This window comes from Ptychodera flava, chromosome 6, assembly GCF_041260155.1.
Source record: "Ptychodera flava strain L36383 chromosome 6, AS_Pfla_20210202, whole genome shotgun sequence".
Lineage (NCBI taxonomy): Eukaryota > Metazoa > Hemichordata > Enteropneusta > Ptychoderidae > Ptychodera > Ptychodera flava.
Genome location: NC_091933.1, coordinates 45,401,385 through 45,461,950, shown reverse-complemented (window position 1 = coordinate 45,461,950; position 60,566 = coordinate 45,401,385). Strand labels below are relative to the sequence as shown.

General features: G+C 37.5%; 3 protein-coding genes and 1 non-coding gene across 6 annotated transcripts; 2 read left to right on the top strand and 2 right to left on the bottom strand.

Moving 5' to 3' along the window:
* Window positions 1–8,833: 8,833 nt before the first annotated feature.
* LOC139135942 (calcium-activated chloride channel regulator 1-like) lies at window positions 8,834–26,260 on the bottom strand. Of its 2 annotated transcripts, none has more exons than XM_070703727.1 (11): window positions 25,309–26,260; window positions 19,229–19,523; window positions 17,002–17,276; window positions 16,222–16,473; window positions 15,451–15,675; window positions 14,893–15,195; window positions 13,704–13,931; window positions 12,765–13,059; window positions 12,017–12,175; window positions 11,369–11,623; window positions 8,834–11,106 (listed from the first exon to the last, which is right to left on the bottom strand). In XM_070703727.1, the coding sequence occupies exons 2-11, from the start codon at window positions 19,320–19,322 to the stop codon at window positions 10,253–10,255; spliced, it is 2,940 nt and encodes a 979-aa protein (XP_070559828.1). In that variant the 5' UTR covers window positions 19,323–19,523; window positions 25,309–26,260; the 3' UTR covers window positions 8,834–10,252. The 2 variants fall into 2 exon arrangements, with proteins under 2 accessions (XP_070559828.1, XP_070559827.1); XM_070703726.1 differs by lacking the exon at window positions 25,309–26,260 and adding an exon at window positions 23,725–24,390.
* A 4,660-nt stretch (window positions 26,261–30,920) lies between these two features.
* Window positions 30,921–47,693, bottom strand: LOC139135941 (pyruvate dehydrogenase E1 component subunit beta, mitochondrial-like). Its single transcript, XM_070703725.1, has 8 exons — window positions 47,575–47,693; window positions 47,405–47,467; window positions 45,834–46,040; window positions 44,701–44,808; window positions 43,517–43,694; window positions 42,734–42,936; window positions 34,612–34,753; window positions 30,921–33,566 (listed from the first exon to the last, which is right to left on the bottom strand). Exons 1-8 carry the CDS (start codon window positions 47,614–47,616, stop codon window positions 33,418–33,420), a joined length of 1,092 nt encoding a protein of 363 aa, XP_070559826.1. The 5' UTR covers window positions 47,617–47,693; the 3' UTR covers window positions 30,921–33,417.
* Window positions 46,820–55,796, top strand: LOC139135940 (solute carrier family 25 member 3-like). 2 transcript variants are annotated; one of them, XM_070703722.1, is made up of 8 exons: window positions 46,820–46,853; window positions 48,125–48,289; window positions 51,833–51,954; window positions 52,312–52,491; window positions 53,024–53,205; window positions 53,771–53,943; window positions 54,302–54,412; window positions 55,039–55,796. In XM_070703722.1, the coding sequence occupies exons 1-8, from the start codon at window positions 46,835–46,837 to the stop codon at window positions 55,200–55,202; spliced, it is 1,116 nt and encodes a 371-aa protein (XP_070559823.1). In that variant the 5' UTR covers window positions 46,820–46,834; the 3' UTR covers window positions 55,203–55,796. The 2 variants fall into 2 exon arrangements, with proteins under 2 accessions (XP_070559823.1, XP_070559825.1); XM_070703724.1 differs by lacking the exon at window positions 46,820–46,853 and adding an exon at window positions 47,936–48,008.
* On the top strand, window positions 54,546–54,793 carry LOC139136038 (small nucleolar RNA SNORA53). Its single transcript, XR_011553078.1, has one exon. It is a non-coding gene; the product is annotated as a small nucleolar RNA SNORA53 (small nucleolar RNA).
* Window positions 55,797–60,566: the final 4,770 nt, after the last annotated feature.

The following is a 60,566-nucleotide window of genomic DNA, read 5'->3' as shown; positions in this document are numbered from 1 at the left end:
TGAAGTCATTTCGCTGTTGATCGTCCGCTTTATGTTCCCTGAAACTTATTCCATACTTCAAGTACTAATCTTTTATTTACACTTTAAGGTAGTTCGCACCTCGAAAATGAAAGACTTAAACTTTTGCTTAAACCCTTCTGAAGCGAACTTTCAACCATTCTGTTTCAAAGTCAGGAATAAAAATCAGAGTTTATTAGGCAAATTTGGGTACTAAAGTAGTCAATTCACCAATATTTACCGATACTTGAAATTCAAAATGACCGTCATCCCCGTGTTATCTCTATGGCGTAAAATAAACTCCTGATTTTCACAATACAAAGCTGGTGAAAACGTTTTTTTTTACTCCATAAGCTTCAAAATGAGCCCCTACAAGTGATAGGCCAAATAAATATTGTAAAAGTTTGAGAGGCTGAATATCTGTCCCGAGGCACGTTCAAACAATGAACTTGAACCGCAATGTAACATTTTAAGAATGCCTGCCAAAGTTCATATTTGATCGGCTCATTCGTTTAAATTTCAGTTTTTTTATATATGCTGCTTAACAGATAAAAAACCATAGTTGTAGCTCCCCCTGTCACTGTGTTGAAATGTTGTAAAAGTAAGGACTTTCCGGTTGCTAACGGTAACCTCATGACACCAAACGCTTATGGTCATGCACTGTGTGCAAACATGCTGACATTTCTATTCACTCGAGTCGGACACAATTAACGGCCAGAAAGAACGCGAGGTCTATGGAAACAAGTAACCAAAATATCTTGGTGACACTTAATTATCGTAAACGTTTTCATGTTTTGACATTTCTTGGTTGGTAAGATACATATAAGAAATACAATTACAGTGTAGTTTGCATCCCTCTTGAAAACGATTACGTAAGTTAACGTTCCCAATGAATGCATCACACCTGGAACGTAATCTCCAGTTTAATGAAATTCAATTTTATTTATTAGTTTCCTTGTTACGCTTTCTTCGTACACTTGTTTTTCCAACTTTATTGCTTGGTAGTAAAACTATTGTATTTGGTTTGGTTTGTAGAACTTAAAATTATATTTGCTCATGCACGAATAGATCTTTTTGTGAAGTGTTTCTTCTGATTTAATATTCAACTGCAGTGATTTTGAAACTCACTTGGCTGAATACACTGATCTTTCACGCGAAAGTACAAAAACAAAGTACACGATGCATATAGAGTCCAGTCAATTACGCCAAAAAAGGGGTCAACCTAGGACTAATTGCAACAGAAATTATTTCTTCACCATGCATTTTGGAAAGGTCCTAGAAATAACATACTAAAAGTATAATAAAATCTAAGGGGTGCAACAGTGACTAATTTGCATAAATGTCAAGGGGGCTCATGGGTATAAAATTGTCGCTGATAGATGGTTTCTACTTAAAATATGTGGCTAAACATGATTTTGATACAGGTTTTTTGGCCTCTTTGCCTCTTTTTTGGTCTAGGCAATGTTGTTGAAAATATTTTGTCGTCATAGAAATATTCCTCATTTGCATAAATCCAATATGGCCGCCACAACACTTCACTTTTCTTAGTTTTTCTCGAATTAATAACTATTTTTAAGCTACTACTGACAGCAATGGAATGATTTTTTCATATTGTATTTTAGACAAGTCCTAGAATAACATACTAAAAGCCGAGTACAATCTAGAATTGTAAACAGTGCCTAATTTGCATAGATGTAAAAAGATTATGGGTACAAACTTAGTGCTGATAGAATGTTTCTTCCAAAAATAATTGGCTAAACATGATATGTTATGCAGGTTTTTGGCTTATTTGCCTTGTTTTTGGTTTAGGTAATGTTGATGGAAATATCTAGTCGTCATAGAAATATTCCTAATTTGCATAAATCCAATATGGCCGCCACAACCTTCACTTTTCTTTGTATTTTTCCCAATTGATAACTATTTTTAAGCTAAGTCTGACAGCAATAGAATTATTTATCCACTGTGTATTTCAGAGAAGTCCTACAATGACATACTAAAAGCCTCGTACAATCTAGAAATGTAAACAATGCCTAATTTGCATATATGTAAAAAGATTATGGTTATTAACTAGGTGCTGATAGAATGTTGCTACTAAAAATATTCGGCTAAACATGATATATGCGGAATTTGGGCTTATTTGCCTTGTGTTTGATTCAGGCAAGGTTGATTAAAATATTTTGTCGTCATAGAAATATTCTTCATTTGCATAAATCCAAAATGGCCGCCACAACACTTCGCTTTTCTTTGTATGTCCCTAATTAGTAACTATATAAGCTACTTCTGACAGCAATAGAATTTAATTTTTCTTTGTGTATTTTAGAGAGGTCCTAGAATGACATACTAAAAGTCCAATACAATCTAAGAGTTATAACATTACCATATATGTATAGATATAAACGGATAATGGGAGCAATACATTCACTGATAAAAGAAATATGCATATTGAATTGAGAAAAATGCGACATCATGTTCAAGTAATGTATGCATTTATCTTAATTTTTGTCCAGGCAATATTTTTGAGTACATTTTATCGCCCGAGAAATATTCCTAATTTGCCTAAATCAAGTATAGCTGCCACTGCATTTCACTTAAAAATTATATTTAATCTACACAACAAGTTGTTTTTGTTTCCACTCTGTATTGAATGTAGAGAATGACAAACAAAATGACTATTAAGAGGGGAGATAGTGCATAATTTGAATAAATATAAAACTTAGAAAAGGGAACAAAATCGTTGCTGTTAATATATTTCTTAAAAATATATTCAGCAAATTGATATTTAATTCAAGCAATTTGATTATTTAATGTACTTTTTGTGTTTGTAGGCAATGCATAAAATCATTTAAGATTACTCATTTTACATAACTGCAATGTGCCCCTCCTACCACTTTACTTTTCCCTGTTTTGACAGTTACATATCGCAAGTTTAAAGGCCTGTGTTGGCACCAGATTTTCTCATCAGAAAATTTACCCACCAGATTACAATTTCAATGGAAAACAAAAGGCTATTACACCTCAATCATTCTCATACAGACTAGAAGAAAGGCGATCCCAGGGATCGCGAAAAGTGCATTTAATGAAGTTGTGCATAAGACAGCTAATTTACCCAAATGCTAAATGGGTCATAGATGCTATACAAACCTGGTGCTGATAATCTATTTACAAAAGTGATTTAAGAGATAAGCTGACATTGTAATGACTATGTAACATCATTTTTTGTTTTTAGTTGAGGGAATGTTTTCAAATGTATCTATCAGCGATAAAAAAATTATTATTTGCATTTGTCCAATAAGTCAACCATGTCACTTCTTTTTTCTAATTGGAATATGAATTATTTCTTCACCTTAAATACTTAAAGGTCCAAGAAAGATATATTCGAAGTCTAATACAATCTACATTGTACAAAGGGCTAATTTTAAAACATTTTATAGGAAATGCCTACACTGTATTAAACGTAATAATTGAAACTTGAAATGTTTTACAATATCGTAAAGAGAGATTGGAAGTTTTTACTAACATTGCCAAATATATTTTACCTAATTTTGAGCGATTCCTCATGTGCATAAATCCTATATGATGACCATTAAAATAATTTTCTTTAATTTTTCAAATTGACGTCAACTTATTTTAATTAATTATGTTATCAGTAAAATGAGAAGTTACATTAAGAGACACTACTTGTTTAAGTTATTTAATACTTTAAATTCTTCCTATCGAAAGATGTCCATTTTATAATTTGAATGAACGTTTTGCTCAGTACAAAGAAATTGACGTGGTTATTTATTTTCTGTGTATTTTAACTCATTGTAATGATTATATACAAATAGGGCCTACAGAATGAAAAGCCCTGTAAAAATAAACAATGATTTATTCGTATAGTTCATTTCAATTATCTAGAGAATTTGCATAATGTCAATAACATTGGCAACTTACTGGAAGATTTGGATTTTCTTAATGCATACCAAAATGCTTGGCCAAATAACCAACACTTTGTACTAATCGAGGCTGAAGAAAATTTGTGTTTCAGCTCTATTTTCTTTTATTTTCACCCTTACCCCGTATTACTAATATAGATTAAGTGTTGGTAAAATGTAATTAAAGACCAGGTTGTGTGGTCACTGGTAAATCAGATATACATGTACTTTTGACTGTGTGCAACTTGCCTGTTCATGCCACATACAGAAATTTATGATAATAATGATAAATAAATTATAATGATCATGATGATGTAGAGGTACAATTGTTATACTATATTGCCAATTATCATGAAATATGGATAAGGAAACTGTTCCTTTATCAGCTGAAAGACATTACAATAATCAAAGGACACTGCATTTCTCAAAATTTTGAAATTTCTTGAAGACAACAATTGAAAATTAATATAAAGTCATATAATTGACTGAAGAGAGAGATTTCCTGTTTAATCTTACCGTACACAGCCATAGCATTTAAGGAAAAACTGAAAAAAATCTGTTGACTGAATCATGATAATCTAAATCACTGGTAAATGCAAATCTAGATACTTTTCATAATGTTACATGGTCTAGCTGCTCTTTCAAATTTTCATGACCGTGAAACAAGAAAACCAAAATGTGAAGGGATTTGCATCACAGAAGCTGCCGTTAACGAGTTTATCAATTAGGATATCAAATTTGGACATCAAATTATCATAAAATTGGTTATCCTGTCTTTTGAACCTTATGGAAGTCTCACCTCAGATTGGCCAGACTCTCAATTCCTTAAGTGATCGATCTTATTGGTGATAATACAAAAGTCTAATAATCTGCAAATGGGAAGTCCATTACATAACAGCCCCATGAGTAATACTTGCACATCTAAGATCTGATATGATACGCAGTACAATTATATCATCCTATGCTTCACATCTTTTCATTGAGTTGCCCTTCCCCATACTTATGGGTTCTACCATGAACTGCAGCAGCAGAATAACCCCAGAAGAAAGCAAAATCTAGACTTTCTGTTGTCAACGAAAGGATTCTGGCTGTAAACAAATGAACCACCTAGAGGAAGATGTAAACAGAGAGGAAGAGGAAGAAATTTTGATATGATAATGACCATCATAATAATTGTCATCACCACTACCATCATGGTGATTCAAATGATGTTCGTATTTATACTAATGATAGTTTAATAATGAGAAAGATGATTCACAGGCACAACTGTTAAGTGTTGGGAACCATTTATTAGTAACTGAATATTTCCATCGTCATTGAAGATAGTGACCAAAAGCATAAAATATTCCTTCAAAAATTTTACTGCAATCGAACATGTTGTAGGATAAAATGACTGAAAATGACAATTGATGTCAAATTATTGAACACGTCCAATGATTTTTTTATGAATAACCTTATCGTCGTAAAAGAAAGAAGAATATCCAAAGAAAGAATTCTGATTCCCTTTATTTAAATAATAATTCTCTGAAACTCTTCTCTTTATTCATTGCATTTCTGAATAACCAGAAAATGTCAATGGAAGCTATTGTAGTCTTATTGTATTCAGAAGACCGTTTGTGTCAATTATGTAAATTAGGCCTTTTGTATTAAAATAATTAGCATGCAAATTAGGTCAACCTCATTTGTTTTAGGTAATTCTTGCAAAACCTTAACAATTTCACTGAGAAAAAAAATTGTTTAAATATGAGCTTAAACATTCATTTTGTCTGAAATAGTGGAAAAACTGCGAATATATGCAAATTACTTAATTTGCATAATCTTTATTGTTCAAGACATTTAGAAAATAACTTGTTGAACCTTACTAAATTGTGTTGCAATGAAAAAAGTCACTTGAATTCAGTTTAAATGTCCAAAATGTGAGTATAGCAGTCATTTTAAAGGCGATATATAGCTAATTTGAATATATGCAAATTTAACCAATTTGCACCCTTTATATTTTCCTATACTTTTAATATGTCATTAGTGAGACCTTTCCAAAGGCCATGGTGAAGAAATAATTTCTGTTGCAATTAGTCCTAGGTTAAACCCTAAATTGACTGGACTATGCATATAGAGAAGTAAAGAACAATAGAAATCTATATACTATCAGGACATACCAGAACCAAGAGTAAGAAATAAGAGTGGGGAAAAGTGCGAAAGAATTCAACTTGACGCATAGTGAGGAATACATACTGACCTGGTTCTGTATTATAAGAGACGACCTAACACATACATACACTGCATGACGATACACCAAAGATGACTGAGCCATTGCGTCTAACAATTCTCTGTTTTGTGCAATAGCGTTCACCTATTGGCAATCGATGAACTGGACGGACAGTGAAACAAGTAGGAGCATACCCATTATATTGATTCTCAAGGGGTTTGGATGCAACCCCTAGCCCACCTAACCGGGATTCAGTGATCTATGAAACAACGCGGAAACAAATTATGTTGAAGTACGAACGGAAAAGAATGCAAGAAACCAGACATTCAGGATCGTGACATTTTTATGTGCTCAAACGGCAATACATTATTAGGCCAAATAAAAAATGATTTGTTTCTGGTCAGCGCGTGCGTCATTTCAGGACCTGTGCGTTATGTCATTTTTTGGTTAGTAAACATCCTCATAAGTACAGTTATCCTTGATATCCCTATCCATATGCTAAAAAGAAAACGGAATTATATTATATCATGCTACCATGCGCCATTCTGATTGGACGAGAGCGATGCTAAAATATTGTTTTAGCACTGATAGCGGTGGTAAAACGGGCCCCTAAACAAGCATTTTTGAAAATTGCCCGGTCGGTGCATTTGAACGATGTGGCTCTGAACTTAATCCGAAACAGTCCGCTTTGTTTCAAAGACCGAGTTCGAATTTCGATACAGAGATAAAGTATGGTTCTGTAACTCACCTCTTGGTGAAAATAAGCGGTCTATGATGAAAGAAATCTCCGAAGCAACACATTTATTTTGGTATGATGATGTACAAAATTGTATAGAGTAACAGCGCACTGTGTAGTTTGCTTGATCGATTCAGCAGGAGTCGAGACGCGACATACCGCTCTTTAAAACGAAGCTACTACTAGTATTCGTTCATACACAAATACATGTAAATTGAAACTTCCTCACTGTAACGGTACGTCAGATATTCCTTCCTAGAGTTTGGGCTGTAACAGACCAGGGTGTTCTAACGATGTATTCCAAGAACTTGAAGAAGTTCAAAATAACAATGCGATCATTCCTGGCGACTGCGACGAAAATCGCTGTGTCAGCGTCCAGCTCTCGCTGAATTGGGCAACACACTCTGCTCGCATATTACAACTGTTCATACAGTCGCCGTAATCCATGTCTGGATTATTTCAAAACTGCACGTTTTCTGGCACAAATTATCCATCCAAATTGTCCATCCAAAATAGAACCTGTAACCCCACTGCACCACCTCCTCTGTCTGAATGTTACGACGGTTGGCGCACACCGGACTACCAGTGAATGAGACAAATCTATCTTTAGTGTACTACGCAAAAAAAAAGCCAGCGCTATTGTTTTTATGTAAATTTACGAAAAAAATTGTTACTTTTTCGTTTGCTTTGAACTCTTGACCCATTTCTGTGTCTGAAGCAGTTCGTGTTGCATGTAAATATTAATAAAATTTTGATGAACATAATGCGTATGTTATCGTAGGATATTGTGTACGTGTGTTGTCAGCGTAATCCAAACTTATAAAAATGCTCGGTCTCGGGCGATGATTTTCCGACGTTCGATCTCTCAGACGTCAGTTTTCTGCATTTTGGACTGAAACTGACGAAAATGCCGGACCAAGACGACAAAGACACACAAGTTGATATAATATAATAGCAATAACCCCCTTCGCAGTCGGGTATACACTCGATTTTGGTACAATTCGCTCCATATAGCACTCGCCTATCGGCTCGTGCTATATGTCGCGCACTGTACCAAAATCTCGTGTATACCCTCCTGCGGCGGGGGTTATTGCTCAAGTATTTTACAGCAAGTAATAAAAGACAATAACTGTTGCATCAATAGTGCCAAACCAGCATTGTTAGGAATAAAGAAAGAAAGAAAAAAGAAAATCGCATCATCGCATCATTTCTTCTGATTGTCAAGGACCGAAAATAAATCTTTTTTTTTTTTTTGCCTTTCACTGCTCAGTTTTGTGCCACTGGTTTCAAAGGCAATTGACTTTATTACACCAGCATAGCACAATTAGAACCGTCAATACAGAAGAGATCATTCTACTGCTCTAAAAGCAGTCAATGATTTACGCTTCGGACACACACTCAAACGTCGGTACACATTACATAGTATAAGCTTTCAGAGAATACATCTTATCCGCCATTTAATCAGTACAGAGACGTACAGCAAGCTATAAGTTTTTACGAGAACACTGCCACTGCCGCTGAGATAGATATTCGGACTCTCAAACTTTTACAATACGTATTTGGTCTACCACTTGTGGCGGATCATTTTGAATTGGAGTAAGCAGAGTTTTCACCGTCTTATTTTTGTGAAAATTTCCTCTGTAGTTAACAAAGGGACTGTGGCCGTTTTGTTGGGTAATTATTTTCTCTACAGTAAAATTTGTACGGTGACCCCTGATCTTTATTCTTGATATGGCAAAACATGGTTGAATGTTTACATAAGCAAAGTTTGAGAAAAAATTTTTAAGTCTTTTAGTTTCGAGACACGTACTACCATAACGAAAAACATTAACACTTTCGCATCGAAATGTTTCAGCTCATGTAAGTAAATTGCGCTGTGGATGACAATTCACGCAGCCTGTCTGCCATCACAGAAACAATACTTCGACGAGATATCAAAACTCTACTTATTACTCTACAGTAAAAGTATGGCACGCATTGGCACGAATTTTAATAAATAAAAGTTTATTCACATTACAATTAAACTCAAAATATAAATGAATGTTTTCCGTGTAATTTTGTTGCTTTGCAAGCACATGAGGTATGACAAAATATTTACATAATCTGGTGATGATGAAACTATAAAACGGAACAGAGACTGTAGTCATGCATCGTGCGTGACATCGTAAGTGATAGTGCTGATCAGTTTACTAAGATGAGCTTCCGACGGAGCTGTTCCAAGTCTTCTTTCTTGAGGGCGCTAGACATTTTAGCGAGAATCAATACACAAATTTGTCCAAGCTAGTGGCACTTGTAAAACACTTACGGTTTTCAAAAATCTGTCGCTTAGTGATAATCAGTGTTTGTTTATGCAATTTAAGCATTTGAATTTTTGATTTTTTAATGATTTCCACCAACTTTCTCACAAACCTTGGCATCTCCATCCCGAAATGTCTTCGTCTATATCTTCCTATATTCAGGAGTGGCCCTCTGTATCTTCCTACGGGGCTTTCAAGAATATCTATCACTACGAGCTGGAAGATTTGACAACCAAACGCCAGTGACAAATATGCAAAGCAGACAATAAAACACAGACACTGTAAATCAGCGGCTCACCTGGTACATTATTGGAATGGTTCTTGATCGAAGTGCCTTATTGAATGTTATACTCGTTTCCAACTATATAAATGGGTGTTTACATAAACACCGCTAGAGTCATCTTAAAAATCTCAATAGCTCTATCTTTAACTTGAAGGTTATTCACATGACTTCGCTTTCTATTTTCTTGTTATTACAATATTGCAAGAAATTGATCAGAATATCTGGAACGAACCCTAAACATGGCCGCAAATGCATATACATTGACCATATTTGGGCAATACTTGATTGCTCCTTGAGTGAAAAGCCTATTGAATGATAAATAAACTGAACGTTCCTTGTTCGCCAGAAACACTGTATGATATTTGAAAATCCTTTGCGTAAAAACATCACTGTCTTGATTTGTAATACAAGACGGTTAAAGAAATTTGAAAATACCTAATGTTTACAATACTGGTTGTGATACATCATTGTGGGAATGTCGCATTGACACTAGCACATGTCTTGCTCTAGAAAGATGATTTAAAGGGTGTTCTGAACGATGTTACAAAACATATGCAGCTACTGAGGCTTTAAATACGGTGATTTTGACTTTGGAAAAAAGATCATATTTATTGATCATGTAGCTGCTGTGTCAGTATTCTATCTAAAGTTTAATATTCGCCTATTTTGTTATTCAAGTGATTTTGTGACTTTTTTTCGGGCTTAGCTAATAAGGCGAAATTTTTTTTATATTTAATTAAAGCTCGTTTTCAATAGATACCGAATTAATTTGTATATGTACAAATCCAATGATCGCATTCATCTGTTATATTTTCCCATCTAGAGTGTATCCTCGCCTTTCATAATGTCACTTATCACAATTGGACTTGAAACTTGATCCAAATCAAATCTTGCTCTTTTCTTGTTGTGATATTCTCGCGCACGCGCAATGACTAGAATAGCAGTGATTATGAGAACCATGGCAACAGTTCCACCGGACAGTAGAGTCCAAAATTCCCAAGTCTCCATGTTGTAGTCAAGGGAACCGAGCATGGATGATGTGTTGGCTGCTTTGACTGTAGTCGGTGATGCAAACATGTCGTCGGCAAGTGTGGGCCACTGCGATGGCGGAGGGGCAACCAAAGCATCTTCCACGGAGACATTTCCAACCGTTTCATGTTTCAACGTTGTCGTCTTTTCAGTGGATCCTGTAAGTCTCATCTGGATATCGTCTCGTGACGTCACATTTTCAGCAGATCGGTTTTCGTTGATATTTTGTTGAACATTTCCCATCTTCGCTCCGGAGTCATCATTACCCATTATTCTTTGTGTGGTGTTTTCCAACTGTGTAGTGTTTTCATGCCCTCTTTCAGTTTGCAGACTACTTTCTTCTGCTGAATAATTTTCGATGACATCGGCCACAGTTGTCGTTGCAAACCTTTCAAAGTTGGCAGAAACAACGTTTGATGGTTCGGCTATATTGCCCACGTCATCAACTGCTCGAATAGAAATCATAAACTTGAAAGTTGAAACGGACACGGGCAACTTCACCACCACAATTTCGATTGAGCCTGACTGCTCAGGCGACGAAAGATCGCCCTCAACGACGTTGCTTGAGTTTAACATTGTGGCGCTCTCGAAACTATCGTAGAGCTCAGAGAAAGTGTCGCTGATCCGCAAATCATACCAAGCAACTAAAAGATAAAAGATAGATTTACAGAAGGATGAAATATTCGTCAATGATAATATATTAATCAAAAATTTACAAAATCACTATTTTTAAGTTTTTGTACAGTTATACCAGGTTTAATTGCGAAACTTAAAACAATTTTACGTGTCCGAAGTAAATGATACTCACCCTACCTCTCATTCATTGATTTATGACAACATATTTGCATATTTTCATATTACTATGAAACATTACATCTTTTAATTTAATTAGTGTTCGGCACTTACCAATGCCTCGATCCAGATCATCGCCCGGTGCTGTCCATCGTAGTGTGACGTCACGCGTTTCCCGGGATACGGAAACGATTGATAGGTCTGTTATTCTGGATGGTGCATAGATGTCGGGTATCTCTGTACTAGTGTCCAATTCTTCCTCTGAATTGAACCGTCTGTAATTCATGAGCTGGAAAGATCCGCTAGATACCACTCTATTGAAGGGGTCAACTTCTTCATAGGTCATATTGGTTATACTGGTAGCATTATCTGAAATATGCCCGTGGAAAATTGGACGATTCCGTCATGTTACCTTATTTCACATGTTTTTATCGGCGGATGTTAAGGCTTTGCGAAGGCTTATATTCCTTTGTCGGATCTTCTTGACCGAAGTGATAAGGTTTGAGATCTCAACGGGAAATTGACGGTACTCGAGTTAAATCATCTGCGTACTTGAACAATTGAAACAGGTGTAATGTACTATGTGGAATACTACGTTATCCATAGTTTATTGAGCATGCGCACATTTACTGCACTATTGACTCAAGAGATCTTATACAACAACGAAAAGTAGTATGACATTTGTGACAAAATCGATATCTAGATATAATAAGGTCAATTCAATTGATAACCATTGTGGGTTCTGTTTCTTACAATGCTCACCTGAATTGACAGACAAATCTGGTCGATCTGTCGCCAATACAACAATTTGACCTTTCCCGTGTTCGTTGTCCACTGTCACTCTTACTCCGTAATGACCATCGGCTGTAAACTCAAGGAAGTGGCCAGAGTACACGCCATCGTTCTTCTCAACGTCTGCACCTGTTCAATTATTGATGAAAAGGGAAAATGAAGGTACAACCTTGACTGACCTGTAACAGATGCCAATAAGATCTCAACAGCGCCATCAATTTACCATCTGAGCTCGAGCATGTTTTGTCTGTTTCACACAAGAAGAGCGGACTCTCTCTTTGCCTTTTTGAGTCGCCCGGTCGAACCTTACACCGATCGAAAGTTTCAGTCGACCATCGCATGCTCATCGTATATCATTTAGTAACTCGCTTATACTATCGAAGTAAGTCGAGTTATATATATATATTTACAACTACTGGTGTTTCAACAAATATTTTTTACCTCAGCATTTCCGCAAGAATGTGTTTTGTGTTCTTCATTGTATATGCAGTCTTGAGTTATATATGAATTTAACAAGCATACACAGCGTAATACAGGAAAGTTAACATTTCCCTAATTTGAGAGTAGTGGATGGAAAATTTATTAATTCAAGAAGAATACATGTAAACGTAGAAGTGGAGTGTTCAAATTTACGGATATTCAATTGTTATACAAGGAAAACCGTAACTTGACCCGTGCTATATAATTACGACAGCTCCTCTGCGGAGCAGCAACTCACCGGCTCCATTGTCCAGTAGGCGTAGAGTTGCTTTTGTACCCGTCTCCCCGTCGACAACGGCGGGTCTATCAACTACTGCCGTTACGTTAACACCGATGACCGGAAGGTAGCCTTTGGTGACGTCGGCATAAATAGTGACCAACTTGGAAACTCTGTAGTCCACTTCCGTGTCGCTGAGCTTTGACGTCACTTTGATCGGCTCAGATTCCGGATTTGACGGGTGCGAATTAATCGAAATAGTCACAACTTGAGGAATATAGAACAAATTGGTCACGTTGAACACCCATTTTCCAGTCTATGATAAAAAACAAGCAATCTTGTGAAACATAGAAGGCAAATTCAGTATATAAACTTTCCTTCTGACACTCAGTAACAAGGAATGTTAAGTTGCATATAAATTATTTATTTTTATCCATCTTGATATGCATCAGAAATATAAATCGTCTTCTTCTTTAGTGCTTATGTATTTACATAGTTGTGGTTGTATTCTTTTTCCGATCAATAAAAAAACGATGATGACCTCTCTTTTTTGTCTTGATTCTATCATTTAAAATGTTTAGGATGAAAGTTGTTTTTTCAGATTCATATTTGAGTTACAATCGAAGACTAAAGTGTCAGGTTAATCACACTTGTGGGCTTACAGTTGATGATCTAATTCATGGAACTTGTCATTTTTCATTAGTTACATATTGAGGAAGTTCTAAGTTTTCCGTAGGCTGCTATATCACGGATAATGCTCTCAGTATATCGCATATTTGTAACGGTGTCAACCGATGTAAAGTCATAGTGACCCATATGATAGAACGAGTGCCGTTGTCTCATAAACTCAAAATGGCGGAAAAAACTGTCAAGAAACGATTCTTGTAAATAAAACACAACTGTAGTATCCACAGATTTGACATCTATGTACAGATTGTTAAGAAGGTTCACAGTAGATACCTGTGCAGTTTCGTTCAGATAGAACGTGACTCTTTTAAACTGCGAATCGACGCTGTAACCGACGTAGTGTTTATCAATGACGGAACCGTCTGGTCGCTCAATGACGGCGGCGATTCTGCTCTCAGTGTAGGTGAAAACGAATTCCGTTCCTCCACCAACTGTGGAGTCGATATAGACGTGACCAGATGCTTCTTTTCTGGCTTCTATTGACATCATTCCACTCCATAACTATTTGCACAGATAAAAAATATTAACAATAATGAGTTACAGAGTGTACAAAGTTTAGTCATACTATTGAGTTTCTTATGAGTCCACATTCAGATTCCGTAAGACCTTAAACTTAAAAGCATCCCACTTTCACGGAATACTCGTCAACAATGCATCCTTCTTTCCGTTCCGAGTAAGAGGGCAAAATCTTATCCTTTTAGTCCTTTGCTACTTTTGTTCCCGTGTTTTGAACGATATTTCGTGTCTAAAGTAATTATTTACCTGCTATTGAGTATGTGATTATGGGATGTATAAGAACTTTCATTAACAGTCCCACCTAGCTCACACACAACGCCCATCACCATAACACGACAAAATTAATCATTCGATTTCTTAAATTTTTAGACTGCTACGTAAATTTATATGCGACCACGGTTAAAAAGCCAACACAACTTTAAACCAGTCCGCCCTATTCTATCGCTGCTAAATGAATCAGAAAACAAAACTAAAAACCAATAATGCGTATATTTCCAAAAGGGACGATGCCCGATTGTTCTGACCTAATTGTATGTGCGTCTGCTAATGTCTAAATTTAATTACAGTTATAATCATAACTGGCTATCGATGTAACGCTATGGCTATCTGTATCTACATTTCGCTGTTTGGAATTGTGGTATCGACTAATACATGTAATATTGAAAGTAGTTGACTTGTAACGTCGTGGATGCGGGTATATAGATGTGTTCAAAATAGGGGATATGTCGTGAGAAATTATACGATCCAAGGTCGTTCCACATGGTTAATGAGGAGTAGACTGAAACGAGGGGCAGAAGTTTAAGTCGTGAGAGAACAGCAACTGTATAATCCTTGCAACCCGCATCCCTAATTCTAACCTAGTTCTGGTTGTAAACAAAGAGCAAATCATACTTCGGATTGTTTTTTTTTACTGTGAAAGAGAACTATGCTTACACACTTATTATACCTTAATTGGTACATTCTGGTTACTAGTTTCTTCTCCTCTGCCTGTGACTGTTGTCGTGAATGCGTCATCGAGCACGGTTGAATCGTCATCACCCGAATAGAAGAATGACATGCCACCGGTATTTGCCGCCAGTGAAGCTAAGTTTTCGTCTGCCTGTTCGCTATAGGCTATGGTGTCGATGACCACACCAGACTCCTCGATGACGTCATGGATTTCTGGGATTGTCGGTGAGCGGTTCTCACCACCGTCGCTGATGACGAGGATGGCGGCCCCTGCTGGATCCAACTCACCAGCTCTTAACACCTGTGTTGAGATGTAACATGAACGAAAAACCAGAATATTAACTCGGTGTAAATGTATTGCAAATGAACCATTTATGTCGCAAAATCCCTTGTGAGCAGTTTTCTTTACTACACCGTCAAATCAGTATTTCACTGTTTATCATGTCATTGTTCAGAATTATCTATCGGAAGTCGAAAAGGTTCAGCATTATACAAATATAATGCCAAGAACTTATCTATTATCTTTTGAAAACTATGTCATCAAACCTCTTCTCACCTCAATGGCTTTCAATACAGCTCCACCAATGCTGGTCCAACCACCTACAGAGTGAGGTAGTCTAGCGATAAGCGTTTCCCGTGAGTCTTTGCCGTCGATCAGTGTCATGGGAGCAAGTTCCTGGGCGAAGTCAGAAAACTCTACGATGCCAAGATAGTTACCTTGGTCTATTGTTTTGCGGATGAAAGTGCTCGCTGCTTGCCTCAACTTTGTCAGTCTTCGTCCCTGTGAAGAGGATACGTTTATAAAGTTATATTTAGGGCACTTGGTTTTTCAGTACAACGTGTCTAAGAACAAGTAACTATAAGGCCCTATTTTTACATTGAAATTTGTTTTTATATCACCATGTGGAATCCGATTCAAATGTGAGATCCGCGTCATCAAACGTATCAGACGATTCAGTCAACTTTGCTCCAAACACTATTACTTACATTGAATCTCCCGCCTAAATCTATATTTTGTGACTTCGCTCGAGTTCGTTGTGAGTCTATTTATAGCCTGCGAATGATAGATTGTTAAACCTTTTTTAGTTTCCGAGTCACGGCTCTTTAATGTAATAAACCGCTGCCTTTCTTGCAAATATACGATTTCTGTTGATTATATACAAGGGTCAGACTCAAGGGATTCACGATCGATAGATCTATCACGAAACAACAAAGTTGTGCCATTTGCATAAAGCAACCGAAGCTTCCAAACAGCTGCATAGCATTGCCGAGTTATTCAGTGTTCACTACTTCATTCTGTAAGGAGAGAGATCAGTTGGTCACTTGCCTCCATACTTCCTGATCGGTCTAGTACCAGTACAACTCTCCTCTCTCGACTTCGAACAAACCTATACACCGGCATGGTGTCTACCACAGCGTCTTCTGGAACCGGGGGATTCCGGCCATCGATGAAGTCATCTGATTTGGACATGACGTCCCACGTGCTCCTCCCGGCACACAGTTGATTCTGTCTGTTTGGTGCTTCCCGATTGTGAAGGGCCGCCGGGTCCGAAGAATTACTGTGGCAGAATTCTGTAATCTGAGTGACGAGAGGAGAACGAAAGGGCGACAGTGAAAAACGCGAGACATAGTGGTTAAAGCTTGATAACATTGCTTTTTATCAGCCTTTTCGCTCTTCTTCAGTACATCCGCATATCATTTAAACATGTGCGATTATAGAAAGAGTCAACGGTCAGTGGTGGAATTTACAACACATGATCGTCAATGGTTATCACCCATAACTAGATTTTTGATTCATTTATTTCACAATATTTAATAATAATAAACCATTTTTCACTTAACCATTCTAAGGTGATTTTCATAATATCTGATAGAATTCTTTGATCGAAAGTTACTTTTTATGTCCTAGTCACTTGAACTATTGTCAAAGTTTGGTCCTTTGAAATTAAGTTCTTCATTTGTCTCGTAATTTATATCGATGAAATAGAGTCTCTGAAATTCCTGGATGTTCTTATTGCAAAGGCTAAGTGTGGGGAAGATATTGGAGTACTCTTAAGATAAAAGCAAATCTTCTTAAATCGGTAAAACACCATAAAACATTATTTACCGATGGTAAAAATTGCATGTACATAAGTGACCCAGTGGTTGTGCTGCCAGCATTGGGAATGAATCGACAGTTGGATTCTGGTAAACCTGTCCTGTTGTTCAGTTTGCAGTCTTCTTTCGTTTTCTGGTTTCTGATATTACCGTGAACCTGAAGAGAACATTTCGTTGCTTCAACTTTACCACTTGACGACACATAGAAGTTAGAATATCCACCAATGGGATACTCGTCGAATACTCCCCAACGTAAATGCGCCCACTCGTGAACAAGAAGTCGGTCTGTAAAGAAATAATGAACCTTAATCTGACACAAAATTTTTGTGTGTTCATAAAAATCCGAATAATAATGTAAGTGGTCCATATTAATTCCTAACCCTCCTTTCTTTTCGCATTGTGAACGGTCGTAGGCCAGGTCTAGGACTCCGTTACGATGGCTTACTTTTCGTACCCTAACACGACGTATCCTACATTGTTCTTTATATCAAATGTTTTCAGTGTGTTTCTAATTTCACTCGGCGTGCTAGCCTTATTAATTGAAGTCTTCATATTTTTATAATAAAGATAATTGAAGTATTCACAATTAAGTGACAATGCACCTTTCCCTTGTCAATCATGGTGATCCAAATTTCGTTTTTTTTAAAGTCGAATCTAGCAGATACAGGTATCGCAAAGTCCTCCATAGAGATTTTTGCTGTTTTATTGATAAAGAATCGAGTTACCTCATATACAGAATAATTATCGATTCATTGCTAAAGGATTCAGAGTGCTTTCTCTAAAAATCTCTTGGATTCGTATTTTATGCAAACGCATCTGAAAGATAATATTATTTTTTCAGAATATTCATCATGCCAATACGCTGTGTGTGCTGCATCTGTGTGAGTCTGTATGAGCCAAGAAAACCATTCCATGCTTTAATGTCTTATTCCATTGTGTAGGTTTCTGGAGGTTTCTGGTATCATATTCTGGATTTATGTACAGGTGTAAACTGTACGCTTTTACTTTTTGTAACTATATGCGAGACAAAGAGACAGAAACCCATATACACGAAGCGCGTATTTATCAGTGTGAAAAACACCCATGCAATGGCAATGGCCTAAAATTGTTGTGAAATGTGAGTTTAAATTGTCATACAGTCCATTTTGTTGAGTTGCCAAATGATATATTATTACAAAGCAAATTTCACCATTTTGGAAAACGTAATGTGCTGTGTCCAAATTAAAATTCGATCGATTAATGAGATGTATCTGCGAGCTGTATTATTTATGCTGACGTTACGTAACGTTTACTGATTGTTAGTGTAACATGACTGGTGAAAGACTTCAATGACACATACAATAGATGATATTATGAAAGCTGGAAAAAACACTTTCCCCGAAACACATGTGGAACGGTATTACGCAAGTTCATTACCTGGAGTAATATAATGTGAAATGTTCGTCAGTACGTTGAACTTTTGTCACAATGAATCCTAAACAGTCTCCATGCACAAGGAAACAGAAAGTACATACAAAATATTACAAACACTTTGCTGAACGGTGGCAATAGTCTGGCTAGTGATTATGTCACATTTATCAGTCGTCACAACATGTGTAATTACATTTCAAAACATTCTCTGTCAATGATTTTTAACGTTGGTGAAATGCCTTTTGTTGGTCTGAATTTGTACGTCATATTGGCTTGAACTCTTGTCTTGGTCTCGCTCTTTTTCCTCACACATATCTTGCAGTGCCATGATACGCCGAGGCAGTCTGCGTAGTACAATGTAGAGTTAATAATAACTATAAGTTTTGATTTCATTTTCAATACTTTGTAATGAAACAGTGACCTTAAAGAGTGTACTTTATTCCTTTCAAAGGGTGAATCAGGTTTAATACGTCGGGAGTGAAGTCTGTTCAATGATTTACAACTATAAAATTTAGACATCAGGGCATTACAGTTTTACCCTGAATAAGCCCTTTCGCTCCATCTACCGCTATTCTACGTTAACTTTGAGATCATATCCTCCGGGAAACCGATGGAGAATGGCGTCAATGGAATGAGCTAAATACCGAACACATCTCCATGTCTGTTTTTAATCAGGTTATGACCGTCAAGATTAGAAATGTTCCCATCTTTACCATACTGAATTAAATACGACGTTCATAAATTAAAAGACTTCCTTAAAAGTTGACGACAAGGCATAACCTCGAACGAAAACTTCTGAAGGGTAATTTCTAAAAGAGGATTCTTACCTGTAGGCCCCCACTGTCGCCGACTAGATACTTCATCCATGACGAATTCTGGAGTGAGATGTAGATACTCGCCCTCCATTCCACACCCTCCCATCTGTTTCACGTAGGGGTTGTTACCATACAGTCTATTTGCCCTGTCAACGATGATACTCGCCTTTTCAAAAGATTCTTTCCTGGCTTTTTCGTATTCTGGTTTATCAGACCATGACCTTGGGACGAGGATGGTGACCTCCCGAAGAAATGCTCGGCGTTTGGTTGCTTTGAAGAGAAACCGCGACGTCTCTTCAAAGATTTCCTGTGGGTGCAGACGAAAAGAAAGTGATTGAATTTGAACTTCCGCGCTCAACACATCGAATGTGTGACTTCAGTTTGCGCCGCATGGAACTTTTAGACTTTTGCAATTTGATGATTAAAGTGACAGCGATATTATACCTGTATTAGCTGTACATGTTGATGCATTTCCCATTGTTTGTTGTTGTGATATATAAAAATACATCTTGTTCCACCTTCACAATCAGGAGGAAATGTCAACTATTCACTTGGTCAACACAGCGTGTATGTGTGTAAAATTTTCCGTTATTGTTGATAGTCGAATGTAAGTCCGGGCTAGAATTCATTTGTCATCTAAAATCGCCCATTGAAAGGCAGTGCTTTATGTTTGCAGATACTTTGGAAAAGGAAAAAACCTCAAATTTACCTGCTTCTTAGAACAAAGATAATCAAAAAGTATCGAAATTAACGCTATTGTCCATTCAAAGGAAATTGTTTCGGTAAAAAAATATTCTATTTAGTGTTGTCTTCAACTACTTCCTTTGAGAACATTTTTTTCACTGTTTGAAACTAATCTGTGCGTGTTATTTCAGAACACAAGATGCAGTCAATTATCTGTTTGGAAACGTACGATTGCAATTTTTTTATCTTTTTCTCATGGACCGCTTTGTGCATCCTTGTCATTTAGAAACGGAAAACGTACGCGTAAAATGACTCCATTTATTACCAGGAAACACTGCCTGACTAGCTTTACGTATAAATTGTACACAGTTTACATAACATTGAAATGAGACAAAATGGTTATTATTTTCATTAGACTCTGTAAAGCATTTGAAGAAATTAATTTATAGTCAGCAGAGACATTGAAAACGACATGAAAGGAAGCACAAATACCGTGAAGCTGTACTTGTGCACACAAGATCTATACTGTTACATTTCTCGATATTTTGATAATGAATGCGTGTATTCTATTAGTACCACAACCATTCAAGTACCTATAGGGTGAATATGACGAGCGTAGGAAATACGTTGTCCCATGCAGTCGAATATAGTTTTAGATATCCGACTTCATAATATCAGAGATCCTCGACAATTTTACCATTCAGTGTAACCTGGAGATTTTTATTATTTACAATTCATCGTAACTAGGAGATGTAAGTTTTACTTGTAGTTAATTGAACTTTTTAGCGATTGACTTCTGTTCTTTTACGTTGATCAAATAATTTCTTTGACAGATTAAATACTTTGACATCGACGGATTCATAATTTATTGCTGATATTGAGTTGAAATATGACGGGGAAAACTTTATTTGGAATGTGGCAGAGTATTTAAATACAATATTCAGACATTTGGAAATGATCAAAGTTAGATATTAATAATTACATGGTACGTTGGATAAGCGTTTATATTTTACTCATGTATTTCACTCTCTGAGATACATATTCGTCGTAAACCAGTATTGTGTGACGTGCGATGGAGAGATCAACTCCGAAACTTCTATTAAATAATCTGCAAAAGTGATTACATTCGGAAATTTTATCACTTTCTCTCGCGATGTCGTGTGATATTTGAAACGCAAACAATGTCAGTTACAGATGCCGTGCCTCTCTCAGTTAAAACGTATCAAATAGCAAATGAACCCTTGATATAAAGAACACAGTACCCAACGAAACTGTCATCATAAGTGTAGCATGACAAAGTATGAAACTCGGTTTTTTACTCATGTTGATAACACTTCGCTGAAAGCTTGTCAAATAAGGTGGAAATTTATGTCTTTATTGACTAAGCTATTCCATTTGTCCATTACGCAGCTTGCACGGCCTATCCATGTCATGGAATCGCATGTAGATTGCCAATGTGTGTAGAAAGAAAGGCCCATAGCTCGATTGGACAAGTTGAATAGACATTCAACTCACTGCAAGTTCTTGACCAAAAGCCAGCGGGATATCATCAGCTCAGTTTCACTGATTATCAGATTATAAACCGAAAATATGAAGAATTACCAGAGTTGGACCTATACAGAAACCATCTGCTAGGCACAGCAACACTGCATATCAATCCAAAACGTGTCGACCAAAGGGCACGTAGCGTATGTTACCTATTCATATCCAGTCACTCTCTCTGCATTCATAATCTGAACTGCTTTATGTACATGCTTTATGGAGGGTTAAAACACTGTCTCCTCGAATGTTTTCACATTATGAATGTCTTAAAATACAGCCATTTCAACAAACGCAGCAGAGCAGTACTTTTACACGATACAATATGAAGAGTCGTTTAAATCGGTGGCTGGCATACGACACTGTGGACCATGTCCCTTTTTGGTGGAATTACCTTGTATCTTGGTCAGCTTTGACTCTTAGAAAGAGAAATCAACAAACATTCTTTCTAGGATATTTTACAGACCCATGTATCGATGTACTGTTGTATATTTGCCTTACTGTCCATGTTAATCGGTTCTCTTCGTTGTTTCGAGTTCTATGCAGAGTGGCAGTCATATAGGTGTTATCACGATGACAGGTATGGATTTATTAGGTGAGACAATAAGAAATTTTGAAACAGACATTGATTCAAAGTACTTAATTTTTCCAAGCCTAGAACAGAAATTTGAACAAACCTGACAAACCAATTGTAATGATTGGAAGCAGCAATTGACACTGGAAACGACTCGTTAAAGCTTTCCTATCAATCTTATCGCAAAGATGCCTCTCCTTTGATGTCAATAGTGGTTTCTGATCTCGATGGTATTCTGTGATGGGTGCAAATATCAACAACCTCACTTGCTGCCACCGATCGATACAACATAAACATGGAAAGATGGCTACATTATTAAATTAACTATTCAAATAAACTGTGTACAGATTCTGTCAGCTTAATCGCGGGTAAAAAGAAGGATTTTTTGTCAACACATCGAGGGATTAATACTTACAAACGTTGTATGTCAAGGTTGTAACCTTTTTTTCAGTAAAGATATGGATGATCCGATCCAGCAGAAGACAAACTTATACCGACAATGTATAAGGAATATTATGTTTTGGAAAGGAATTTGATGCATGATAGAATAATGTCAAATCGATAAGTTAAATACTGGAAGACTGTGCATCTAACAGTAGACTTGCAAAAAAAAATAAATTTATGCTTTTATGATGAATTTATATGGACGGATAACGACGAAGAGGAGAGAACCACGTGATCACTGACTGTTACTTCGATAAAAGAAGAAGCACTATAATGCAAAGCTGTGTGTAGTGTTGCTGGCGCTACAAGCTGACACCATATCATTTGTGTTCCCTTTGTTAGCCCAAATTAAGTTATGCTGATACAACCAGGGCTTTCAAGGGGAACTGGATATAAACATGTCACTCGAGTCACAGATTATGATTCAAATTAAAATTGTCTGTGTCCTGATCTAGTGTTAGCATGGCTTTTGAGGTATCACACATTTACTCATTGAAATGACAAATATTTTTCTCGTGGATACTGTTTGAATTTCTGTTTTGTTTTTGTTATAAGTGAAGTATTTTGCTGGTACAATGATTTTTTCTCGATATTTCTGTTTGATATTTTATTTGGGTCACTAAATGTCAAAATAAGAAAGTTGTGAGTATATTACAAATATTACAGGTTGAGATACAACTACCATTGTCAAAATGACACGGTTAATTTCACATAGATACCATATACGATCCAATGGTGTCTTCATAATTGTAATTAGACCCATTTAAATGTTGGAGACGACCAGTAAAGTTTGTAATGTCAGCTTTTTTTTCCTGCATTTTGAATAATCTTTGTGAAGTTAAGAAACGTGAAGGATGTCAAACTGTTGATATTTCGGGATAGACAAGGCCCCAAAAATTACTTCCAATTAATGTGCGTAATCTATTATAGAATTCCATTTCTGAATCATAAAATTCATTTTCAAGTGTTTCATTTTTTTTTATTTTTACAATATTGAATGTGTAGACTTGGGCTGATGCCAGTTTTTGTAATTTAGATTTACTAGGCTATAGTTTGGTGATAATTTCAACTGGTATCCCTTTCATTTCTCGTCACTTTTAACTGATACAGAGTATCCTGGTTATGTAACGTCAAGAACTTTTGAGATTTTGTGCTCGTTAAGTCACTCATGTGCTCATTAACTCACTGGTTAAATTTCTAGTCTTATAATTCGTGTTATCATTAAAGACATTGTATTCATGCTAACAGTTTGAACTAATACTCTCACCTGCAGTCTCTGTAACATCGCCTCATTTTCTGTTATAGTGTTGTGAATAGCTACCACCAAGCCGTTATACCCGTTCTCTTTGAGCACGACGCCGGATTTCCCCCACGATGCATCGCTCACATGACCAACCTCCATGCAACAGAAGACCACAAGCCCGAAACAGTACAGACGATTCATTCCTTCTAAATCAGTCTCAAAAACGGCTCACTTATACCTTAACGTGCAATTTCGCAAGGCCGTCCTGCACTGACAAAATGTTCAGCAAGCATCACTAACGAGTCTGCGGTCGATACTATGAGTATCCCGATCCGGATGATGCGAACTTCCTTAATTGGCAGATACCATTCACACACTGGGAGGGTCACAGGAGCGTTTACTGTTTTACTCCACTTAAGCCAGCCGAGGTCAATTGTTTGTTTTGCGGTAATAGAAAGCGCATACTAGTACATTGCCTGAATCAAGCAGCGTCTTTTGTATCTGGCTGTTTTAATACATACTGAACCATCTGTTGCCAACACTGGGGCTTACTGACAACGACGCATTTAAATACAGTACTTGACACAATTAACAATTGGCTGTACCTTTTTTCGATATAAAATATTCAAGTGGCTTTTTGCATTTTTTAATTTTTTTACGGCATAAAATGGATCGGCTCTGTTAAAGGTGATATATACATAACACATATCATAATAACTGCCATTTACTGGCCATATGCATGTGAGCTTAAATTGAATTGAATTTTGTTAAATTCCATGCATTGCTGTCACCTACACTCTCTGTAAACCACTAGATAACACGTGGTGAACAGCTTTATTCAATCGAACACGTAGTCCAACTTCCAGACCGGTGACTGTTTGATGAAAGACGGGTAAAATTCTATCGATCAGCGAGGGAAATATTCGTCGGAATATCGAAATGTAATTGAATCTGTGCACACTTTCTCGGTTTCTGTGGATTTGACAGAAAACAACGAGTAGAATATAAATATTTACGGAGTATGGTAACCCAGATCTTTGGCAACTGCCGCTTTTCGTGATCTATTCCTAAATGAGCGAAGCACTGACGACTTTTGACCTCTTCGAACCCTTCCACCTGTATGTAAATAGTCAGATTGCAACCTACAGACATACCATGGGTGTAATGCGAAATTCAGGGATAATATCATTGTCAATATTTAGATACATAACTTCATGGGCTGTAATCTGTAAAACACTACAGCGAAATCCCTCATCATCGCTTGGTTTGATCCAACAAACAAAATAGACGATTTTATAAATCGTGTTTCTCTCTTTGAATCGTAAATTACACTGACAACAATTTTGAAAAAGAAAACATTTTTCCTCTTGAAAAGGTAAATATGTTTTTTTAAAAAAAAAAACTAAATTTTTAACTGAAATGGTGCGGTGTAATTGATTTGAATACAGCCATTAAGATGATACCAATCTTTTTCCTGGATATAATGGCCACAGTATTAATATTATTTATTGTTCATTCTTACGACTAAAAAACGACGTTTTCTAGAGCAATGTTTTAAACGGACATCTTTTACATCTAAATATTCTATATGACAAATGCTGTACCTACCAATTCATACAGAGAACTGTTCTGCAACGGTGTAACCGCTCTTCCAAAAACTACCGTCTGTAAAGAAAAAGCTAAACAACTACAGAGTAGACATTTTCACCCAAAATGTTGATTTCTACAAGTTCGATAAACTTTTTTAACATCCTTTCCAGTTGGTTTGAAATTTGAGGAAGATGAGCATTATAGCAATCCGTAAATACCCAGGGATGTTACATTGTACATGCCATCCCAAAGATCTAATCAAAGTGAGACTTGAGTGGACACCGTGGGTCATCAGTATGTATTAGGGAGATGGTGCAGTGGCAAAGAATGTGAAATTTTCAGAAGAGTTACTTTCAGAATGTGCTTAGGAATACAATTCAGAATAACATTCAGACACTCACTATGTGAGATAATATTCTGTATATTCCAGAAGAGTCCTTTCAGAATGTGCTTTGGAATACAATTCAGAATAATATTCAGACACTCACTATGTGAGATAATATTCTGTATATTCTAGAAGTAAGAAGTCATTGACAATGACATAGTCCCCACTTGTAATAGGAGTATTAGTCTTGATGGGGCAGGGAAATGAGGTCATTAAGAAGTATCACTGGAGTGTATATGTTCAGATCTATGGACACATAGGTCTATGTCGTTGTTCCCATTTTGAAACAAGAGGCATGTCTAAGTTATGGTTCTAAATCGGGAAAAAAGATCAGACCTCTAGCTGTATTGGCCTGCCAAGAAATACATATGTGCATAATAAATGAGGTACAAGATGTGACATCTTAAGGTCTACTATCCTATCAAAATTGAAGCGTAAAGAACTTGTGGTTACTGAGTTATGCATATATATGCATATTCAAGGTCAAAGGTCATCAAGGTCACGTGACATTTTGAAAAAAAAAAACCCATTGTATTGCTAATTAATCCATATATGCCAAAATTCAGACCTCTAGCTCTATTGGCTTGCCACAATTATATATGGGCATAATTAACGAAGTAAAGCATGTGTTGTCATAAGGTCTCCTATCCTACTAAATATAAAGGACATAGCACTTGTTGTTACTTATTTATTGACATAATCGTGTATTTTAGGTAAAAGGTTATCGAGGTCACATGACATTTTGTCAAAAAATTTCTATCCTATAGTCTGTCCCTATATACTAAAAATCATACATTTACCTCTATTGGCTTGCTCAAAATTAGATATGCACATAATTAATGAGGTACAATATGTGGCGTCATAAGGTGTCCCATCATACCAAATATGAAGGGTGTAGCACTTGTGGTTACTGAGTTATGGACAAATATGTATATTTGAGGTCAAAGGTCACAAGGTCACATGACATTTTGTCAAAAAAATTGTAGTGCTAAGTTTATCCCTATATACCAAAATCAGACCTCTAGCTCTATTGGCTCGCTCAAAATTAGATATGTGCATAATTAATGAGGTACAATATGTGGCGTCACAAGGTGTCCCATCATACCAAATATGAAGGGTGTAGCACTTGTGGTTACTGAGTTATGGACAAATATGTATATTTGAGGTCAAAGGTCACAAGGTCACATGACATTTTGTCAAAAAAATTGTAGTCCTAAGTTATCCCTATATACCAAAAATCAGACCTCTAGCTCTATTGGCTCGCTCAACATTAGATATGTGCATAATTAATGAGGAACAATATGTGGCGTCATAAGGTGTCCCATCATACCAAATATGAAGGGTGTAGCACTTGTGGTTACTGAGTTATGGACAAATATGTATATTTGAGGTCAAAGGTCACCGAGGTCACATGACATTTTGTCAAAAAAATTGTATTGCTAAGTTATCCCTATATACCAAAAATCAGACCTCTAGCTCTATTGGCTCGCTCAAAATTAGATATGTGCATAATTAATGAGGAACAATATGTGGCGTCATAAGGTGTCCCATCATACTAAATATGAAGAGTGTAGCACTTGTGGTTACTGAGTTATGCACAAATATGTATATTTGAGGTCAAAGGTAATTGAGGTCACGTGACATTTTGTTAAAAAATAGCATTGCTAAGTTATCCTTACATACCAAAAATCAGACCTCTGGCTCTATTGGCTCGCTCAAAATTAGATATGCACATAATTAATGAGGAACAATATGTGGCGTCATAAGGTGTCCCATCATACCAAATATGAAGGGTGTAGCATTAGTGATTACTGAGTTATAGACAAATATGTATATTTGAGGTCAAAGGTCACCAAGGTCACATGACATTTTGTCAAAAAAATTGTATTGCTAAGTTATCCATATATACCAAAAATCAGACCTCGAGCTCTATTGGCTTGCTCAAAATTAGATATGCACATAATTAATGAGGTACAATATGTGGCATCATAGGGTGTCCCATCATACCATATATGAAAGGTTTAGCACTTGTTGTTACCGAGTTATGGACAAATATGTATATTTGAGGTCAAAGGTCACGTGACATAGCGTCTGAGATATCTGCGTGAACGGATGGACTCACATGGATGGACTAACGGACTGACATGACCCAATCTATGAGCCCCCTCGACTTTATCTGTGGGGACTAAAAACTGTGTCACTGCATCCTTTTTGCAATATGAATACGATGAGAAACTAAATTTTTATTTTCCTTGGCCTTATACATGGGAGTCTATGGACTGCCTTATACATGGGAGTCTATGGACTGCCTTATACATGGGAGTCTATGGACTGCCTTATACATGGGAGTCTATGGTCTGCCTTATACATGGGAGTCTATGGTCTGCCTTATACATGGGAGTCTATGGTCTGCCTTATACATGGGAGTCTATGGTCTGCCTTATACATGGGAGTCTATGGAGGTGAAAACTAAAAAGTCCTCTACCACGGCCAAATTTGATTGCATTGTGAAACAAATCAACATGCATCTGTATGAGGTAGAGTACTATCCTTTTACCAAGTTTGAACGAAATCGCTCCAGGCGTCTCTGAGATATCTGCGTGAACGAAAAAAGTCATAAAATATGCAAATGAGCAATTAATTAATAAGCCACACCCACCAAAATCTAATCAGATCTAAGTCTCATCATGATAATACCAAATACCAAATTGCATGACATTGGACCTAAGGGTTCTTAAGTTATGAGTGGAACAAAATCTGTCTACGGACGGACGGACGGACGGACGGACAGACGGACGGACAGACGGACGGACAGACGGACGGACGGACAGACGGACACACACACAGACATTGTGGCGACATAGGACACCTTTGGTGCTTCGCACCACGGTGTCCAAAAATCTTCTCTGCTCTCAGCCCTCCTTGTTCTTACGAAATTCTCGTAATTCTCTTCGCCTTACACATCATGACATTAGATTTCTCTAAGTTTCCTTTCACAACAGCGTAGGGACAAATTTCTCGGCCTTCCAGGAAGTCCGGGTACATGTTATTTCCAAGCTGCCTCCTCATAAAACCATTCAGCCAATACCAGCTGACGTGTCCCTTCAGTCCGCTGCCCATGCTGTCACTTATTGTTCTCTCTCCAGCTGATAAAATTGGCCACTTGCCCGCGGGCAGTCGGACAGTTCCTTACTGAACCTGTAAAGCCGCAAAGGAGACAATTTCGGCTGCAATATTCTTTACGATTTTCACTGGCTGATAAACTTAGGTTCTATCTCTATAGGCTTATTTATTCCTTTGAAATGTCCATTGTAATGATTAAGCTTACAAAGTTAAAGGTATACTGTCACCTGTTCCACTTTTGCCACAGTTACCATGGAAAAAGAAAATCTAACCAATCACCGATTTTAAGCGGGTGGCCGCTTTTAAAAACAGTGCCCTCACATGGGCATTTTGAATACCAAGGAACGCCCCTTGACCATACATAGGCATATTTAAATTATACCTTTAATGAAAAATAATTTCTTTGATATTTCAAACCACAGCACTGAGTCAGCATGGGAAATTCTCATTGACCTTTCATCAACATTATCTTATCTAGCGAATTGTCCTAATTCTGGACATTACATCCAAATCATCACTGTAGTGTATGTGCTTCTTGACAGTGTATAAATACTAATTTTGGAAAGTCAAGTCCTCAGAAGTTTGGTGACTTTTTTCTTTTTAACACACGCTTCCAACCCTGCAATTTCATTTTGCTACGAGAAGTATAGTTGTAGACATATTTTAATGGCGTCAAAGTCCAAAAAGGTACTTTGTCAAAAGTTATTATTTTATATCATTATATGATCTCATGGCAACAAGATACTGAGTACTGGTACCATGGCGTTACTGTCTTCAAATGGTATGGAGTCATAACATGGTGCAATGCGAAGCATAAGGTTGCCGTTATTTTATAAAGCGTTAAAACGTGTGTACAATTAAGTCGACGTTGAAGGGCGGATGGGCTAAATCAAGGATATGATAATCATATATTGTTAACAACATCACAATACCATATAGTGCAAATTGTCTCCCATTCGCCGTCATTAGGAGCAAGCGCCCTCTATGTTAAATCTTGTAAAAAGCGCCCGTGTGATGATGGTGCACACCAGGCCCAAAGCCTTTATTGAATCTGTCATCTCTCATGATCTCTAAACTTGGTAAATGTTGCGTATTTTCATTTCATCAGAATTTATGCATTCACGTGTGCCAACATTATTTTAAGAGACACAGAACTGAGTTGATAATGGGAACTTGCCACTGGAACACAGCCAGGATAGTTTCCACTGTTCACTATGTAATGCAGCACACAACATCCAGTCTTATACTCAATGTTCATCATGCACTGAATGAGTGTCAAATTAAACTTTGTTACCAATACTCTGCTGTTTGCAATCCTGAAAACTCTAATCAACTCACTATTGCATAGATGTCTACAGGAAATAAGAGAAATTGCCATAGTTCATCTTTTCTGCCTGCAGGGCTTAAGGTACATAGATATGTGTGTTGTGAATAGCTCTTTCAGACAGGTCTTAAATCATGGCAAAAAAGTAATGCTCTCATACTGATTTTGGCTCTGCAATGAAACACAATTAAATTTTATATTGAATTGTTGTAATTAAATATCCCCCGAATCTGCGTGCTAGATTTCTGAGCAATTGAGCAGGTAACCTCAGTGGAAAGATCCAAATGCCAAAACCAATCTAACAAGCGGTTGGACATTTCTGATTTTGACCACTTGTTTAGCCTTAGCAAACTTCCATTAGTCTGGGAAATGATTCATTCATTGGGATAAAATCTCATCTCAAACCATGGACTCTATAAAAAAGAGGGAACAGCAACTACGGGAGTCATCAAGAGATTGTTAGGGTCTTTACTCAAACCAAAGAAACATTCACCAATGAATGCACATGAAAAGTCCAGCAGTTCACGAACAGACACAGACACAGACACATGCACACATACATAAGGACAGCCATTCACTCATTCATGCAAACATACATACATACACTTGCATGCATGCATACACACACACACACACACACACACACACACACACACACACACACATACATAGACACATACATACACAGGCTTGATCATCCCTCTGGACCCTCCTGCTGTCTATATGAAGAACAAATATGAAAAATGTTGGAAATCATGTCTGTGTAAAAACATACAAGGAAATGTAAAGAAATGCATATTCTGCAGCTGTGCATGTTAAACACTTTATTTCATTTTAAATTTCAGTCCAATGGATATTGAAGTTAATTGTACAAATCTAAAAATCACGGATGTGATAACAGTGAGTCAAATCCTTACATTCCATCAAACTTATACATTTCTACAAATTTGTTTAAAGAAGATAATTGGGCAATTCCACCCAGAGATTTCAGTCACATATGAGTAGTTTACAGAGGGTATAGCATTATGAAATAGACTAAGGGGCTAAGATTGCTGGCTTAAGGGAAGGAGGTCGGGAAGTCTATGACAGCATGATCCAGGAAATATTTTTGTTTCCATGTTCTATTGCTACACTCTGCAAACAGGAATAGCTGCTAGCACAGAATTACTAAGGGAACTTTCAGCAATTTAAAAACACAGTTTAATAGGTGTTGTTCCATTGTAAACCTTACAATTTACAGTTTGTGTGTCAACCTAACTTTAACCCTGGTGCATCTGAGAAGATAATGTATACATGTAGATCAACAAAAATTCCCTGACATATTATTGAGCAAACATCTATAGCATTTGGATGCTGCAAAGTGTATCAAAATTGTAAATTAAGAAAGACACTCAGGACAATAAAGTTTGTTGGTATTTGAAAAGTAGGAGTGACACGTAAACACAGATGAAATGAAACTCATCGATGTAAGTTCCTTCACAATTCTAATCTATTGCATCCCTTGCAATGAGAAGCAAAGCTTTACACTGATAAGCTTTAGGTTGTGTATAATGTGGTTCTGATGATAAAAATGATTACAAGCATGACAGCCAAATTGAAGCCCGCCCTCTACAGTCTGATATTGGATGCTAAAAATACCAAGTAATGTAACAAGAGCACAGCTGAGTGTTTACAACTTTATGTGTTCAATAAGCAATAACAGACGGTAATTGTCTGTAATCAACTGCAAAAGTATACAAATAGTGACTGGCCATGAAGGAGCGTATGGTTGTTTTTCTGAGGGCTTTAGAGTTGCCCAAGAACAGTCAGTTTCACAAGGCTGTAAGACAAGGGAAACAAACTATTTTGGGTGACTTTCAGGCGTGAGGGAACACAAACTGTAACTTATGCTGTTACTGCATTGTGACCAGTCAATATGTGGTCAATATGTGGTTTTTGACAAACCTCATCCAATATTTTCACTGAATCAAGAAATTCCTCCGTGACAGCACTGCCATTTTCTTTTATGTCTTTTAGCATGTGTAGATGGGCACCCAACTCAACCCAGACAACATTTGTTCCAGTACCAGTTCAGTAACTGCCTCCTTACAGATATCAGCGCCAGAATGAAGCATACCTTGTGACTGTAAATTATCAAATCACGACAGACAGTGTGTTCGGATGAGGTGTGTTACAATATTACTTAAATATAGACCCATATCATCAGTATATAAGAGCCATGTCCTGTGAATCACTGAACACAATATCATTCATGTCCAACAGAACAAGATTATGTATGTAACTTGGCCACACACAAATACTTAAACATTGATTTGACAAGCATTTGCAGGATTTAAGTGTACTCTAAGTATATATTTGTATTGTGGGTCTGGGGCTTGGACATTAATCAGAAATCACTGGCACTATCTTTAATGAAATCTCGGTCTGGGTAAAAAAAAACTGACATAATTCATGCTGAAATGACCCATGCAACGTCACTTGTCACTTTCAATAGCTAGTAAATGGGTTCAAGTCATTCATAACTGGCAATGATACTGACGGGAGGAAAGCTGAAATATTAAAATTGCACATGCACCACTGAAAAGCCATGTACCGACAATTCTGCTATGGTCCACTATTGATAATCTGATGGATATGACATACAACTATAGAAATAAAAATTATTCACACACTATACAATGCAAAAAATTATCACAGATTTTAGTACCCCTCCAGCAGACCAGTGTCATGGAAACCTCTTTAATCATCTTTCTACCAGGCGCCATAGACAAACCACAGAAATAACTACTACTTGGGAGAAAAAGGATTAAATATTGGTCTCAATTCACAGGTAGTTGACAATAATAGAACAAAGTAGACAATATACACCATCTTTGGTACCTTGTGTTGGTTTTTAGAAAAGGTGTGAAAATATACAGGCATTTAATGCTCTGAACATAGCTTTGTTTTTGTTCAAGATGTGTTTCGTCCCCTCCACACACACACAATTTACCATCCCCTACACATTCTAACTTTGTACACATTGTTTCCACAGAATTACCTTGGCAGAAAGTCTAGACATTGCTCTTTGTTCTTTCAATAACCTGCACTGTGTGGTTTTACTCACAACCAGAATGAATTCGCATCAACATTCATCCTAATCAAATACAATGGCAATGGTCTGCACAGGGGTACAGCTGTTCATTTGCAAAAACAGAATTCTCAGATATAAACACAGTATCTTTTCTCTGACAGCGCATAAAAAACTGACCAGCGAGGTGTATTTTTACAATCTAAGACCCTTTGGAGTTTGCTGTCACTGTAGGTTGAGAAGTTTCTTGACTGTTGTAACTATATTGTGAGTTTGAGGCAGTGCTGCCTGTTCTAACGTAGCTGCATAAGGCATTGGTACGTCTGCTCCAGTCACGCGTACAGCTGGCGCATCTAAATGATCGAATGCTTCACCTGCAAAATCAAGAGAAAGGCTCGTTCAGACAGACGGTAATGTCTTGGACTTCAACATAGACTGTCAACAGCACTTTATGCCTTCTTTGCCTGAAACCACTGTGGAAAGTGCTGTGGAATATGCTTTTCTCAACAACCAAGTGCTGAGTGTTTCCTAATGAACTGCCCTGACCCTTAAAGGCCACAATGGCACAAATGGTTGTCGACAGTCTGACTTCCAAAGTAAAAACTCAATATGTTTACCTTTGAAATTTTTAATGCAAACTTTTCATAACGAGTTTGAGGTGATATGGAAGGTCATGATAAATCCTCTTCAGTCTGAGATCTTTTCTTGACATAAAATCCAAACTGAATGCATGTCTTTCATATGTATTTCCATCAAGATCAGTGTATTTTGCTGAGGTATGGGGAGATAGGTGAATGCTTTGAGAACCCCAGTCACAATTTTGTTGTCCCCAAATAGGATTGCATTGATGTTCCAAGGGGTCCCCAGTAACAGGACTGGGGAACCCTGCTAAAATTTACCAGTGTACTGATCTTAACAAAAACACTGAAGATTACAGTACAAACATAAGTAAAAAAACACAATTCTTGTATCAACTCCATGGCAATATAATGTCGAAAGTCTATTACATTAAATACATTATAATATCAATTTCCTTTCATAAAAATCATGTTAACTGACTGGCTAAGAACACCAGGAGTTGATTATGTCAAGCACACTTTACCATGGAAATCTGACACACAACATTAAAATACATCAGAACATATGGCAATCACATCCTAATTTAACAATTTACTATAATGCCTAAAGGGAGAAAAACCTGTGTGTTTGAAGCAGAAGCTTCAACTGGCTGGTAAGAGAATAGTAATTATCATTTCTGTATAGCTTTACCACAACATTCAAGCATATAACTTAAGAGATAACATTTGCCACAAAAAACAAAAGCACAAATTACTAAATAACATACAGCCAAGCAAGAGGTTTTTAATAAGTTAGGAGGAAATACCTGAAGACAAAAAAACAATGTATAAAAGCACTTACTTTCAAGAACTCTTGATAAAATTTCTGATCCTACACCACTTTGTGGCCAACCTCCTTCCACTGAAATCAGGTGATGTGTCTTCATCACTGATTCCTTGATTGTATCAAAGTCCATCGGACGAATTGAACGTAAATTAATAACCTGTGGGGACAAAAGTTCAAGCAAAGCTATGATCATAATTCATATGAAAACACAAATGATTGAGAAATTTTCGATGGAATTTTTTCACCTTGACCACATTTGCAGCTCTGCGAAAAAAGCACTGAGTATTTTCTAAAGATAATCTCAATAAAAGCAACATATCAAATTTGTGCTTGTTATAGAATGTCGTTATTAGCAATTTGAGTCCTTCAGCATTGCCTTAAGGAGGTACGCTACCATTCCAAAAAATGTTGGGACATTCTTGAAGTTGACTTTTCTGAAATAATCTTTATGTGTACATTGCAAAGATATGAAAAAAATATGGGGTACCCATGCAAAATTTTTGTATAAACACATGCCAAAATTGACAGAAAACCACTAAATCTCCCATTTTGCGAAATTTGCACTTACCAGCAGAATCTTTATTTTATCGCAAACGATTAACAGATCCCAGTGTGCATACCACATTTTTGCATTGCCAGGACAGCTGAATTAGGACAATCAACTAAAATTTGTGATGTCTTGTCTTAAAAATTAAATATTAGACCCTAAATTTATCATTGAACTGTAAAATTAGTCTTTTTTAAAAATATAAACTTCATATAAATGCACAAAATAATTTTCAAAATGCTAAAAAGTACAGCAATATCTATCAAACAGACAGTGTTCTTTGATTTAGAAGCAAAAAAAGTTGGGGTCACCACGCAAATTTTCTTAATAAACAGCAAAAAGTGACGAAAAAAGGTGAATTTTGTTAGACCTTAGATTTGACCCTCTAGCTTACTGATATTATGTCAGAGCTACAATTGTTAATTATTCTCTACTGATCTTTCAAAATAAAAATGACTGTCGATTTTTCAGTGCCAAAATATAATTTCGGTTGGTTTGATTCATAAAAACCTCTGAAAGAAATATTATAAGGTCACTAGCATGATTTATTGCCATTTTGTCCTGTTATTCACGCTCACCAGGTTAGATAGTCTAAAGGAACATGTACATCTTCTGGACAAAAGAGGGCGCTCTCCTTCATAGAATGGTAGCGTACTACCTTAAACTGCATTGTCATCATTTTCATATTACCCGTGGCAAGTTGTAATATGCATAAACTAACGCAGCTTTTGAGATCTGTTGGATTAATTATGAGAAATTTCTCTGAAAAAATGATTGTTTTTCTTCTATAATTCTCTCTTTGCCTTCATTGCCTTTGCTTATACATGTACCTATACACGTGATGCTGATTTCGTCCTTCAAAACTCTCCAGGAATTCAAAGAAAGGCTTTACAGCTAACAAGTCATTGACAATGACATAGTCCCCACTTGTAATAGGAGTATTAGTCTTGATGGGGCAGGGAAATGTGGTCATTAAGAAGTATCACTGGAGTGTATATGTTGAGATCTATGGGCACATAGGTCTATGTCGTTGTTCCCAATTTGAAACACATGAGGCATGTCTAAGTTATGGCTCTAAATCGGGAAAAATTCAGACGTCAATCTGTATTGGCCAGCCAAGAAATACATATGCACATAATAATGAGGTACAAGATGTGACATCTTAAGGTCTAATATCCTATCAGAATTGGAGGGTATAGAACTTGTGGTTACTGAGTTATGCATATGTATGTATAATCAAGGTCAAAGGTCATCGAGGTCACATAACAGTTTGAAAAAAACATTGTATTGCTAATTAATCCCTATATGCCAAAATCAGACATCCAGCTCTATGGGCTTGGTCAGAATTAGATATATGCATAATTAATGAGGTACAGTATGAAGCATCATAAGGTCTCCCATCATACCATATATGAAGGGTGTACCACTTGTGGTTACTGAGTTATGGACAAATATGTATATTTGAGGTCAAAGGTCACCGAGGTCACGTGACATTTGGTCAAAAAAATTGTATTGCTAAGTTATCCCTATATACCAAAAATCAGACCTCTAGCTCTATTGACTCGCTCAAAATTAGATATGCACATAATTAATGAGGTACAATATGTGGCGTTATTAGCTGTCCCATCATACCATATATGAAGGGTGTAGCACTTGTGGTTACTCAGTTATGGACAAATATGTATATTTGAGGTCAAAGGTCACCGAGGTCACGTGACATTTGGTCAAAAAATTGTATTGCTAAGTTATCCCTATATACCAAAAATCAGACATCCAGCTCTATTGACTCGCTCAAAATTAGATATGCACATAATTAATGAGGTACAATATGTGGCGTCATAAGCTGTCCCATCATACCATATATGAAGGGTGTAGCACTTGTGGTTACTGAGTTATGGACAAATATGCAGTGTTGTCCTTATATTTAAAAGTAGCCAGGTAAATTAAGAAAGTAGCCGGGTTGACTGCGAGGGAGCGAAGCGACGGAGCGGCGAGTGAGCGTAGCGAATGGGGGGGGGGGGGGGGGGGAGAGCGCGTAGAGTCGATCAATGCGTAATAATATTACGCATTGGATTGAGTCTCTACCCATTTTTTCATTGTTATGAGTTTTCTATACGCAAACGATAATAGTAAAATGTTTGCGAAAGCACTCTCCGCGACTGAGCTTAGGCGACAACCAGACGAGATCGAGATGAGTGCGTGAGATGAGTGAGATGAGTGAGTGTTGCAACATTTCTGTCAATCATTCATTTTGTGTGGAAAGTTTCGGATTCTCTGAGTGTAGTCTGAAAAATCGGCATCGTCGAGTCCGAGGTACGTTACCATGTCAGTTGTGCCTATGAACTTACTACGTTGCTAATTTTCAGGCTAGCGATAGTTTCTGAAACTTCTGACACAAAGTGAGTGATTGACAGAAATGTTGCAACAAATTAATGCAAACCGCGCACGCCGATCATCGCGTCTCTCTGTCCCCAAATTTGATCAAAGCAGGTATGCAGCATGGCGTCGGAAGGAAACAACTATATTTTCTTTCAAATTTGCTCCACGAGTCCGTGAAAAAAATGATTCAGAGGGTCCATGGAAATACACTATCGGGCAACCCAACACGGACAACATGGAGAGGCGCAGTTGAATTGAACCCAGGGGATCAGCTCCACGGTGGAGCCGTGAGCCGTACGCGTGACGATGATTCGCCGGTCGGCAACGGTCGGCAACACACATGCCTGTGACCGTGGATTCTAGTACGTAAAAATAATAATTGAAAAAAATACCCATTCAAATAAAAAGTTGCTTCTAAAAAATCAGTTCTAGCTCATTTTGTTTTAAATCTAGGAAATGTCGGTATTGCTCTGAGAATAACTTGACTTGTTAAGAAGATCATACTCGTAGTGACCGTGACGTTTGCAGCCAGCGCGGCGGCGGAAAACTAGCTGCAGTCTCATGAACTTCGAATCGTCGATCAAAATCACATCTTTTCGGCGCTTTTTTCTAACAAATTCAGCGAAATTGAAGTTTTTCATACATAAACTAAATATATTTTTGGAATTAAGTATACCTTTTGAACGGGCTTTCTTCGGAAAAAAAATTTCCATCGGCAAGATGCCAGTCATGAGAGAAAATGCCGAGAGAGTTTGACCGGTGACCTCGCTGTTAATTTTATGCAGGAAATTACAATAACAATGCTTGGTCGAATGACGCAGTGCCTTGAGGGTGGGATCACCAGTGGTATATGGGGAGGAGTACCTCCCGATGGTGATAAGTGGTGCAGATTACCGTCGCCTAGGTGACTGGCGTATACGCGTGCCAAAAGACACCTATGGTTGATTTCCTGTTGACCAGTCGGATGGCAGAGTTGCAAATACCTGGACTGAACCATTTGGTTTTTGTGGGTGTCGGTGGTACTTTGACAATATAAGTAAAATGCACATATATTGAGTTTATTGTCTTGTTTATGAGCGGCCAGTATTTCCAACAGCATAAATTATGTGCATTTGCCTTGAAGGAATAAATAATTTTCGAATAAACATCGCGAATGTAACTACATTCCTTAAGCTCGACGTACACTTAAGTGCCCCAAAGAACCATGAAATCGCCCGACTTTCGATTGAAGAGATGAGTTTTGCCAAACCGCGTATACAGAAAAAGTGGCAGATGACTTTATTTTTAGAATCATAGACAGTATAGCGAGATGTAAAAAATGTGAAACAGGCTCCCCACCTAACTATCCTAAATGTTTTGTGTCGAGTTTGTGTTTGATTCGTTTCGAAAATGTGTTCCTACATTCTTATCAGATTGTTTGTGTTAATGAAATGTTTGTTTCGCTTTGGATATTTGTAGAGAAGTTTGGATTAGTGTGTACGGTAATGTTTTGTTTGTGTGGGGAAAGCTTATGGCGAGACGCAGCCGGACCTATGTTGTTACAAAAGTTGATAGAGTCGCCCTTTGACGCTTGCGTTTCGAAAACCGAGTGTGGTTTCTCATCAGTCGCAGTGTAGATTCTTTCCTTAGTTTGTGTTTGTGAAAATTTATTTTAATGCATTTTAGTGGTCTTGCTTTCCGATTAGCGAGGCAAGTATATTAATTTTGGTCACGTTGTGAGTCCGTTGGTGGTTCGGTTTGTTTGTTCTATATTTCTTTACTTCGGTAAATTTTGTTTTGACTGGTGTGTCTTTTAGATTTTTGCGGAGGTTTGTGAATTTTTAGACAATAAGTACCACTGCGGGGTACGGATTTATGTTTATTGGATCAAGATACTTACAAGTATCCTGGTTGATGTGCTTGTTCTCGTACATTTAATTAATAGTTCATTTACTTTGTTACTGTTTGTTCTGGCTTGTTGTGTATAATACTGAGTGTTACGTAATTGCCTTTCGCATTCGAGTACGTAATCGTTTGTGTTGACAATAACGAAAAACCGACCCTTGTCGAAGGGTTATTTTCCCAAATTTGTCCAATGTTTGCAAGCTGGTTTATCGCGATTCTTTGGCACGCGACATGTTTTGTTTCCTTGTTTGAAAGGTATCTCTAGAAGTGCGAGTTTAGAAGCTTCAGATAGCTTTCAAGTTTTTGTTTTTTTGTTGTTCGTGGAGTCCAGTTTGACTTTTCTTTGAATTGGTGTTGTTGCGATTGTTTGTGTCTCACGATGTAGCGTAGTCACATTATACGACTTTATTTGTTGAATCCTGAGGTGGTTTTATTATGTTTGGTTTTGTTGGTGTCTGAATGAATTTTAAGGCTTTTGCCTAGTACTATTTTTCGGAGTTTCATAGTTTGAGCGATGATAGGTTGTTGTTGAATTTCATGTTGTTGTCGGCTTTTCTTTGGAAATAGCTGATTTATTTCCACGGCCATGTTTTCTGTTACGTTACTGTGATTGTTTATTTTGTATTTAATGTTGTGTTTCAGTTGTTTGTTATGTGTACGATTTTTGTTATTTCTTTTAAGTGTTTGTGTGTTCTATGTCATCTTATCGTATGTTTTGGTAGTTCCCTTTTTGGAGTATTTGGTGGCCCTGAAAAGGGCCGCTTGGTATGGGTTTTTGTTAGCGCTTGGCGCGTTTGTTTTGGCGATAAGCCTAGCTTTTTATGCTTCTTTTCGCCGATTCGATGTGCTTGGTGAGTAGGTGTTTGCCGCCTTCTAGTCACTGTGTGTGCTTACATGGACAGTCTGCATAGCCCTTGAATGTGGTCTCGATTTGATCAAACTTACAATTTAGGAGTATATATCAAAACTGATAAATGATTTATGTGATTACTGTAGCTATAGATAGGCTACATTCAGGACGGGCAGCGACGGGCAGTAATTAGTAGGCAAAACAGGTGGTTTTCACCGTGGGCAGAACTCGGTGCAATGATACTGAACATTAATAGTAAGCCTGTCACCTTGAAGGTAATGCTGTAGGTGAAACAAGGACACACGATGGTACAAACAACACCACAAGTGAAACGTACACACAGAAATACACGCGTTCCTACGTTGTGCCCACCCGGGCCACGCGATTAAAATATGACTGATACTGCGGATAGTGTTAATTGGGTCGGTAAACAGTCAATTAATAGTTTAATTGACTACCTGGGTGATTGGCAGGTCGTGTCCAACGACGCATATGCAAAGCAGGCCAAAAGACAAAAGCTCCCAAAGTTATTGACAGCTGGCCAGGGGTCACCATGAATACGTAATGAAGCTTCACTACGCAGAAACTGCGTAGTCAAGCCCTTCTTAACCGGTCAAACTCTCTCGGCATTTTCCGGCATGGGTGGTCGACGCCACATTTCTTTTTGACGTCATCGCTAAAAATCATGACCTAAAAGATGACCTTCATACTAATCAAACCAATTACACTGCTCGTAACAAAGACAACACCATAGGCGCGTCCATCAGCCAATCACACTATTTAACAAATAAAAGATCGGGCTCAAAAAGCCACAAACGGGTATTTGGAAACTGTTTTATGTTTTTGCAGTTCCATGCGGGGGGAAAGGGGTCGCGAAATGCTGATCGTACGTGTGCCGTCTAACAGCTGGCAGTGCAATCCCGAAATTACAGGTCTATAAAAATAATCTAATGACGTTAAAAGTAGCCGGGAAAAAATGCAAAACAGCCGGGTTATTTACCCGGCACCCGGCTTCTAAGGACAACACTGAATATGTATATTTGAGGTCAAACGTCACTGAGGTCACTTGACATTTGGTCAAAAAAATCTGTATTGCTAAGTTATCCCTATATACCAAAAATCAGACCTCTAGCTCTATTGACTCGCTCAAAATTAGATATGTGCATAATTAATGAGGTACAATATGTGGCGTCATAAGCTGTCCCATCATACCATATATGAAGGGTGTAGCACTTGTGGTTACTGAGTTATGGACAAATATATATTTGAGGTCAAAGGTCACCAAGGTCACCTGATATTTTGTCAAAATATCTGAGATATCTGCGTGAACGGATGGACTCACGGACGGACGTGACCCAATCTATAAGCCCCCTGGACTTCATCCGTGGGGACTAAAAAGTGTGTCTCACTGTATCCTTTTTTAAATTTTTATTTTCTTAGCCTTATATATGGGAGTCTATGGACTGCCTTATACATGGGAGTCTATGGACTGCCTTATACATGGGAGTCTATGGACTGCCTTATACATGGGAGTCTATGGAGACTGCCTTATACATGGGAGTCTATGGAGACTGCCTTATACATGGGAGTCTATGGAGGTGAAAACTAAAAAGTCCTCTAACACGGCCAAATTTGATCGCATTGTGAAACAAATCGACGTGCATCTGTATGGGGTAGGGTACTATCCTTGTGCAAAGTTTGAAAGAAATTAAAGTGGGCATGTCTGAGATATCTGCGTGAACGCACGCACGCACACACGCACGCAAGGACATGACCAAACCTATAAGTCCCCCCGGACGGTATCCGTGGGGACTAATAAATCCATCCTTCTCAGTGTTTGAGTAATATTAAATATTAAATATTCATGTGGTATGATGGCTATCTATCTACGGTTGAAGAGACTCTTTCATAAAGAAGTACAACATTGCAGTGTTTATCAGTGTTATTTCTTCTGAAAAGTACCAGATGGATTGTTAAGGGGAGACAAATTTTCGAACAAAACTTTACTGCACAACTATTCTCCTGATAATTATGTTACTTGATTATCAAAATTTCACAACCTTTCATCTCCTCTGATGTCACCATTGGGCATGAAATCAATGCATATTCATCTAACCAACATCAATGAGCACATTTAAAGACCCAGAAGCTGTGATTGTTGATTGTCTTTTTCACCTTTTTTGTTTCTAATATCAAATACATTTTCTTGTTCCACTCCCCAAAGCATGATGAAGATACACAGTATTTTGCTTGTCTACTCAGCCTGTATATGTTGTTGTTGAAAAGTGAATTCTAGTATGGACTAAAATTCAAACGTAAACAATAGCAGTGCATTGTACATGTATAGCCGCTATGTTGACTAGCTAAATAGCATGTGTTTCAGCAAGAAACTGTTGTTGATATTATGAACAAAAAAGTGAAAAAAACTCCAAAATTTAGATCTACTGGCCCTTTAATCTCCAACTGAGTATTCTCACCTCACAAGATATTCCCTGTTCCTCCAATTCCTTGGCCGCATCAAGACACGCTCCCACTGGTTTGCTGTGAGCTACTAGAGTTACATGGTTACCTTCCTTTTCAATCTTTGCTTTGCCTATTGGTAACAGGAAATCTGGTGACAACACCTCATCTGATACTTCAAAGGAATGGCCATACATCAACTCATTTTCAAGAACTACCACTGTAAAAAAATTAGATATTGTGAGTGAATGGTTTGTACGATGTAATGATTAATATTAATTTCTGATACACTAAGTTGTTATCTCTTCATATTCATGCTATATCGGTAATTGGACCAGCTGTAATATTGTTGCTGAAGAAATGAGTACAGCCATTTTTCGGCAAAAATTAGAGAGGTTCAATAACATGCAGTGAGCATAGTATCTATCAAGACATTCCATTTAACAGTTTACACTGGATACAAAATGTTGGGGTTTCAGAAATAATTTAGTTTGCTTTTGGATATTGTATCAGGGATTAGTATAAATTAAGAGGGATAAGCCATGACATGATTTTTGTAATGATACAAATTATAACAAGCTAGTACGTAAAGGATCATTGTGGGTGTACAATGTCAAAGTAATCTTGCATATATGGTGTTGTTCCTATATGGGTCATTGGCCAAGATAACTATTTGAAAATTTCACATGAACTAGAATACTGCTACCTTATCCTGCGAAAATAATGCCTGCAAGTGTGCTAGGTAGTCACAAACAAACATAGAGCAACCTTAATCTGTGCTTATGGCCTTTATTATTTACCTGGGTTGGGGTCTCTAACAGCTGACTTGAGAAGGCCCCTGGCATCTTCTGCAGAGTAAGGACTGAGGACTTTTAAACCTGGACAATTGCTATACCAGGCTGCAAAGCATTGTGAATGTTGTGCAGCCACACCAGCCGCTGCACCATTTGGACCTCTGAAGACTATGGGTACTGGCACCTATGTATGCATCAAGATTACAACAACCAATCACATCTACTATATGGATGATATCTAATTATCATGCGCAGAACAGACTTTCTGCACATGCACAGAATGAAGGGTTAGTTTTCCCTGATTAAGACTGGATGGAGAAATTTGACAAGATCTAACGAGCAGCTTTGCCTCCAATGTTATTCAGCCACATCATCCAGGCCATGTTTTCAATTTCTAATTACTTTATATCGTGAGCAGTGTGATTGCTTCGGTGTTCATAGGGACTGGAAAACAATTTATTCATAAAGCATACATGAAGAATACAGGGCTGAACTGTAAGCTTTATCAAACTCCTTCACTATCTCTGTATAACATTTCAAAGAAAACAGTCCATATCTGTGAAGTGCCCTCCCTAATCCCCTTCATCAGTTTATCTTACTGATTACCAGCCATGACAATTCCACTAATCAGCTTTCAGCAACTTCTCCAAAGTTTGGTCAGTGCAACAAAAATATGACATAATTTGCATATGTTAGTTGTTCTTCATAAGTCATTGACTGAAAAGTTGCCGAAAGATCACACACAAATTCTGCAGAGTGGAGTGTCGTTCATTAAATGGTAATATTGTGAACTGATATTCAAACAGCCAGGAGAGGGGACCAGGATGGTTAAGAAAGTTAAAGAAATTTCAACAAAGTAATTTTTTCTGATTCTGTAGCGTACGCCCATATATGCTTTCCTGTACATGAGTGTCAGCCTCACATAACGGCATTATCATTTACATTGTATTTACATAACAATAATGATTATTATAGGTTAAGTTTTGAGCTTGTCATTTTTTAAGAATTTGACAATGGCTTATCTGCTGTTGCTGTTCTCACAGAATGCAGTTCTGAATTGAAAGAGGCAAGCAAACTTGCATGTTGTTTATCAAATAATTTTCAGCACTCTCAGAAGGTCAACCTGTTCACATGAATTCCTGTCATTGATCCACCTTGCAAGGTTGAGTGATAAGGAAGACATTACTTACACTTCCTGCTGACATGTACAGTGTTTTGGCTGCTGAGTTTATCACATGGTCTATTGCTTGCATAGAGAAATTAAACGTCATGAATTCACAGATGGGCCTCAGCCCTGCCTGTGGAAACAAACAAAAGAAAATCCAAGTGTCATGACTGAATAGAATTAGAAACTGTCATAGGCTTCCTTGTCCATGGTCTATGATAAAATCTGCTATTATGCTGTCCAAATGTCTTTCCAGCTCATCTATTTTATACTACATTGGAGACATACATTACGTACATTTGTATTCAAGAGTTCCTCTACGTTGAAACTACAAACGTGCTATTATCCTACTCTACTCAATCCCAGCATCCACTATTTCCTTCATCTGGTCATCATATGGGTAGATGCAACATTTAAATCTATAGTAATTTACATGGGCATTACTCGGGTTGCAAATGTATTTCTATGGCATTTTTAAAGGACTCATTACACTAGTTATTCAGCTAATTTGTTTTATAAACTTGGAATATAACCTTTTCACCACCGAAAAAACATAAAGGAATTAATTATTCCGCTTGAAATTTAACGTGTGATGTCTACTTCTACAGCCAATCTTCAACATCTTTAAAGCATGATGGATATCAGTCTATTAATGGTTCTGTATTGGTTGACACTGAATATGGCATCAATATGCATGACAAAATGATATAATCTTAAATTGACTGCAAAACCAGAGAACCTCATAAGCTTTGCAACTTTTGAAAAGCTTAAAGATTATCGGATTGATCGAATTTGATTGAAGCAAATATGAATGAAAGAATGCTAAAACCAGACATACTTTTGTCATGAGAACGCAAACTAAATAATTCATCGCATCAACTTCTGCAGAAGAATGTTGTATACAAATGACACATTCTAATGAACATTGAAAGTTGGCAGCTATACTCTGTTTCATTATACACAGTACCAGCGACCTGTCTATGGTTTCATGTTGCCATGATAAGTTGATATATGTGAAGTTCGATGTTCGTTATATATGTGAAGTTCGACATTCAAATGTTTTGAACCATATGGGTAAATCAATCAGTCCTGATATTGAACAAAAATAATCTTCAGAATATGGCATTCTTCGGGAAAAAATATGACAATATCACGAACCATTGCTGCTCCAACACATATTCCAGCAAATCCCATTTCTGTAATTGGCGTATCAATAACTCTTTTATCACCCCATTTCTTCCAAAGGCCTCGGCTCACTTTGTATGCTCCATCATACATAGCAACTTCCTCTCCCATCAAAAGCACTCTATCATCTCTCTCTAGTTCTTCATCAATTGCTGAGTTCAATGCATCTCGAACAGTCATCTACAACAGAAATATTTTTGAAATCCTGTTATGTGTATCACCTCGGCATTATTTTTAAAAAAAGTAAATATAATTCTGTATTGATGCCTAGAAAAACAATTTGTGTGGTATGTTGTTGTAGCATGGATGTACCTCCATGGTTGTAGGCACTATGACCTTACATTCATATGGCCTTGACCTATTTGCAGAAGGTGAGGCACACTGATATCACGTTCAAGTATTCAAGTAAAGAAAGCGCTCGGTCAAGTTTCTGCCAGCGGCTTTAGAGTGATTGGATGGACATGAATATTCAGAGCATAAAACTGGAGCATCCTGGTGTTCTGGGGCTGACATCTCCAAATGTTTTGCTACCAGTATAACACAACAGTCACTGTAATCCCCGAGGGGGCTCGCCTTGGGCAATACACCACAAACTTGGAGGATTAGATGGGATTTGCCACAAAACTGAGACGGGGACGGGGGTGGGGGCAGTTACCTCCTCTGGTATTCCTTGTCTGTTTCTCTTACCATGTAACTTTGCACTGTGCAGAGGACTGTGGTATGGCAGGGCCTACTTAGTGTACCGACCACATCTGGATTTTCTAGATCGTCTTGCCCTTGGGGGTGGGGCACTTAGAATATTTTACACGACTTGATTTCCGAATGCCCTAAGTAAGCCTGAGGGAGTGTTTACATTGACTCCCGGCATTGACTGCTGCACAAAGTTTTTCTGCTTGTGTATAAGACAAATTGTAGTGACGTTTTGGTTTTTCCTACTGTGCAGAGAATAAGAACAAAGTGGTTTCTGCAAAGCGATGCATTGCAAGGATATCGGTAAGGGCTTCTTCTTTCACTCGTTGTCACTTTATTCATGCCTTATTTGACTAGTCTGCATAGATTTGTGTCGCCGCAAAGTGGGCCGTGACGGAACATATGGCTGGGGGGGGGGGGGGGACGGACTTGGGTAGAGACAGGACATGCAACTACACAGTAGGTCCCAGATGGTTTTCCTTTGCTTGCATAAATAATTATTTGTATTTGTCTCATAGGCCTGTTGTACTACCTTGTACGATTCCATTGTTTTTAATGCCATGGTCAATGGTTAAATATAGCCAAGGTAAAACATGGGTAATCGTAATATGGAATCGGGCTCAGCATGCAACTTGCAAGAGGTCATCTCTTTGCTCGGCATAACGGCGAAACGCAGCGTCCCCTATCAACCAAGGGTTCCATTATATTTACAAATCTGTCAATTTTAGACGATCGAAAGATATAGGGCCTATAGTGTTTGGAAACTACTGCTCCAGTGATAGAAAACCAATCTGTTACTTGCGTCGTTGTAGGAAGTGAACGCAAAATAACGAAGAAAGGTGTCCTAGCCTTACCATTTGTGAAGATACTGGTGCAGATACGCCAAGGTTCCTCCCAAATGCACCCTTTAGAAAGACCTGCAACATTCAACATATGTGGAAAGATTACATCAAGGAAGAATTAAAACATTAAGAATAACTTCGATTTTCTTCAACAAGTGCCGAAAATAATAATAAATCTCTACCCCTTTGCAAACTCGTCGGTGGAAATGCCTGAGTGCCGCCATGTTTCTCTACGAGTGTAATATGGAGCAATGACCTGTGCAGACCGTGCAGACCTATAATTACCCAGAATGCATGCTCCCCGAAGGATGCCTTAAACAAGCAATCTTCCCAAAAGATAATATGTAAATAATTTATCATATTATTTTTACTTTTCGCGAATTTTCCTTGAATCGAGATTAGAAAATACGTATTCTCTAACTTGATAATATCTTCATTATTGATTAATTTAAAGATTTGTTGGTAAGTCCAAATAAAACTTTTATAGTACAACACTTTAAAATTTGCTTCGCGGAACCAGAGCAAACGTCATCTATTGTCAACCAATCAGAGACGAATGACAATGATGGTCACGTGACTGGACGCCATTTTGGTACCGGCGAATCCACGCTTACCGGTAGGTATCCTACACGTGAAAAGTTTCGTCAAATTTTCGCCAACTTTTAGCACGTAAGACGTACTAACCAATATCAGACCGTCTTTCTAACCTTTGTTTTAACTGATTTATCGCAGAAAGTCACAGAAAAAATATGTTTTCGTCGTTATTGGAAACTGCAAAGAACAGCCCGTTTGTGCGGCCTTTTCAAGCACAATGCGAAGGCAGATCGCAGACATCTGAAATCGGTTCTTCAGAAATTCAACCCAGAACGATATCAGCAGCTGCTGTGGCAGAAGAAGGTCAGTATTTAATGTTCCTACAATGAATTTCCTGTATCACAATTTACAGATACGACTGCTATTCTCTGCGAATACGGGCTTACAATCCTGTTGAAAAACCTGTTCCGGTAGCTACGTGCCGACTGCGGTCGTGACGTAGGTTGACCTTCATTATTCCATGAATTCAGAAGTCGGTCATACTTGTCTGATCCACTCATTAATTTCATGCATAACGATTTAAGAAAACACTTATCGCAAATCTTCTTTAACACGTACCGTAATTACTGCTTCCACAGTCGATTACTACTAACACTCTGTAAACGACGTTGTATATACTAGAAATGGCCGGCGCGTGAACTACTTACTCATGCCATTGGTGTAGCTTCACGGCGAACTGTACCAAAGTCAAGCGGTCGTAGCAAAATCGATCCTACATGTACAGCCGCACTCTTCCGTAACGTACGGCTGTCACACAAGTAAATATCCACAGTGATTCACTGTGTGATTGTGCTTGATAGTCTTGCCTGCAACCAAATGGTTGAGTATTCAGGAAATAGGAATGTTGTTAACTTTCTCTCTTCATGTAGTCCTCTTGAAATAATTCGATTCATTTTTTTGAAAATAACGATTATTGAAATTATAACCCATCATCTCGATTCTAAGCCTTATGCTAAGCAAAGAAAATTAGTTCTGAATCATAAGTGGGGTCTGTTTCTAGATGTTTCAGAACCAAGTCATTTTGGCCTCTAAATTTCTGACTCCAAGTCGTTGCAGCACCACAACCCAAGACATCTGGCTTCGTTCTATTTACCACAGGCTTAGGGACAATGGATAACTAGTCCTACCAATAATTGCAAACCAATGCGGCTACCTGTAACTACTACTGTGAATATGCATCCTTTGTGGTGTGTCCCCTGTGCTTGGGCCACGAGGGCATCGCCATAGAACACATTCTGTTATAGTAAAATTACAAAGTAATTTTCAGAAATTTTTGCCAGTGGCGTAGATATCAATTGGCTTCAGAGGTACATTGTAACTGACATACAAGGGCTCGAAATTAGTGGTAGTCCCGCGTCCACAGACTACCAACTTTTCTCTTGGGCTACCAAAATCCATGAAATGGAAGCCCATACGGACTACCAAAGCCTGGGACCTGAATTCAGTCAGTACTTGGCATGACCATGTCCGGCCTGTCACTTTGGGACCAGCTAAATGTCATACCTAGGCCAGACACAGAAAGGCCAGACTGACTTTGGTATGCAAATGACGAAGACGACCGTGTGGTGGAACTTTGCAACAAAGTTTCCATATTTGAACTGCCCATGGCCAATGAAAATGTATTTTCGTCGCATTTTCATCATAATGGATCACTGAAAATTACATATTATACCTGGTTCCTACAGAAAGCCCTATTTTTAGCCCTGCTACAGTATGTCTCAGTGCTCAGTAGGTGTTGTCGTTGTCTTTACGACTATCACAATTTACATAACATTTATTATACCTGTTTCCTAAGGTATTAAAGGTGTGCAATATTCACATCAACTGACTAGAAAATTCACTCCCTGTGCAGAATCTTGAAAAATAGCTTTTTTTTCGTCTGGTTACCGTAAAAAGATATCCCAGGACTAAAAATGCATGGGCTACCAGCCATTGTCACTGGGCTACCAACTTCAGAAAATGGTAGCCCTAGTGGACTACCAGGGAAAAAAGTTAATTTCGAGCCCTGCATATCTATAAGTCAGTGCAGTCAATGATAATTTACTTTGAACATCTGAAAGCAAAGTATTAACGGTTAAGCATTATGAAGTTTATGGAAGAAAGTAACAATTAGGACATAAAATCAAGTACATATATAGAGAATGCTCCTATTTAAAGGTTCACTGTAAAGCCCCTTTCAACTGTGTCTTTTTATGTTTTGCTTACCCAAAACATTACCATCCAGTCATCAGAAAGATGTTTTTAGTTCCCATCATTAAACTACATTGTCTTTGAACATCAATTTTAATTCCTTGGTTATGTATTAAATCCACTGTTCAATTTTTGTGTATCCGATCATGATGTCCATGTATTACTTGCATGCCAAAAGTTACAAAGTTAAAATCTGAATTATATGTATTTTGTCCATCACAAATGTTTGAAAAGAGTTCTGTGGTCACACTATTCTAGGAATTTTTGACATCACCTGCTTTTGATTTTCAAAACAGCTCATTGTAAAAAAATACAAAAAAGATGCAGCTCATGAGCTGTAAAGCCATTAAGAGAAATGTGAAATTTTGCATATTGTATGGGAGAATGTCAACACTTCATACGTCTGAACTCGTTTAGGGTTAGGGGTTGATGTAGTGGTACGCCTTTGAAAAACAAGGACAATCAATTTACATAACAATCCGCAATCTGCATAGGTTTTTGTGGTGAAAATATATTCTTTAGTATATAATTATTTACATATTAATAGACTGCCACAAAAACAGGAGTTGTCCTCTCTTAAAAAAACCTGTTGAGAACCCTTGGATTATTCTCTTGCGAACTGAATGCCATCATAAACATATACACAATTTGTGACAGTCCCTGAGATCTGGTGGTGGTAAGTTTTTCCCCTAGTTTTTTGTGACCCCTATTGTATTTGTCAGAAATAAGCTTGTTTTACAGTACTTCTAAAGTTCAAGATCTGTTGAAGATATTATTCTTCCGATTTTAATACAAGTGTATTGCTAAAAATGTACATGTAAAGTAAACTGTATGTCATAAACATTAGCAGTTAGAAAGTGATATAGCTGGTATATTAAATTTTGAAAAAAAATTGAATATAGGTAGCTCAACTGCAAGGGATGATATGTTTCCATGTACACATTATTATCTGTCAGGAACACAAAGAAGAGTAAATACATATTTAATTACAGGCTGCAGTATGGCCAAAGCTGCTGGTACTGTGCAGCACTGCTAATAGAAACCTAGATATCAATCTAGTGATAATGATAGCTGAAACAGAACAACATCCATATTGCAGTAATTTCTGCTTGTATATATAACTTTAGTAAATGATCTAATGTTGTGGTTTTTCATTTCAATTCTCCACTCAAAGTGAAAGGTATCAATGCTATCATTCCAGTAGCTGGACTCCTGGAATTTGACAATATTTCTGATGTTAACATTTACATAAATAGGGCTATTAACCTTTAGATCACTGAACTTTATAGTGTGGTCCACCAGGCCGAAAATAGAACATGGAATGGGTCTTTATTCTTCCAATCACGACAAATCTAACCTGCATTCATGCATTATCTATCATTTTCGAAGACAGATTCTCAACATTTTAACCTGTTCACCCCCAATACCCTGTAAACAGGTCCACACTCGCCACTGATATCAATGGGTCTGGGCCAAACCATGGTGGTGAAAAGGTTAAGTATAATTAGTAGTTCATGTCCAAAGGAATTTTAGTGAAAGTTTGAGCCATGATTATATTTCTGAATGTGATTAGCAGATAGTTGAATCTTGGCATCAGGGATTTGATTTTGACGCGTAACATCTAAAGCAGATATTCTTTTTTCCTCCTCTCATCAGAAACAAGTTGTGAGTTTGGAAGTTCCAAATATTATGCACTTTGCGGGTTTGGTGGTATCTTGAGTTGCGGAATCACACACACTGCTGTTGTGCCATTGGATTTAGTCAAATGCAGGATACAGGTGAGATGCTGACATTTGTATAGTCATTTAGCTGACTTAATTATAATTCATCACACTGTTTGAAAGTCCTGTTTTGATCATTCCACGGTTTTTGATCATTTGCAAAGAAAACTACATACAACATTGCCTTACTGTAAGTAAACAGAGTTGTCTAATTTTCAGGTGAAGTGTACTGTCATGAAAAAGTGGAAATGAAGTGAAACCAAATTTTCAACCGTCATGAATGAATGTATGTTATAGCATTTCATAGTTGTGAAAGTTTAGATTTGGGAAGAGTACAGACATGTCTCTTCTGTAAATTTACACCAACTATTAAAAAAATACACTGAGCATGTTGAACTTTGACCTTTCATCCAGGTTGACCCAGCTAAATATGGCAACATCATCAATGGCTTCCGTGTCACACTCAGAGAAGAGAGCTTCCGTGCTCTCGGTAAAGGCTGGGCGCCAACAGCCATTGGATATTCAGCACAGGGATTATGTAAGTTCGGGTTCTATGAAGTTTTCAAGATACTTTACAGCAACATGCTTGGTGAGGTGAGTAATAGTAATTTCAATGATACTTCACAAGCAATCAGTTTTTGCATAGTCTTGGCAAAGACCAGTGACAACATCTGTTTTGCATTGTGATAAGAAAACAGGTCTGGTTCATTTTAATTTTCCTGTGACCATTACAGGTATAATTTGTCACCTGTTCCAATTTTGCCACAGTTACCATGGAAAGAGAAAATCTAACCAATCACAGATTTAAGCGGGTGGGCTCTTTTTAAAATAAACGCCCTCACATGGGCATTTTGAATACCAAGGAACACCCCTTTGACCATATATGGGCATATTTAGATTACAGGTGACTGTATACCTTTAAGCTTTGAATACTATCCACTATTGGATTTGATGCGAACTGAGAGCAATATTGCATTTGGTATTTTCTTGCTAATCTAGATGTAGTAATGCTGACGTTGCCATTTTTGTTCAGTTGATGTGATCACATGTTAGATGAAGAAGGACAATTGTGTTCTGCATAAGGTTAGAGTTTTCAGAATGTTATGTTTTTTGTTTGTTTTGACAGGAATTAACCTACTCATGGCGTACATCATTATACTTAGCAGCAAGTGCAAGTGCAGAGTTCTTCGCTGACATTGCATTGGCTCCCATGGAAGCATGCAAAGTGCGTATGCAGACACAACCAGGATGGGCCAACACACTTCGTGTGGGTTTCCCTAAACTGTATGCTGAGGAAGGCATCAGAGGGTATGTAATGATGATTTTTGGTAGCGTGACACTCAAGTTGTGATGTGGATAAATATTAAAGAGTTTAGAAATGACAATAAGATGTCACAAACTATTCAGGTCACTCTACTTATTCATGTCATGCAAAGAGATATTCTGTGGAACATTACACTTTTCAGACAAAAATGCCTATATGCAGGATGGCCTACATTGAAACTACGTAGTCAGCCTTAAGAAATATGCAACTTCATTGCAATGTGTGATAGTCAATCTAAATGGAGAGAAATGTTTTGAATGAAAAGTCATTTATTATACACCTAACAGTGCTCATGTTAGTTTCTGTTGTACTATTAGAGAAGATCTCATGATGTGTGATGTTGTCACACAGTTTCCACATTGAACACTAAAATTTTGTTGTAAATATTATCAGCAGTCTAACAGGCAGAAACAGTTGCAGTGAACTGCATAGATTTACATGGCATAGATTGTCTGTGGCAATACTGCACTGTAAGCTACATATACTCTTTATAATAAAACATCGCATTTGTAAATTTGTCAAACTTTATTTCTTTCTTTCGACATGCAGATTTTACAAGGGTCTTCCACCACTGTGGCTCAGGCAGATCCCGTACACCATGATGAAGTTTGCCTGCTTTGAAAGAACAGTAGAAGCATTGTACAAACACGTAGTGCCTAAACCAAGGAGTGAATGTACCAAATCTGAACAGCTTGTTGTTACCTTTGCTGCTGGTTATATCGGTACGTTGAAAATTACTGTCTGGTAAAAGCATAGACCTTTTATCTATGATCTTTGCTTGAAGCGCACCGTACATAGAAATCAGATGGGTTTTAAAATTGACAAAACCAACTTTGATGTTATTAAGAAACTGTTGCATGGACTGTCTTGCAGTGTGCCAAATGGAGTATGAAGAGTGTTTTCAAATGCGCTTTAGTTATAGTATTCTAGAGCTGTGTTTCTGGAGTCAGTAACAATTTTTTGCAGTGTTTAAATTTTGGAAAGAATCAAAATGAGTAGGTCAATAAACTGTGTTCATTTCGAAATTTCTGTATCTGTTATGATGTAATCTTTAATTGATGATATTCTTCAATTTTTCAGCTGGTGTATTCTGTGCTGTTGTATCACATCCCGCTGACACTGTGGTATCGAAACTCAACCAAATGCCTGGAAGTTCTCCAATCACTGTTGCCAAAGACCTTGGAATGGCCGGTATGGATATAGCATCCCTTTCTTTCTGTTATCATCTTTTACATCATGACAGTCACGCATGCTCGCAACATGACATTTTCGCTGAGTCATCATGTTTATTTGTGATGTTTAATCCAAGATTTGTCAATATGTAAACACACTTCCTTAGATCCACTCTTGGGCTGGTCAGTTTGACCAGCCAACAACACTGCCATGTTGTGTCGTCGGGAGTGCCTGAGTCATTGGTGTGTGATAGAAATATGCCTCCACTGTCAGCAAATATACTCTCAGAACCCTGACACGCTGCTTATCACTGTTCCAGCTGTAGCCTTGCTGTAGCTGGTCCCTGACATGTCAGCTGTCATTTCTGTGTATGGGAGTGTGGCTGGTGATGGGGACAGTGTCTACTTTGAGTCTCAATATGTTGAAATTTACTTTATCAATCCAAAATACCAAAGACTCTGAATCTGAAGTTTTCACATGCAAATAGTTCCGTAGTGTATCATGCATTGACCATGTTGGGTTTTTTCTGTGTAAGTTGAATCTATACAATGAGAAATTAGCAAAATGAGTTGATATCAGTTGCAACAGTTCCAACTAAGTACAATGTTTTTATTCACCCATCCATTACTTTATCTTGTTTGTAGGACTGTGGAAGGGTCTCTTCCCACGTATCATCATGATTGGTACCCTGACAGCCCTGCAGTGGTTCATCTATGACTCCGTCAAGGTGTACTTCCGTCTGCCCAGACCCCCACCACCAGAGATGCCAGAAAGCTTGAAGAGAAAGCTGGCTGAGAAACAAGCTTAATTAACGCTAAGAGTGGAACAGATCAAACCGCTACTCACTTTTGAAATATCAGAGTTTTAACAACCAAGTTGTACCACGAGGAAAGGTTTGACAAATAAAGGAAGATTTTTGAGAAAAAAGCTTGATCGTATGCCGTGTGTCAGAAAATTTTTAACCATGTCCATGCAAAACAGCATTGTTTTGTAAGTTAACAGAGGAGAAAGTAAAATTATGACTAAAACAAGTAATAACTTTTAAAACTGTATATAATATTCCAGTTTCAAAAGCATTGTATACATGCATAAACTTTTAAGTATGGAAACCTCTGAAAAGAATGATTTTACTTTTCTACAACTTATGGAATCGTGTGTCGGAACTGTTATTTCATGGTTGACCAAAAAAATAACTTCGATTACCCAGGATGTTTTGATGAAAATGGATTGAGAAGAGCAAGTTGGGCTCCTGATCTTATTTGTTGAGACAAAAGAAATCTTGCTGGACATAGGTACTGTGTGATAATATAAAATATATGAGCAAGACCCATTTGTGCATAGGAAGTAAAATAATTGCAGTGTATGTATTTATGTCATAATAAAATTTCAGGTTTCATGATAATGCCTTTGGTCTGTTGTTTTGTTTTCCTTTCCTTTTATGGCAGTTTTAACTGAAAGATTACTGTGGCATTACAGTCAGAAAGGGTGGTGTACTTACAAGGGACAGTCTCAACTTGCAACAAGTTAAAAACCGTGAATTTGTTCAGGGGAAGGACGGGATGAGCTTCATATTGCTGACAATTAGTATTCTTTAAGATTCAAAACTGCAAAATAGTGAAAGATCAGAGCAAATTTTACTCTGTCCTGTTCAACTTTCATGAGTCTTCAAAAGTAAAATAACAGTTGAATGGTTTGTGTAATGTGTGCTGGCTTTTCCCCCTATTATCAGAAGAATATCCCAAGCTTATATGCTTTATTTTGTCCAACAAATTTCCATCTAAATGATATGAGAAAAGATTTGGTTCAAGGTATGGACTTGAACACTGGAAGTGGACGTTTGACTGTAGATGTTATTCGATGAGGGTGCATAGCAATGCATAAGAGCCTTTATCACTTTTATACTTCCCTCTAGATGACCTGAGACTGATTGGATATGATTGTCGTTTGGTTCACTGTCACAAGAAAAATATGTATGTTTCTATTACCATGCCTTCAGGTCATAGGGTGTAGGATTTTCTATTGTGTGCAACCAGCCCTACTACAAAGAGTAAAGTAATCATAGAGATCAGTTGGACATGGTTTTATTGACCAATAAGTGCAGATGCACTGAATTTCACATGTCCAGAGCTCTGCACTATCCTGGAAGACTTACAAAAGGGTGTGTGTGCACACCACACGCTCAGGAATTATCATTTCATCGATTAAAAAGTCTTGTATTTCCTTATTTGATCAGAACAAGGACAGCCATCCTTAGTTGCAGTGATACATGGATGTGTTTGTTGCTTTTGATTGTTTGCCTGTCTTTTGGGTCAAATGAATTCAAAATCTGTTACACAAATTACAAGAGGAGGCGTGTAAACATGCTTTCCCTGCAGTTTCTTCAAGTGATATGCAAATGGTACTGTAGTGGGTACTGAGGTAAAAGTACCTTTCACCCCTGAAATGTCTGTGAATCACCAGGATTTATTTGTTTCCAGTAACAAATGACATACAACATGCCTGTCACAACCGTGACCAGGTCTGAGCAGCCCATGTCAATCCAAAGTGCAAAATTTTTGTTTGTTTTGTTGCTTTGTTTTTGTGCCCTGACTGAGCTTCTTTCTAAAATTTTGGGATCCTTTATGTAGATGAGTGATTCACTGTCATGCGAAGTGCGCCGGTTACCCAGGAAGATAACGAAAGTAGTGCCTGATTTTGAGTTGTTCTTTACTCTTTCGTAACTTGAATAACTTGAGCTTCAGATTTGAAAGGTTGGTGAAGAAATCAGTTTAATCTCCACTAAGTTTCCACTGTCAGTGGAAACTTAGTGGAGATTAGTTGTTAGTCCCCAAGGACCCCGTCCAGGGGGGACTTATAGGTTTGGTCATGTCCGTGCATGCGTACGTCCGTGCGTGCGTGTGTGCATGCGTGCGTCCGTCCATTCACGCAGATATCTCAGACATGCCCCAGTCAATTTCTTTCAAACTTTGCACAAGGATAGTACCCCTACCCCATACAGATGCACGTCGATTTGTTTTACAATGCGATGAAATTTGGCCGTGTCAGAGGACTTTTTAGTTTACACCTCCATAGAATACCATGTATAAGGCCAAGTAAAATAAAAATTTAGTTTCTCATCTTATCATATTGCAAAAAGGATACATTGACACAGTTTTAAGTCTCCAAGGATGAAGTCCAGGGGGTTTATAGATTGGGTCATGTCCCTCCGTTCACGCAGATATATCAGATATTTTTACAAAATGTCACGTGACCTCGGTGACCTTTGACCTCAAATATACATATTTGTCCATAACTCAGTAACCACAAGTGCTACACCCTTCATATATGGTATGATGGGACACCTTATGACGACACATATTGTACTTCATTAATTATGTGCATATCTAATTTTGAGCGAGCCAATAGAGCTAGAGGTCTGATTTTTGGTATATAGGGATAACTTAGCAATACAATTTTTTTGACAAAATGTCATGTGACTTCGGTGACCTTTGACCTCAAATATACATATTTGTCCATAACTCAGTAACCACAAGTGCTACACCCTTCATATATGGTATGATGGGATACCTTATGACGTCACATATTGTACCTCATTAATTATGTGCATATATATTTTTGAGCGAGCCAATAGAGCTAGAGGTCTGATTTTTGGTATATAGGGCTAACTTAGCAATACAATTTTTTTTACAAAATGTCACGTGACCTCGGTGACCTTTGACCTCAAATATACATATTTGTCCATAACTCATAACCAGAAGTGGTACACCCTTCATATTTGGTATGATGGAAGACCTTATGACACCACATACTGTACCTCATTAAGTATGCACATATCTTATTCTTAGCAAGCCAATAGAGCTGGATTTCTGATTTTTGGTATATAGGATTAGGATTAGGTTTTATTTGCGTTCCGAGGCCACCGGCCCATATACAAAGGGGTTACATTAGGTATTGCAATAGAAATAAATGTAAGCAACAATAACATGCCAGTGTATACTTTGTAACTGCATACAGAGAGTTAAATAAAAAAAATTTGACTTGATAACATATCAGCAAATTTTAGCAATTCCACTGGCTCTTTCTCTAAGTTTGAAAGCTCTGTAAACAAAATTACACAGACTGAGCATAACATCTGATTCATTTGATTTCATAGCATTAATAAATTTCTGAAAGTTTGGTTCCAAAAATAGGTCTGTAGGCAAATATTTCAATCTCAGGTTGTTATGCAGAGGACATATTACAAGAAAATGGTATTCGTCTTCGACAGTTTCTGTGTTACATATTGTACAATATCTGTTTGTAAAAGCAATACCATGTCTTCTGCCTTCCTCTATTGCTAGAGGAAACGCAGAACAATGAAGACATGCTAACATTTGAATGGCTTCGTGATTACATCGGACGTAAAGATATCTTTCAGGTTCTAGAACGCTCTTAAAATGAATATATGTGCGCAGTTTTGGCTTTTGAGCCAAATTTTCCATCCACTGTTGTCTTAATGTGTCTTTGACTCAAAGTTCAAACATTGACAATAATACTTTCGTATTACCAACTTCCTGGGAAATCCACGCGAAACCAAATCCAAACGAAAACAAAATATTTTTTGTGGAAGTAGCCCAGGTAGTTCTACCAATATTGTCGAGATTACATAACATACGATACTATTACTCTACTATTAGGCATTTCTAAAAGTTTTATCCAATACCTTATACAACGATTGAGGGTATGATAATGAATAGGGAAACGACCACATTCCCCCATTACCGCTTCCTTTGCTGTAGAGTGGGGTAATCCCAGTAATTTCCTACACCAACTTCTTTGAACTTTTTCCAGGGTATCATAATAATGAAATCCCCAGATTTCAGCGCCATAACACGAAACTGGTAAAATAGTTGCATCAAAAATCTTAAAATGTACATTAACATATGTAGAGATAACTATAGAATAGAAATTTTTTGACCAAATGTCATGTGACCTCGATGACCTTTTACCTAAAATATACGTTTATGTCAATAAATAAGAAACCACAAGTGCTATGTCCTTTATATTAGTAGGATAGAAGACCTTATGACAACACATGCTTTACTTCTATAATTATGCACACATCTAATTCTGGGTAAGCGAATAGAGCTAGAGGTCTGATTTTTGGCATATAGGGATTAATTAGCAATACAATTTTTTTTGTTCAAAATGTCACGTGACCTCGATGACCTTTGACCTTGATTATACATATATATGCATAAGTCAGTAACCACAAGTTCTATACCCTCCAATTTTGATAGGATATTAGACCTTAAGATGTCACATCTTGTACCTCATTTATTATGCGCATATGTATTTCTTGGCTGGCCAATACAGCTAGAGGTCTAATCTTTTTTCCCGATTTAGAACCATAACTTAGACATGCCTCATGTGTTTCAAATTGGGAACAACGACATAGACCTATGTGCCCATAGATCACAACATATACACTCCAGTGATACTTCTTAATGACCACATTTCCCTGCCCCATCAAGACTAATACTCCTATTACAAGTGGGGAGTATGTCATTGTCAATGACTAGTTTCAATGTCATGTGGAGTACTTTGGCAATCCATTGTCGGCCGGTTAAGTTGTACCTGAGTTCTAGTTTGCCGAAATGCAGAAATTGTTGTCTAACTTGAGATTCACATGTGAAAGACACGTGATAAAAACGGCATCATGCTCCTACAAATGTGTAAAGTGAGATGAGGAGTTAAGTGTCAGAAACTGTGGTCCCGAAGAAAGCAAAGGCGAGTACTCGGCCGTGTGAGGGCGTTTTTGTACCATGCAAAAAATGTCTCCGCCGGAGCGGGTAAACTTTCTCTAAATGGCCAAATTTTCCCGTTTTTTCTCTTAAAATGAAGAAAAAAACTTTCAATGCATGTTAAGCTCATATTCAAGCATATATTTGACCCTTTTCTGACATAAAACCACTAAGTAGGTCAATATTTGGATGAAAGGCGTCCACAGGTAGGTAAGCTGTAATGCAGTCAAAAACTGAGAGTGTTGCATTCCTTTTAGAAGGCATTTAGCTACGAAAAAATCGGGCCTCTTCCCCTTATCAATGGGGACCAGAAGGGCAAAGAATTGCCTAAGCCCCATGTACTTGTAGGGTCAGTGACCCCATGTCAATCGAAAATGCAGAAAATTGTC

Coding starts and splice junctions, on each gene's coding strand:
- LOC139135942 (XM_070703726.1), bottom strand. CDS start 23,901: ATGAATCGTCTGTACTGTTTCGGGCTTGTGGTCTTCTGTTGCATGGAG. Junction 16,474..17,001: donor ACATGCAATTTTTACCATCG/GTAAATAATGTT, acceptor CTCGTCACTCAG/ATTACAGAATTCTGCCACAG. Junction 12,176..12,764: donor CCTACTGGACAATGGAGCCG/GTGAGTTGCTGC, acceptor ATAATTGAACAG/GTGCAGACGTTGAGAAGAAC.
- LOC139135940 (XM_070703722.1), top strand. Junction 51,955..52,311: donor TAGTCAAATGCAGGATACAG/GTGAGATGCTGA, acceptor CCTTTCATCCAG/GTTGACCCAGCTAAATATGG. Junction 52,492..53,023: donor ACAGCAACATGCTTGGTGAG/GTGAGTAATAGT, acceptor TTGTTTTGACAG/GAATTAACCTACTCATGGCG.
- LOC139135941 (XM_070703725.1), bottom strand. CDS start 47,616: ATGGCGGCACTCAGGCATTTCCACCGACGAGTTTGCAAAGGG. Junction 47,468..47,574: donor ACCGACGAGTTTGCAAAGGG/GTAGAGATTTAT, acceptor TGAATGTTGCAG/GTCTTTCTAAAGGGTGCATT. Junction 34,754..42,733: donor AACAGGGAATATCTTGTGAG/GTGAGAATACTC, acceptor TTGTCCCCACAG/GTTATTAATTTACGTTCAAT.